The 72,089-nt window shown below is 33.8% G+C and overlaps 2 protein-coding genes across 2 annotated transcripts; both read right to left on the bottom strand.

Moving 5' to 3' along the window:
* Nucleotides 1-35,488: 35,488 nt before the first annotated feature.
* On the bottom strand, nt 35,489-36,433 carry LOC139897198 (AT-hook motif nuclear-localized protein 18-like). Its single transcript, XM_071879868.1, has one exon. It carries the CDS (start codon nt 36,431-36,433, stop codon nt 35,489-35,491), a length of 945 nt encoding a protein of 314 aa, XP_071735969.1.
* Nucleotides 36,434-65,848: 29,415 nt separating this feature from the next.
* On the bottom strand, nt 65,849-67,522 carry LOC139900803 (uncharacterized). Its single transcript, XM_071883556.1, has 5 exons — nt 67,079-67,522; nt 66,672-66,857; nt 66,404-66,582; nt 66,233-66,347; nt 65,849-66,190 (listed from the first exon to the last, which is right to left on the bottom strand). Exons 1-5 carry the CDS (start codon nt 67,520-67,522, stop codon nt 65,849-65,851), a joined length of 1,266 nt encoding a protein of 421 aa, XP_071739657.1.
* Nucleotides 67,523-72,089: the final 4,567 nt, after the last annotated feature.

Raw genomic sequence — 72,089 nt, 5'->3', positions numbered from 1 at the left:
ATGCCATGATCAGATTATAAACTCAACTTTTCCAGAATCTCAGTTTCAAATACGAATTTTTCAACCCGAAATCAATTAATCATAACTTTTGATCTAGAAATCGAAATCACATGATATCTTAATGAAAATTTTATAATTTTTCAAGAGGAATACATTTATGCACATACCATAAATTGAAAATATCATGTTCATATCAGTAGCATACTATTCAAATTCGTGATCATTCATAAAACGAGTTAAAACTTCAATTAAGCATAACATGAGCATACGGTAACGAAAATTCGAAATTCCAAAGCCCAAACTTATTAGTTTTTCAAGAGGATTCTGATTATCTCATAATACTATACATTTAACAAGTTCAAGTTTCTGACCTCACACAAAACAAATTCGTGATTCATCAAAAAGTCATCAATCGATCAAATTAACGAATAATATCATGCATACATACAAGGACTTGAGCACTAGACACTATATCTACCCTAGAATGTAACAAAAACATGAAAACCCAAAAATTAGAGTTTTTAAAACTTACTCTATTCAAGAAATTGTTGGTATAGATGTGTAGAGCTCTTCGAGAGGAATCCGAATATGTAAACGATTTTATGATCAAGTGATTTCTTGAAGGTGTTCTTGAGGAAAGAAGATCGATGATGATGATGAATAGTGGATGGGTGTTCTTTGAGAAAATTGTGTACGTGTGTGTGTTAGATGAAATGAATGATTGAATCAGAAATAATATAGATAAGATAGAGTCACGGTTTTAAGTTAGATAAACACGTGTATTAGTGTGTAGTCACGGGTTTAATAGTAAGAAAATATAGATATAATATATTGTCAAGGGTGATAATTAAGTTTTTATCCGTTAGTTAAAATCCAATGTATCCTATCTAAATATGATTCAATAATCGGTAAATTTTATATTTATAAAAAAATACATCTATATATATATTGTTCGAAATCTTTTATATTTAATTCAAATCAATTATTAAGAATATATTTAAATATCATTTTTATATTTAAATTATATAATAAAGTAATTATAATGTTTATAAATCATGTGTTACGTAATTTATGGGAGTAGTTGGCAAGTGAGTCACGAATTTTGTATCTATTATCTAATATATAATAATAATAATAATAATAATAATAATAATAATAATAATAATAATAATAATAATAATAATAATAATAATAATAATAATAATAATAATAATAATAATAATAATAATAAACAGAATTATTAGTTTGAATTATTAGTGTATATAACAATGCACATACATGTAGAAACGTTTGTATAATATGCGTATAAATACTTGTTGAATACCAATAAAAATATAAGTATTGACATCCTACTTAATTAAAATGATTTTTAAAACTCAATTGTTATATAACATAATTATTAAAATTAATAATCATACGTTTTGTTGTCTTAAAATATATTTTTCTCGTTTTCACTAACCGTAGTGTTTTTAAAAAAACATATAACCAATATTAATAATAGTATATTAAAAAAAATTACATACAAAATTGTAAATTTTAAGTAACAGTTGTTAAGTTTTTAACGAAAAGTTAAAGTAAAAAGTCGGGTTATTACATTACCTACCCCTTAAAGAAAATTTCGTCCCGAAATTTTGGTTGGTGAGATTAAATGACGTTTAGGAAACAAGTGAGGATAGAAATGTTCGTTTTGACGTAGAAAGATCGAGCATATTGTAGTTAAGTATGGAATTTGGGTAAAACGAGATCATGTTCCTTTGATGACGAATACCTTTGAATAAATTGCTCGGAGTGCAAGTATGATATGACAAGGATTGGAAGGGAATTATGTGTGACCTTAGATGATGTCACATATAGAGTCTTAGTATATTCAGATGTCAGCAGAGAAAATAAAGGAATCATGTAACATGGTACATGGTGAAGGTAAGGTTGATCAAGTTTTACCCCCATCACGTTCCATTAGAACTTCCGCATGACTTACCATAATATAACCACGTTGATCGGGCGTCATTATATTACACTAACTCATGCTTCCATTCCAACACTACTCCAAAATATTTATGGATATGAAACAAGTGTTGTTTTCCAGAATTAATAAATCAAAATGATTTCAAAAAGAGGTGTACTAAAAATAGTACAGGAATATAATATTTATTATAATTAAAATATTGAAAGGGAACGTCGTAAGAATTTCTTTGAAACTATCGAGAATCTTCGTGAGCTGGAAAAGACTTCTTCTGATTCACAATTCGAGATGTCTGGAATTTCTTAATCGAAGCACATAAGCACATAATATAACACAAATGATATTTATAAAAATATATAAGTAATAACTCACGTAGGAATGTCTGGAATTTCGAAAGTCCTGAATGACGCTTCCTGGTTTTTCAATAACCGGGGTTTTGAAAATGAACTCACTTGAGCAGGAGAAGGTTTGTAATCAAAAGGAGAAATACTTTCTCACCGATAGTAATAATAATATTATATTAATATCAAAATATGCACATAATCACATATAAGTGTAACGACACAGTTGTAGACTAGACCACTAATGTATCCAAACAGTCTAGGTCAGACACACTAATGCACCTAATTCCCTACAACCAACGCTCTGATACCACTTGTAACGACCCGCCAAAATCGCTATTGACGCAGTACGTTATTCCCTTGTTTCATTGCGAGGTATTGACCTCTATATGATACGTTTTGTAAACATTGCATTATTTTGAAAAGACACACCATAAATGAATATCTAAATCCAAGGCTTTTGACATCTGATGATTTCTACATATAGACAATCACCGTAAATAATAGTTTACAATAATACATCCGTTGACAATGCAGTCAAAATAAGATACATGGTGATGATTTTGTGAATGCAAAGTTTTCTCTAATAAAGCATGTATGACTCCATGCACATAGCTTGTATAACGTATAAGCAAACAGCGGAAGACTTCTAGGGACCTGAGAATAAACATGCTAAAAGTGTCAACACAAAGGTTGGTGAGTTCATAGTTTTAATATTGCGCATAATCTGTATATAAAGGTGGATCACAAGATTTCAGTTGTTTCATCCAGAAACGTTTATCAAAATATTCTACAAGATTGAGCACCCTGGTAACTAAACTTTAACGTCTATATAATAAGTACCCCTGTTTTAACATACATGCAACCAACATGTACAATACACGCAAACCATCGTGTACTAACCTCAAATAGCATACGTCTATTTTATAGTTCAGGCTAGGGTTTCTATACCTGGAACAGATGGGGATGTCAAGCCCTATGGATCCATATATAACTATTCGCGCCCACCAGTTCTTATAACCGGCAGTTACTAGTTACCAAAGCTAAGGGATTTTCGGTTCAAACTCAGTGTAGAATTTAGTATGTACTTGTATCCATTGCGTTTAAAATAAAATGCATTTATTCTCAGCCCAAAAATATAGATTGCAAAAGCAATTAAAAAGGGAGCATATGAAACTCACCTAACAACTTCGGAAATAAATCACAGAGATGTGACCGAATATCGGAATGCAAGTAACCGTAGACCTCAACCTAGAGAACATATGTTGGTCAATAAGTGTCTAATAAGCTAGGTCGGTCCATAGGGTAAGTATAGTCCTATTGCTCAAGTTCGACTCATAAATTTAGCAAAATTTAGCAAAAGTCAACAAAAGTCAATGCAAGTCAAAGTAAGTCAAATGTAAGTCAAACGCAAGTCAAACACAGTCAACATGGTTAACACAAGTAAACAACCACATAAAATCACACAAGTTGGTCAAATAGTCAAACGTAGGTCAAACTTAAGTTATTCATTTTTACTTAAAAAAATTTATATTATTTACATATATGTATTTTTTTAGTATTTTGCAGCTGATTCCGGGTCCCACCAAATTCTATATAATACCTTAGGTCGTGACCATTAGAAAGTGTGTCATCCCACCTTTCTATAGACAGTTTATTTGACAAAAACGGAGTTACGTTTTTAAAGTTATGACCTCGCGAAAATAGTCTCCCGAAACATAAAATGCTGTTAAAATGCTGTTAAGTGTCAAAATCATCAACGACTGTCCATTTTATCGCTTGTTTTAAACCTGTTTAGACTCAACAAAATCATACATATAATATATCATTTTAAAGCTTGTCGTAAATACTTTCAATACCAATTAATAGTTTTTATCCATACTTAACTGATTTCAACTTACGAGTCCGCAAAGTAGGCCCGAGAGTCATTTTGACACTTTTGTTAAAATACTAAAATTTTTCCATTGACACCTCAAATTCTAAACCATAATACTTGAGCATGTAAAAATCATGTCACAAGTCCAAAATGATATTTTAGACGTGTTAGATACTTTTGTTTCTCAAAATTTCTTATATGGGTCAAAGTAGGCGTGTATGACCCAAATGGGTCATAAATACCCATTTTGACCAAAACATGGAAAAACTCATTTTTAAAACTTTACAATCTTCAAACTTACTTAAATTAATATATCGGACGTGTCCACGGTGCCCGTTACCCATTTTGACACTTTTTGGCTTAAACGGGTCAAATGTCCAAACCGGTGATTTAAATTACATGGTTTATATATATACAAAATTTCCACTTTAGAACACCCCACACTATATGAAATAGTTAATATAAGTGTATTAAGTTCATACAAAAAGTCTCAAGTCTCAAGTATTGGTCATTATTTTTATAACCCGAAACATTTGCAAAAATACAAGTTTAAAAAGGTAGTTACAGCAGCAACTTCTGTGATTTTTAGAAAAATCATCGCAAATCCAAATCAGTCACCGCCAATTGAAGATGCGGCGTTTTTAAGTGAAGAATCTACAGAAAAATTCCCATAACCAGGTTCGACCCAGATCAGACCCAGTTGCAGAAAACGTTAACAGTGGTTCGTGCAGTTTTCAGAATTCAAACAGCATTTTTATTAAAATGTACCAAACTTTGAACGAGCGTAAAAGTCTAAAGAAAATTCGAATCGACCCAATTCTTGAGTCTAGTATCAGTAGTTTTTCAAGTCCAACAACCCTATGAACTCATATTAGCAGCTACAAGTCATTAACCATGTCAAAAACGTTCATAAACAACTTATAAAAACATAACTTAAATCGTTCATAACTTAACTTCTATAAATCAAAAACATATGATATCTAAATGAAAAGTTAATAATTTTTCAAGCTCATTTCAAATATCATCATGCCATGATCAGATTATAAACTCAACTTTTCCAGAATCTCAGTTTCAAATACGAATTTTTCAACCCGAAATCAATTAATCATAACTTTTGATCTAGAAATCGAAATCACATGATATCTTAATGAAAATTTTATAATTTTTCAAGAGGAATACATTTATGCACATACCATAAATTGAAAATATCATGTTCATATCAGTAGCATACTATTCAAATTCGTGATCATTCATAAAACGAGTTAAAACTTCAATTAAGCATAACATGAGCATACGGTAACGAAAATTCGAAATTTCAAAGCCCAAACTTATTAGTTTTTCAAGAGGATTCTGATTATCTCATAATACTATACATTTAACAAGTTCAAGTTTTTGACCTCACACAAAACAAATTCGTGATTCATCAAAAAGTCATCAATCGATCAAATTAACGAATAATATCATGCATACATACAAGGACTTGAGCACTAGACACTATATCTACCCTAGAATGTAACAAAAACATGAAAACCCAAAAATTAGAGTTTTTAAAACTTACTCTATTCAAGAAATTGTTGGTATAGATGTGTAGAGCTCTTCGAGAGGAATTCGAATATGTAAACGATTTTATGATCAAGTGATTTCTTGAAGGTGTTCTTGAGGAAAGAAGATCGATGATGATGATGAATAGTGGATGGGTGTTCTTTGAGAAAATTGTGTACGTGTGTGTGTTAGATGAAATGAATGATTGAATCAGAAATAATATAGATAAGATAGAGTCACGGTTTTAAGTTAGATAAACACGGGTATTAGTGTGTAGTCACGGGTTTAATAGTAAGAAAATATAGATATAATATATTGTCAAGGGTGATAATTAAGTTTTTATCCGTTAGTTAAAATCCAATGTATCCTATCTAAATATGATTCAATAATCGGTAAATTTTATATTTATAAAAAAAATACATCTATATATATATTGTTCGAAATCTTTTATATTTAATTCAAATCAATTATTAAGAATATATTTAAATATCGTTTTTATATTTAAATTATATAATAAAGTAATTATAATGTTTATAAATCATGTGTTACGTAATTTATGGGAGTAGTTGGCAAGTGAGTCACGAATTTTGTATCTATTATCTAATATATAATAATAATAATAATAATAATAATAATAATAATAATAATAATAATAATAATAATAATAATAATAATAATAATAATAATAATAATAATAAACAGAATTATTAGTTTGAATTATTAGTGTATATAACAATGCACATACATGTAGAAACGTTTGTATAATATGCGTATAAATACTTGTTGAATACCAATAAAAATATAAGTATTGACATCCTACTTAACTAAAATGATTTTTAAAACTCAATTGTTATATAACATAATTATTAAAATTAATAATCATACGTATTGTTGTCTTAAAATATATTTTTCTCTTTTTCACTAACCGTAGTGTTTTTAAAAAAACATATAACCAATATTAATAATAGTATATTAAAAAAAATTACATACAAAATTGTAAATTTTAAGTAGCAGTTGTTAAGTTTTTAACGAAAAGTTAACGTAAAAAGTCGGGTTATTACAATTGTTAGCATGTTTATTCTCAGGTTCCCTAGAAGTCTTTCGCTGTTTGCTTATATGTTATACAAGCTATGTGCATGGAGTCTTACATGGCATATTTTTTGAGGAAACGTTGCATTCACCAAATCATCACCATGTATCATATTTTGACTGCATTGTCAACGGAAGTACTATTGTAAACTATTATTACGGTGATTGTCTATATGTAGAAATCATCAAATGTCGAAAACCTTTGATTTAAATATACATTTATGGTGTGCCTTTTCAAAAGAATGCAATGTTTACAAAACGTATCATATAGAGGTCAAATACCTCGCAATGAAATCGATGAATGACGTATTGTCCATATGAATTTGGAGCGATCGTCACAAAAATGTATAGACACTCATTCCTAAATGAATCTATATGAGTTAACAAACATTTTAAAAATACTAAGTGGCGTATAAATGCAAACAAACGTAGGAGTATGCATATATTCACTAACAACGATTATGGAACTTATATAACAAAACATTAGATCAAAGATATACATCCGACAAATGCATAAAATATTGATGTTTATATGTTATAATTGATAGTAAAAGTGTATTCTAAGACATTTTGGTACTTATACGTGTTCAATCGTGCTCGTAAACTCGATAAAATCTCAATTATTAAAAACATCAGTCCCAAATCCGTCCTTAATTACCGACGGATTAGGGACGGTCATATATGTATATATTTTTTAAAATTATGATTTAGAAGAAAATACATAGACACTTATTTCTAAATGTATCTATATTAGTTAAGAAATGTTTTAAAAATACTAATTAGCATATAAATATAAACACACGTACGAATATGCATATATTCACTAACAACGATTATGGAACTTATATATAAAAACACTAGACCAAAGGTATATATCCGACAAACATATAATATATTGATGTATATATGTTATATTTGATAGTAAAAGTGTATTCTAAGACATTTTGGTACTTATACGTGTTCATTCGTGCTCGTAAACGCGATAAAATCTCAATTATAAAAAACATCCGTCCCAAATCCGTCCTTAATTACCGGCGGATTAGGGACGGATTATGGACAGATTTATGGACGTAGCTAATCTGTCGGTAATCTGTCGCAAAATTTATATTTAGGGACAGATTACCGACGGACGTGTCGCCGTAGTTAATCCGTCGATAAACCGTCGCAAATGTGTTTTTTTTAGTTCGTTAGAAAGTCGTCGGGAATTCGCTGGTAATTAGGGACGGAATTATAGGCCGTCGCAAATCTGAAGCTAATTCCATATTTTCTTGTAGTGAGTTAATCCAAACTATTTATACTGTTGATCGGCGTCGATGTACCAATAACAAATGACCTAGATATTTTAACTTAGCTAGGGTAAATATGATTCGTTCCTCGGCAAATTATGGTTTAAAGCAAACAATTTTCCGAATTTGATATTTTGATCAAGTGATTACCTACTTTAATCAAAACTAAGCCTTTCGAAAAAAAAATTAAAAACTAAGAAAGATGCAAACTTTGAAGATTAGAAACTAAGAACAGAAATAATATAGCAAAATAATGAGGTGTAAACAAATGAATTAAAAGCCTTTATCCATTCTCAATTCCAATTGAGCATGCATGCATTCAAATAAGTCTTATGCTATCAAGTTTTGATTAAATATTATAAACAAGAATTCTTGAGTTTACTAATCACAATTATCTTAAGATTAAATTATGTAATTTAAACACTTTGACTTTCTCTTTAATCTAATTAACTCTAAGTTTGATCAAGCACACAATGTTAAAACACAATAACTTAACTTTCAAAATCAATAATCATAAAACGTACATTATTAATCAGTACTTAATCAATTTACAAACATTATAATCCAAACTTAAGTATTACAATATCATAATTAAACCACCTAAACTTGAAAGAAACATGCATGCATTAATTGTTCATGCAAGGAATAAAGAAAAGGAACTAGCTGCGCATGTTGGTGATGATGAACATGATGATTCGATGATGAATGTTGAAGAACTTGAATTTGATCCTTGAATGATTTTGATTTTATGGTGGGTGTTTGTACCTTTAAAAACTAGAATAGGAGGTGTTTAATTCGTAGTTTAGGGTTTGGTTTATATAGAAATTGCATATCTTGCTTCCCAAGCTAAAATCCTATAAATTTCGAGCTTCCATAAATTATCCAATCAGATAAGGCCGTAAATTACGGCCTGGGCACCGTAATTTACGGTCCTCCGTAAAATTGTGCCGTAACCTTACGGCCAGAAACTGACGTCTCTTTCTTTTTCTTCTTTGGCCATAAATTACGGCCATAGGACCGTAATTTACAGCCTATACAAATTTTCTAGCTCATATTCCTTGTTTTAACTCTTTTTCTTGCTTTTGCCTTCAAACTTCAATAGTCATAAAAATATAATAATATTTTCGGTATAGCCTCTAAACTCATATACAATTTGTCACTTGATCATGGATATATGCATAAAATATGGAACGATCAACTGTAACACAAATTACTAATCTATATCTATATTGAATATAAAATAATAAAAAATTGTTATTTTCGTAAACAACAATGATAATTAAATTTTAAATGTCGTATCTTAATAAAATTTAAAGGTTTAATTATGAGTAGACTTAAATGAAAAGAATTAAACGTGGAACAAGAATAAACGGAAAAAATTTAAACTCTTGTTAGAGTACACGGAGTCGTTGGATTTTTCATCGTTTTCCAAATTTAATGCTGGTGACGGCGGTGGTATCGACTCCCCCCAGCATTTTGCCGCCGTTAAACGTTGGCATTTTTAGCCACCATTGAATGCATAACGTTGTGTTTGCTGTTTGATTTTTGGAATATATCTGTTATTCAACGGATATATTTCATTAAATATAGACAAAATTTCACTCCTCGTCCCTGAACTTTACATCAACTTTGACTCCCTGTCCTTTTTCTTTTTTTTGTGCATCCCTCGTCCCTAATGTATCAAAAATCTACATCCCTCGTCCTCCCGTCTATTTTCTGTCTATTTTTCCGTTACCCTCCTATCACGTGGAGAGCATGTGAGGGTAATTTTGGAAAAGGGATGAGGAATATAATTTTTGTATTTTATTTATTTCTTTTAATAACACCTTCTTCCCACCCCTTCTTTGTTCACCATTATAGCTGATATGAATCCAACACCATTATCGCCCATCAATACTCATCATCGCCCATGGTCATATTTTTTTACCAAAAATATTAACTTGATTGTTATGCTTCTTACTTGATCATTGCTGCTGTTTTTAATCACATAAACACATCAAAATAGTAGTAGCTTGTTCATCCCCATAGTTCATCATCTCCAAGCTAAGAAACTAAAACCGAATCTGAACACTAAATCGAAGCTAGAAATTGTACCAACAAGTGGTATCATAGCGTAAGAGGTCTTCCTCATCGATCCAAGCTTTGATTTCGTTGTTTATTTTGCTGAAAATCGATTCTTAGATCCGGTTTGACTTTCTTTGACTTTTTGGTGGGTTTTGATTCCGAAGTGTTTTAATTAAATCTGAAATAGTTGAAACGTTTACAATCATCTAGTGATCATTTCCCTAAAATTTCAGGAATTAATTCGTCTATTTGATGGCGTATTCTTAATTTTTTGTCTGAAAAATATTGACACAAAAACCAAATTTGTTTGTGATCTTGGTGATGTTTTTGGAAAAACTGAAAATGGAGATTTGTTGGTATGACTAAACCGCATATTTCTACAAGTCTTTGTGACTTGATTTGAAGTTTTGAGCCACTTCCGCTTGTCATCGCCGTAAACCGTCGCAGCTCCACCATCATTGCCGGACATAGTTTAGGTATTTACAGGTCAGTCTCTGGACCTTTTACAGCCTTTCATTAGCTTTTTTCTTCATGCTCTTGGTATTTGATTTATGTCTTGTGATAAATGATGTTAAAATAGAAACTGAAACTTTAATTGGATCCTTCTCATTTTAAATTTTTAATAAAGGTGGTTGACTAATATCAAATACCCAAAAGGACGCTTGCATGGTATAAAATTTCTTTAATTAGTTTGATTTTAGATATTAATTTGAATTTGAATTTTACATTTTTCATTTGTGTATTGTTAGGGTTTATGTTGATTAGGTAAAAATGAAGAAGATAATGCAAGATGGAAAAGGAAAGAGGTTAATTGGAAAGAGAATGAAAATGGAGAAGAAATTCGTAAAATGACGAAAGTACCCTCACATGCTTGGCACATGACTATGAAAATTGACAGAAAATAAACGGAAGGACGAGGAATGTAGAACGTTCAAATATTAGGAACGAGGAATGCATAAAAAATAGAAAAAGGACGAGGAATCAAAGTTGATGTAAAGTTCAGGGACGAGTAGTGAAATTTTGTCTTAAATATATTATTATATTTTTTCATAGTTATATACTCTTCTATATAAACACATATATTTCATATCAAAACACAACACAAAACTTACTACCAAAATACTTCTTCAATATTTACTCCAATAAATTGAATTAATTTTTATATTTTTAATAATAACTAAACTAAATAATCAATAAAAAGAATTGAATTAGAGGCTGAAATTTAACACTGAACGATTTTTTCTATTTTGGCCTCAGTGTCCTGAAAGACACTAAGATTTAACAATGAGTTCAGTGTCACGACTCCTGGAGCTCTTATATAGTTATATCTATCTATCTATATATTCATATAAAGTTCTAAAATGATGATGTAATCATTTCACTAATTACTCTTAAATCCCTGTTCTTATTAAAGCATATAATTAAGTAATATTTTTTTCAAATAAATGATCTTCACCACCCATTGTATCTAAATAAATAATAATAACTGTTGGATTCAATCTTCAAATAATTATTACGTAATACAATATTCCATTTTAATGAAAATGACAAGAATAACCTCAGTTTAAATTACATTTACATATAAATATCCTTCCATTCAAACTTTGATTTAAAAATCAACATAAAAATCGGGCAGTTACAATTTCATTTAGTTTGATTGGAATTAATTAATCATGAATTTTATGATATTTAATTTAATGCATATTAAATCGGGCAGTTGGCAATTACAATTAATCTCTCCTAAAGCTCTGTTCCAGAGTTTATTAATAAGAAAAATGAAATGAAGTGAAAGGGAATGAAAGGGAGGGGATTGAGATCTTTCCAATTTGAAAGGAAGTGTAGAAGGGAAAATTAGGCATAATAATCACTTTCCTTCCTTTCCCTTCATTCCAACACAAAACTCTGTAACACCAATTCGTTTTATTTTCCTTCCATCTTATTTCTTTTCTCTCCAAAATAAGACTTGGAACAAAGCCTAAGTATACGCACTTCTTTCATCTCTTAAAAAATCAAATACCACCATTTGTATACCTCTCTTCAAAATTCTACCACCACCACCGATCCCTTTCCACGGCCAACTACACTTTACTTCGGCTTTATTAGACGATGCCACTACCACAAATAAATTCGTAGCAATTTTTCAAACAAAATCGTACAAAGTTTTGTACAGGACGCCCCCATACGGCTATTCGTCGTAGTGTCGATAAACGGTCACATGTTAGGGTTTTGTTTCGCATGATTTTACTTTTTAGTCGGTAGTTTTAACGTTACCGACCAAAGATCTTGAAAAATTTGGGTTTCGATCTGAAAAATTAGGGTTTTCTGTTTGTTAAAACCCCAAAACCGTTTTAATTTTTTAATTTTTTTGTGTTTTTGTTTTCTATTTCAGATACAAATTGATGTTTCCTTGAGGCTATTTCGGTTAAAAAGAAGGATATTTGAGGAAGTTTAACATTTTTGGTTTAGGGTTTTCGTCAGTAATTTTTTTTGTAGTGCTGCACATACATTTGTTTTATCTTCATAGTTTTGTATGATTGAGTTTCGAATTTGGTATGATGATATTTGGGCTCTTTTTATCTTGCGGGTAAGTGGTGGATAAAAAATGATTGAGAAGGCTAAGGGAAGAAAGGTAGAAGTGGTAACTAGAGAGTACACCTTAAATCTTCACAAACGTCTTCATGAATGGTATAATTGATTGTATCTGTTTCTATATCTATACTTAAACTTATGTTAATGAATTTAATGGTATGCGTCTTAGTTAGCTGATAAGCTAAAATGTCAATCAAAAAGTTTGTATAGATTGTTATTTAGTTTTTTCATATAGTTTGTTTTTGAGAAAATTGTAAATTTTGATTACAGATTTTGCACCTTTGCATTTTTTTTTTTTCTAATATGACGGGTTCATAAGATTGTATCATTTTTATCAAAACCCATGAAGAACATCAACTACAACTAAATACATCGGGTAGGTTTTTTCATTTTTATCTTTTCTTTATTTTTCTATATATAAATCAACATTTACAGCTTATATCTATTGGTTCTTCTTATGTTTTTGATGTAACGACCCGGCTTTTTCGACTTGCTTTTGTGCTTTGTGCTTTCACGAAACTGCGTATATGTGCGTACTGAGCTAATTTATGCTCTGGGATCTTATTTAATGATTAATTACTTTCATTAATATCTTACAACGTGCTATTAAGTGTGTAATCACTTAACTTGATCCCCGAAAGCTTTTACGACCGTTGGTGTCACTTAACGTTTGAAACGAGCTATGTACTTGGTACACGATTAACTTTGGTCATAATCGAAATATTATGACTACGTAATACTAATTTTTATTTTGTAATAACAATTACTTGGGTTTTTGGATGCTTAATTACGCTTAGTAATTTACTAAAGCACACTAGTTAGTCTTGATGGACTTTCTACCTTGTTGGACTTTAGCCCACCCTACACTAGCTAGTGGACTATTAAATTAGCCAAATTTTAATAAGTTAGTGACCCATATTAATGTAAGACAAATGCCCATTTATTAAAGGGAACATACTAGCATTCTTGTTAAGTATTAACCTTAGTGTTGCATGAGATCCTAACATAAGCACCAACTTTAGACAACCATTAACCAAAAAGCAAAAGTTGTCTCCCACTTGTCCCCTCCCAAACCTACAGCCATGAGGGCCTTGTCTCACCCATTTCCACTATAAATACAAGCCTTAACTCACCCATTTCACACTTGATTTCATTTGTAATTTACACACACTTACTCTCTAATTCTCTCTCTAGTTCTTCTCTCTCTAAAAAGTGTAAGTATTTGATTTTTCTTCTTCGTCTTCCCTTCATCTACACGACATCATCATCATCATCATCATCATTTTATGGATCTAGCTTTTAGCTTTTGATCTTGTTATATCTTAAAGATTCAAACTTAGGTTTGAATCCTTCAAGAACATGAAAGATTCAATCTTTATAGCTTTGAATCTTCACTTATTTTGTAGATCTAAATCTTTTTAGCTTTAATCTTGTTATTTTGTTATAAAGATTCAAACTTGTGTTTGTATTCTTCATGTATCTTAAAGATCCAAGTTTTATGCTTCAAGATCTTCAAGAACACTAAAGATCCAAGCTTTTTAGCTTAGGGTTTCATTACTATGATAAAGATCTTAGCTTTTTAGCTTATGGTCTCATTACTTTTATTATTTTGTTAAAGATCTTAGCTTTCTAGCTTATGGTCTCATTAATCTTGTAAAGATCCAAGCTTTCTAGCTTAGGGTTTTCTTAATACTTGAGATCTAAGTTATTATTGTAGATCTCACTTACTTGGAACCTTTTTGTGTTTGTTAAGATGATAAAGATCAAGTCTTCATCATCACATATGATATAGATGCATGAACTTGTGTAAAATGGACAAAGGTTGAAGCTTTATAGCATTTATGCAATAAAGAGGCAATCTTGATGTTCAAAACTTGTAGAATGATAGATTTTACTCTTAGTTGTGTGTTGATGGTTGAACCTTGGTCAACGTGATGCTAAAACATCAAAGAGTTGTACACTTGAAGCTTACAAGCACCAAGGATGAGAACCGTGATGAGCATCAAGCACCAAGAACCTCACCGGAGCACTTGTTTGCTGTTTTCCGGGGTCTGATCAGACTCCTGGGCTTCTGGAAAATTAATTTTCAAATAGTTTGTTTCGATTATATTACTTTTCGTTTAGGCCTCGACTTAATCCGATATACGGTTTAGGATTTATGGCCTTCCGAAAGTCACTACGCACTTGTAACGTTGTGCTGAAATTTCTGACCTACTCGCACTAAAACTATCGCCACGGTCAAACGAAGACGATTTAGGTTCTGAAAATTGGTCAGCGGTTAGAGGACTCCCATACGGAGCCATAGCCACTGACTACATGTATTTTTGATTTGTATAGAGGTCGTAACAGCTGTCCAAAGTCAGCCTTTTGTTTCGATCTTTATTCTTGTTAAACTTACCTTAGTGTTGATGAATGATGATGATAATGATGATGTCGATGATGACACTTAAATTTAATTTATTCACTTTTAAACCTTTTGGGACAACATACTGACCTAGTGACCTTTGACTTAGGTTGACGACCTTTCGGACCGACTTACTACCTGCATACATTTCGTATTGACTTTTACTGCTTATTCACTGTGAGTTATAGCTCCCTTTTTACTTTAACTATATTTGGGACTGAAAATACATGCGCTTTTTATGTTTTACATACTAGACACGAGTACTTAAACTTTATATATGTGTGGGTGACATAACGGCACAAAGATTCCCCTTAGCTCGGTAACGTTTAACTATTGGTTTATGAACCGGTAGACGCGAATCTTAGATATGGATCCATAGGGTTTGACATCCCCACTCGGGATAGTCGCGCTAGCATTTAACGGTGTTTAATACTTCGAGGACATACGCACTCGCCAAGTGTACTTTTATGGGGTATTACTATTACGTTAAGTTAGTTACCTGGTGCCCACGGTTAAGCATATACTTTATCATACTGATTCGAATTACTGATTTAAACTGCTTGTTGAAGCACTGAAATCTCGTGGTCTACATTACTGATTACAAACAAACTATAGCTCACCAACATTCGTGTTGACTTTTTAAGCATGTATTTCTCAGGTGCTTAGACGTTGTTGCTTCTGCTGTTAGACTTGCTGTCTTGGTGTTATAGACTTGCTGTTATGGACCTGCTGTGTTAGATTTCCGCTGCATTACTTAGAGATGTCTCAATCATGAAACTTTTCTTTTGCATTCGTAACTTACGTTATTTTTCAAACAATGGCTTTGTAACGACCTTTGGGTCACATACTTATGTTAACGCTTCTATTCATAAGAAGCACGTTATCTTTTGTAAAACGCAATCTTTTTATGAAGGCAAAACTGGCTTTCAAACAGCATATAGTGTTTGACCTTGTAATGATCCTGTTGTTGATGAACCGTACACGATGGTTTTGTACGGGGCGTCACATATGATGTACTCGAGTTTTACTATTTGTTGTGTTTGATCATCAGCTTTTCATGTATACATATGTGTATTTTATTGGGTGTTTATAGAAAGTTTTAACTGTAGGATTCTAATTGGGTACAAAAGTGGAGGTTATGCATGTTCTTTTATTGATGTTACTCTTTTTATTCATCTTCATATTGTCGACTTAAACTATTGTGTGCTATCTAAATTTTTGAAACCATACATTTCGTGTGCGTTTGTTGTAGATTTCTTTGGTTGACTTTGCAATCACTTATTTCGTCTTTGCTCTTACATTGTGGGAGTTTGGGTTGTTTGTTACAACTGTTATTGGTAACTGCTTAGTAGTTATCTTCTATAATATTAATTTATATTACGATACGTTGACTGATTGCATAAATGTTTGCCTACGTGTGTATTTTTTAATTTGTTTACTGTAAATAGATTGGAGAGAATCTGATATCTGTTGCTGTTGTTTGTAGGTCTTTATCCAAGCTTTTTACCATCATTGACCTGACCTTTTTTCCACGGTAATGTCAGTGTATCTTTGTACTTCGTATTAGGGTATTGGGGTTTTTCAGCTTTTGTATGGTTTGCTTTCGAATGTTTGATTCAAGCAATTAAATGCTTGAATGAATATATAAATGTTGCAAGTAGGTTTGATGTTTTTATATTGTCAGGTATTAATTCGAATGAAGATTGATTTTAAGCTTCTATTAAACAACACAGTCAACCCTTTCTACTACAAATGTTTGATATATCATTTAATCAAAGGTAAATATAATGGAACATAGTGTTATGAGAGTACAAAACTTATAATACCGTATGAAATTTTTCAGCTTGAGTATAACGTGTTTATTTTATTCTAAAAAAATATGATTACACTTTATAAATATATTATGCCTACAATTTTTGTTTCTTTTTGTTATAACAGATTGGTTTGAAGGCCGGGTCTTTAATACACCAATCGGAAAAATGGAATTGAAATTGTTAAATTATCCAGATGATACTACCGTTTAAGAACAGTTGATTGGTATGCTTACTTGTGTATTATTATCATTTTTGAATATGATATGGGTTTGAAGCCAATGTGTTTTTTTAGGATATCAAGAATTGCATATATCAGTAGTATTTGATTAAATATTTTAATGTAAAATTGGAATATGTATTACTTTATTAGTTTATATTGATGATTTACATATGAATTATTGACATGATTATAGTTTGATTGATTTCGTTAGGTTTCTTGATGATCACTCTTTAGTCCCTATAAATATAATATGCATGCCATTTTTTGAGGAGTTACATCTACATGATGATGATGAGCAAGGGTGCTTTAGTCCCTATAAATATAATATGCATGCCATTTTATTTGATTATATGTTATCAATTTTTATTTGATGGAACCACGGGTTTGTTTGATTGATGGAATCACAGTAAATACATTCAAAGTTTTATTAATGTTTCTCTTCGTCGTCTTATCATGTGAGAGTTGAATATTCTAAATTTAGAGCTTAGTTTTATGAAGAACCTTTGAGTGTATTAATATAGGGCTTAGTATGTTCTTAAAATATGAGTGTAGTAATATGATATCTATCTATACATCTTTGTTTATTATTCTGCAATTGATAACAATTGATGACATATAGGCCTACCAGTTAAGGGAATATCCATTGGCAGTACATAAATACAATTTATATGATAACAATTCAACTCTGAATTTATGGTATATATCTTATCATTGTGGTGATATCTTTTGTTAGAATGTAGGTTACAACAATACAACATCCTGATGGATATGTACCTAGTGTAGTGATGTTGATGAGTTTAGATTGTTGTTCTTCAATTTGTAGTGACCCGAACTTTTCCATGTTTATATATATTAATTGAGATTGATATTTACATGATTAAATGTTTCCAACATGTTAAGCAATCAAACTTGTTAAGACTTGATTAATTGAAATATGTTTCATATAGACAATTGACCACCCAAGTTGACCGGCGATTCACGAACGTTAAAACTTGTAAAAACGACATGACGATATATATATGGATATACATATGGTTAACATGAGATTATGATAAGTAAGTATCTCCATAAGTATATTAACAATGAGTTATATACATATAAACAAGACTACTAACTTAAGGATTTCGAAACGAGACATATATGTAACGATTATCGTTGTAACGACATTTAAATGTATATATATCATATTAAGATATATTAATATATCATAATATCATGATAATATAATAATTTAACATCTCATTAGATATAATAAACAATGGGTTAACAACATTAATTGAGATCGTTAACTTAAAGGTTTCAAAACAACACTTACATGTAACGACTAACGATGACTTAACGACTCAGTTAAAATGTATATACAAGTAGTGTATTTAGATGTATTAAAATACTTTTGGAAGACTTCAAGACATATATCAAAACACCCATACTTAACGAAAATGGTTACAGTTACTTTTCCATTCTTTTCTTTCATCAAGAATTCTAGTCGTATTCTTACCCGTATTATACACAGCTTCAAAACGTACTTACTATGAGTATATACCAATAGGAACTAGCATGGGATTCCACTCTTGATTATGTCATGTATGACTAATCAATTTTAACTTCTACCATGAGCTAGTCAACTAACTAGAACTCCTTTTAACCCCACTCACCACTCACCAATTACCACTCATCATTCACTCCATTTCACTTCCAATTCTCTTTCTAATTCTCTCTCAACACACACACACACACTATTATGAACATATTTTTCCAGTAGTTAATCATCATCTTCATCAAAAATCACTTCAAGAATCAAGCTATAATCATCATAGGAAGAACACTTCAAGAACACTTCAAAAATCCCTTCAAGTTTACTAATTTACTTTCAAGCTTTCTAATCCATTCCAAGTAATCATCTAAGATCAAGAAACCTTTGTTATATACAGTAGGTTATCTTTCTTATTCAAGGTAATATTCATATTCAAACTTTGATTCAATTTCTATAACTATAAACTATCTTAATTCGAGTAAAAATCTTACTTGAACTTGTTTTTGTGTCATGATCCTACTTCAAGAACTTTCAAGCCATCCAAGATCCTTTGAAGCTAGATCATTTCTTGTCACTTCCAGTAGGTTTACCTACTAAACTTGAGGTAGTAATGATGTTCATAACATCATTCGATTCATATATATAAAACTATCTTATTCGAAGGTTTAAACTCGTAATCACTAGAACATAGTTTAGTTAATTCTAAACTTGTTCGCAAACAAAAGTTAATCCTTCTAACTTGACTTTTAAAATTAACTACACACATGTTCTATATCTATATGATATGCTAACTTAATGATTTAAAACCTGGAAACACGAAAAACACCGTAAAACCGGATTTACGCCGTCGTAGTAACACCGCGGGCTGTTTTGGGTTAGTTAATTAAAAACTATGATAAACTTTGATTTAAAAGTTGTTATTCTGAGAAAATGATTTTTATTATGAACATGAAACTATATCCAAAAATTATGGTTAAACTCAAAGTGGAAGTATGTTTTCTAAAATGGTCATCTAGACGTCGTTCTTTCGACTGAAATGACTACCTTTACAAAAACGACTTGTAACTTATTTTTCCGACTATAAACCTATACTTTTCTGTTTAGATTCATAAAATAGAGTTCAATATGAAACCATAGCAATTTGATTCACTCAAAACGGATTTAAAATGAAGAAGTTATGGGTAAAACAAGATTGGATAATTTTTCTCATTTTAGCTACGTGAAAATTGGTAACAAATCTATTCCAACCATAACTTAATCAACTTGTATTATATATTATGTAATCTTGAGATACCATAGACACGTATACAATGTTTCAACCTATCATGTCGACACATCTATATATATTTCGGAACAACCATAGACACTCTATATGTGAATGTTGGAGTTAGCAATACAGGGTTGAGGTTGATTCCAAAATATATATAGTTTGAGTTGTGATCAATACTGAGATACGTATACACTGGGTCGTGGATTGATTCAAGATAATATTTATCGATTTATTTCTGTACATCTAACTGTGGACAACTAGTTGTAGGTTACTAACGAGGACAGCTGACTTAATAAACTTAAAACATCAAAATATATTAAAAGTGTTGTAAATATATTTTAAACATACTTTGATATATATGTATATATTGTTATAGGTTCGTGAATCAACCAGTGGCCAAGTCTTACTTCCCGACGAAGTAAAAATCTGTGAAAGTGAGTTATAGTCCCACTTTTAAAATCTAATATTTTTGGGATGAGAATACATGCAGGTTTTATAAATGATTTACAAAATAGACACAAGTACGTGAAACTACATTCTATGGTTGAATTATCGAAATCGAATATGCCCCTTTTTATTAAGTCTGGTAATCTAAGAATTAGGGAACAGACACCCTAATTGACGCGAATCCTAAAGATAGATCTATTGGGCCTAACAAACCCCATCCAAAGTACCGGATGCTTTAGTACTTCGAAATTTATATCATATCTGAAGGGTGTCCTGGAATGATGGGGATATTCTTATATATATGCATCTTGTTAATGTCGGTTACCAGGTGTTCACCATATGAATGATTTTTATCTCTATGTATGGGATGTGTATTGAAATATGAAATCTTGTGGTCTATTGTTACGATTTGATATATATAGGTTAAACCTATAACTCACCAACATTTTTGTTGACGTTTAAAGCATGTTTATTCTCAGGTGAATACTAAGAGCTTCCGATGTTGCATACTAAAATAAGGACAAGATTTGGAGTCCATGTTTGTACGATATTGTGTAAAAACTGCATTCAAGAAACTGATTTCAATGTAACATATTTGTATTGTAAACCATTATGTAATGGTCGTGTGTAAACAGAATATTTTAGATTATCATTATTTGATAATCTACGTAAAGCTTTTTAAACCTTTATTTATGAAATAAATGTTATGGTTTGTTTTAAAAATGAATGCAGTCTTTGAAAAACGTCTCATATAGAGGTCAAAACCTCGCAACGAAATCAATTAATATGGAACGTTTTTAATCAATAAGAACGGGACATTTCAGTTGGTATCCGAGCGTTGGTCTTAGAGAACCAGAAAATTTGCATTAGTGCGTCTTATCGAGTTTGTTAGGATGCATTAGTGAGTCTGGACTTCGACCGTGTTTTCTTTAAAAATGATTGCTTAACATTTTTGTTGGAAACTATATATTTTTAACATATGAATATTATGTGATATATTAATCTCTTAACGTGTTTGATATTATGTGATAGATGTCTACCTCTAGAACAAGTCCCATTGACTCACCTAATAATAATGAAGAGTCAAATGTAAATTGGAATGATTCGTGGACTGATTCACAAGTTCCCGAAAAGGAACCGGAAGAAGAGTCGGAACCGGAAGAAGAATCGGAACCGGAAGAAGAATCGGAACCGGAAGAAGAAATAGAACCGGTGGGGGAAATAATAAAACGGTTAAGTAAAAGTGAATCCTCAACCAACCGACCAAGGTTAATTATGGTCAATGGTTTTTCCGCCAAGGAAGCAAAATATTGGGAGGATTACCAATTCTCCGATGAATCGGATTCCGACGAGAATTCCGATGATGTTATAGAAATTACCCCAACTGAATTTAAAAAGGCAAAAGAAAATAATAAGGGAAAGGGCATAAAAATAGAGAAATCTAATTCCAACCCCGATGAACTTTATATGTATCGTCAACCCCCGAAGTCCTTAAGTTGTAACAATGACCCGGGAACCTCTAAACCACCAGGTTTTTCTAAACCAATGTGGACAACGACGGCTCGTATTAGGGGAACATCATATATCCCTAGAAACTTGGCAAAACAAACCAAAACCGAACAAGAAGAAACGAGCGAGTCGGAATAAGATAGTTGTATTCGTGTGGTGTAATATATGTAATATAGTGTGCTTATGCTTTATGATATATGTAAAAATTGCTTGTATTAATAAGTATTTTTTTTATGAATCTAACTCTTGTCTATTTTACAGTATAAAAATAGAAAATGGATAGACAACCCAATATTTTAAGAGACCTACCCGGAGACATGATTGATGAAATCTTGTCTAGAGTCGGTCAGAATTCCTCGGCACAACTATTTAAGGCGAGATCAGTTTGTAAGACATTCGAAGAATGTTCCAAGAATGCCTTGGTTTATAAAAGGCTTTCGTTCGAAAGATGGGGGATATCACATTGGGAAATCCATAAGTTACGATGTGTTTACTTTGACGCATATATTGCGGGGAACCCAAATGCTATTTTACGCAACGGGTTAAGAAATTATTTTGACTCAGTATATCCAAATATAGGACTTCGTGATTTAGAAAAAGCGGCTAACATGCAACATAAAGAAGCATGTTATGCTTACGGGTTAGTAATGTTCACTTCTCACCAAAGTGAGAACAAGAACATCGGGCTACAACTATTAAACAAAACGTTCCCACAAGTGACGGAGTCGGTAATTGGGGTAAGAAATGAGGTTTTTAGGTTATTACGAGACTGTTGGTCATTACGTAACCCTCGTCCCTTTGACGACGTTACAACACGCTGTCTTATCAACGGCCATAACGGTTATGTTCCACAAGACCAAGGATGGGAAGTAGTCCTAGTAAAACCAGAATGCATGACTTGTTTCTGGACGTATGAATTACGTGTCTTTATTGCCTTTGCTGAACGACTTGTGTACTAGCTAGAATTATCTTCACAACTATCTTGTATCAAAGTTATTGTGTGCTATATTTCATGCTTTATGTAAAATAAGCGGTATTGTAAGTTTGTAAAATATTGTATAAAAGTTTGAACGCGAAATATTATTACAATCAGTTTTTCATATAGAATTGTAGTAGTTGAATTGTATATTAGCTACTAAGTATGAACTTAACGGGTAGGTACTACCCGAATTTAAACTTATAAAACGCTAATATGAAGAAAAAGCTTTTATAAATGAGTTCATATTATGCTACGAAATACTATTAACTACTCTTAATATTCTGTATGATTAACTTGTTCCATTTGACTATTTTGAAGGAAATGGCACCGACTACTCGACACACCGTGAATATGAATGAAGAGGAATTCCGTACTTTTCTAGCTTCAAACATAGCCGCAATACAGGCTGCGCTACATACCAACAATAACCTTGGATCTGGCAGTACAGGAAATCGTGTAGGATGCACCTACAAAGAATTCACTGCCTGCAAACCTTTGGAATTTGATGGAACCGAAGGATCGATCGGATTGAAACGGTGGACCGAGAAGGTCAAATCGGTGTTTGCCATAAGTAAGTGTACTGAAGAGGACAAAGTGAAGTACGCTACGCATACCTTCACAGGTTCTGCGTTAACATGGTGGAATACCTATCTAGAGCAAGTGGGACAAGATGATGCGTACGCACTACCGTGGTCAGCATTCAAGCACTTGATGAACGAGAAGTACCGTCCCAGAACCGAGGTCAATAAGCTCAAGACAGAACTTAGAGGGTTACGAACCCAAGGATTTGATATTACCACGTATGAAAGACGATTCACAGAATTGTGCCTATTGTGTCCGGGAGCATTCGAAGATGAGGAAGAGAAGATCGACGCGTTTGTGAAAGGATTACCGGAAAGAATCCAAGAAGATATAAATTCACATGAGCCAGCCTCCATACAACAGGCATGTAGAATGGCTCACAAACTAGTGAACCAGATTGAAGAAAGAATTAAAGAACAGACTGCTGAAGAGGCCAATGTGAAGCAAGTCAAAAGAAAGTGGGAGGAAAACGGTGATAAGAATCACCAATACAACAACAACAGCAATTACAACAATAATCGCAACAATTATCCCAACAATCGCAACATCAATCGCAACTACAACAAATGGCCCAACAACAACAACAACAACAACAACTACAACAATCATCCCAACAACAATAATAACCGCAACAACAACAACAATCAGAAGCAGCTATGCCAAAGGTGTGAAAAGTATCACTCGGGGTTCTGCACCAAATTTTGCAACAAGTGTAAAAGAAATGGTCATAGCGCGGCAAAGTGTGAGGTCTACGGACCAGGGGTTAATAGAACGAAAGGAACAAATGGTGTCGGAATGAGTAATGGCGGAGCAAGTAGTGTCGGAGCAAGTTATGCCAATGTAGTTTGTTATAAATGTGGAAAACCGGGCCACATTATTAGAAATTGCCCGAACCAGGAGAACACGAATGGACAAGGCCGCGGAATAGTTTTCAATATTAATGCGGCAGAGGCACATGAAGACCCGGAGCTTGTTACGGGTACGTTTCTTATTGACAATAAATCTGCTTACGTTTTATTTGATTCGGGTGCGGATAGAAGCTATATGAGTAGAGATTTTTGTGCTAAATTAAGTTGTCCATTGACGCCTTTGGATAGTAAATTTTTACTCGAATTAGCAAATGGTAAATTAATTTCAGCAGATAATATATGTCGGAATCGAGAAATTAAACTGGTTAGCGAAACATTTAAGATTGATTTGATACCAGTAGAGTTAGGGAGTTTTGATGTGATAATCGGTATGGACTGGTTGAAAGAAGTGAAAGTAGAGATCGTTTGTTACAAAAATGCAATTCGCATTATACGAGAAAAAGGAAAACCCTTAATGGTGTACGGAGAAAAGGGCAACACGAAGCTACATATTATTAGTAATTTGAAGGCACAAAAACTAATAAGAAAAGGTTGCTATGCTGTTCTAGCACACGTTGAGAAAGTACAAACTGAAGAAAAGAGCATCAATGATGTTCCTATTGCAAAAGAATTTCCCGATGTATTTCCGAAAGAATTACCGGGATTACCCCCACAGTGATCCGTTGAATTTCAAATAGATCTTGTACCAGGAACTGCACCAATAGCTCGTGCTCCTTACAGACTCGCACCCAGCGAGATGAAAGAACTGCAAAGCCAATTACAAGAACTTTTAGAGCGTGGTTTCATTCGACCAAGCACATCACCGTGGGGAGCTCCTGTTTTGTTTGTCAAGAAGAAAGATGGTACATTCAGGTTGTGTATCGACTACCGAGATTTGAACAAACTTACCATCAAGAACCGCTACCCACTACCGAGAATCGACGACTTATTTGATCAACTACAAGGCTCGTCTGTTTATTCAAAGATTGACTTACGTTCCGGGTATCATCAAATGCGAGTGAAAGAAGATGATATTCCAAAGACTGCTTTCAGAACACGTTACGGTCATTACGAGTTTATGGTCATGCCGTTTGGTTTAACTAATGCACCAGCTGTGTTCATGGACCTTATGAACCGAGTGTGTGGACCATACCTTGACAAGTTTGTCATTGTTTTCATTGATGACATACTTATTTACTCAAAGAATGACCAAGAACACGGTGAACATTTGAGAAAGGTGTTAGAAGTATTGAGGAAGGAAGAATTGTAAGCTAAGTTTTCAAAGTGTGCATTTTGGTTGGAAGAAGTTCAATTCCTCGGTCACATAGTGAACAAAGAAGGTATTAAGGTGGATCCGGCAAAGATAGAAACTGTTGAAAAGTGGGAAACCCCGGAAACTCCGAAACACATACGCCAGTTTTTAGGACTAGCTGGTTACTACAGAAGGTTCATCCAAGACTTTTCCAGAATAGCAAAACCCTTGACTGCATTAACGCATAAAGGGAAGAAATTTGAATGGAATGATGAACAAGAGAAAGCGTTTCAGTTATTGAAGAAAAAGCTAACTACGGCACCTATATTGTCATTGCCTGAAGGGAATGATGATTTTGTGATTTATTGTGACGCATCAAAGCAAGGTCTCGGTTGTGTATTAATGCAATGAACGAAGGTGATTGCTTATGCGTCTAGACAATTGAAGATTCACGAACAAAATTATACGACGCATGATTTGGAATTAGGCGCGGTTGTTTTTGCATTAAAGACTTGGAGGCACTACTTATATGGGGTCAAAAGTATTATATATACCGACCACAAAAGTCTTCAACACATATTTAATCAGAAACAACTGAATATGAGGCAGCGTAGGTGGATTGAATTATTGAATGATTATGACTTTGAGATTTGTTACCACCCGGGGAAGGCAAATGTGGTAGCCGATGCCTTGAGCAGGAAGGACAGAGAACCCATTCGAGTAAAATCTATGAATATAATGATTCATAATAACCTTACTACTCAAATAAAGGAGGCACAACAAGGAGTTTTAAAAGAGGGAAATTTAAAGGATGAAATACCCAAAGGATCGGAGAAACATCTTAATATTCGGGAAGACGGAACCCGGTATAGGGCTGAAAGGATTTGGGTACCAAAATTTGGAGATATGAGAGAAATGGTACTTAGAGAAGCTCATAAAACCAGATAATCAATACATCCTGGAACGGGGAAGATGTACAAGGATCTCAGGAAATATTTTTGGTGGTCGGGTATGAAAGCCGATGTTGCTAAATACGTAGGAGAATGTTTGACGTGTTCTAAGGTCAAAGCTGAGCATCAGAAACCATCAGGTCTACTTCAACAACCCGAAATCCTGGAATGGAAATGGGAAAACATTACCATGGATTTCATCACTAAATTGCCAAGGACTGCAAGTGGTTTTGATACTATTTGGGTAATAGTTGATCGTCTCACCAAATCAGCACATTTCCTGCCAATAAGAGAATATGACAAGATGGAGAAGTTAGCACGACTGTATTTGAAGGAAGTCGTCTCCAGACATGGAATACCAATCTCTATTATCTCTGATAGGGAAGGCAGATTTATTTCAAGATTCTGGCAGACATTACAGCAAGCATTAGGAACTCGTCTAGACATGAGTACTGCCTATCATCCACAAACTGATGGCAGAGAGAAAGGACGATACAAACGCTTGAAGACATGCTACGAGCATGTGTTATTGATTTCGGAAACAGTTGGGATCGACATCTACCATTAGCAGAATTTTCCTACAACAACAGCTACCATTCAAGCATTGAGATGGCACCGTTTGAAGCACTTTATGGTAGAAAGTGCAGGTCTCTGATTTGTTGGAGTGAAGTGGGGGATAGACAGATTACGAGTCCGGAGATTATACAAGAAACTACCGAGAAGATCATCCAAATTCAACAACGGTTGAAAACCGCCCAAAGTCGACAAAAGAGCTACGCTGACATTAAAAGAAAAGATATAGAATTTGAAATTAGAGAGATGGTCATGCTTAAAGTTGCACCTTGGAAAGGCGTTGTTCGATTTGGTAAACGAGGGAAATTAAATCCAAGGTATATTGGACCATTCAAGATTATTGATCGTGTCGGACCAGTAGCTTACCGACTTGAGTTACCTCAACAACTCGCGGCTGTACATAACACTTTCCACGTCTCTAATTTTAAGAAATGTTTTGCTAAAGAAGATCTCACTATTCCGTTAGATGAAATCCAAATCAACGAAAAACTCCAATTCATCGAAGAACCCGTCGAAATAATGGATCGTGAGGTTAAAAGACTTAAGCAAAACAAGATACCAATTGTTAAGGTTCGATGGAATGCTCGTAGAGGACCCGAGTTCACCTGGGAGCGTGAAGATCAGATGAAGAAGAAATACCCGCATCTATTTCCAGAAGATTCGTCAACACCTTCAACAGCTTAAAATTTCGGGACGAAATTTATTTAACGGGTAGGTACTGTAGTGACCCGAACTTTTCCATGTTTATATATATTAATTGAGATTGATATTTACATGATTAAATGTTTCCAAAATGTTAAGCAATCAAACTTGTTAAGACTTGATTAATTGAAATATGTTTCATATAGACAATTGACCACCCAAGTTGACCGGCGATTCACGAACGTTAAAACTTGTAAAAACGACATGACGATATATATATGGATATACATATGGTTAACATGAGATTATGATAAGTAAGTATCTCCATAAGTATATTAACAATGAGTTATATACATATAAACAAGACTACTAACTTAAGGATTTCGAAACGAGACATATATGTAACGATTATCGTTGTAACGACATTTAAATGTATATATATCATATTAAGATATATTAATATATCATAATATCATGATAATATAATAATTTAACATCTCATTAGATATAATAAACAATGGGTTAACAACATTAATTGAGATCGTTAACTTAAAGGTTTCAAAACAACACTTACATGTAACGACTAACGATGACTTAACGACTCAGTTAAAATGTATATACAAGTAGTGTATTTAGATGTATTAAAATACTTTTGGAATACTTCAAGACATATATCAAAATACTCATACTAAACGAAAATGGTTACAGTTACTTTTCCATTCTTTTCTTTCATCAAGAATTCTAGTCGTATTCTTACCCGTATTATACACAGCTTCAAAACGTACTTACTATGAGTATATACCAATAGGAACTAGCATGGGATTCCACTATTGATTATGTCATGTATGACTAATCAATTTTAACTTCTACCATGAGCTAGTCAACTAACTAGAACTCCTTTTAACCCCACTCACCACTCACCAATTACCACTCATCATTCACTCCATTTCACTTCCAATTCTCTTTCTAATTCTCTCTCAACACACACACACTATTATGAACGTATTTTTCCAGTAGTTAATCATCATCTTCATCAAAAATCACTTCAAGAATCAAGCTATAATCATCATAGGAAGAACACTTCAAGAACACTTCAAAAATCCCTTCAAGTTTACTAATTTACTTCCAAGCTTTCTAATCCATTCCAAGTAATCATCTAAGATCAAGAAACCTTTGTTATATACAGTAGGTTATCTTTCTTATTCAAGGTAATATTCATATTCAAACTTTGATTCAATTTCTATAACTATAAACTATCTTAATTCGAGTAAAAATCTTACTTGAACTTGTTTTTGTGTCATGATCCTACTTCAAGAACTTTCAAGCCATCCAAGATCCTTTGAAGCTAGATCATTTCTTGTCACTTCCAGTAGGTTTACCTACTAAACTTGAGGTAGTAATGATGTTCATAACATCATTTGATTCATATATATAAAACTATCTTATTCGAAGGTTTAAACTCGTAATCACTAGAACATAGTTTAGTTAATTCTAAACTTGTTCGCAAACAAAAGTTAATCCTTCTAACTTGACTTTTAAAATTAACCACACACATGTTCTATATCTATATGATATGCTAACTTAATGATTTAAAACCTGGAAACACGAAAAACACCGTAAAACCGGATTTACGCCGTCGTACTAACACCGCGGGCTGTTTTGGGTTAGTTAATTAAAAACTATGATAAACTTTGATTTAAAAGTTGTTATTCTGAGAAAATGATTTTTATTATGAACATGAAACTATATCCAAAAATTATGGTTAAACTCAAAGTGGAAGTATGTTTTCTAAAATGGTCATCTAGACGTCGTTCTTTCGACTGAAATGACTACCTTTACAAAAACGAATTGTAACTTATTTTTCCGACTATAAACCTATACTTTTCTGTTTAGATTCATAAAATAGAGTTCAATATGAAACCATAGCAATTTGATTCACTCAAAACGGATATAAAATGAAGAAGTTATGGGTAAAACAAGATTGGATAATTTTTCTCATTTTAGCTACGTGAAAATTGGTAACAAATCTATTCCAACCATAACTTAATCAACTTGTATTGTATATTATGTAATCTTGAGATACCATAGACACATATACAATGTTTCGACCTATCATGTCGACACATCTATATATATTTCGGAACAACCATAGACACTCTATATTTGAATGTTGGAGTTAGCTATACAGGGTTGAGGTTGATTCCAAAATATATATAGTTTGAGTTGTGATCAATACTGAGATACGTATACACTGGGTCGTGGATTGATTCAAGATAATATTTATCGATTTATTTCTGTACATCTAACTGTGGACAACTAGTTGTAGGTTACTAACGAGGACAGCTGACTTAATAAACTTAAAACATCAAAATATATTAAAAGTGTTGTAAATATATTTTAAACATACTTTGATATATATGTATATATTGTTATAGGTTCGTGAATCAACCAGTGGCCAAGTCTTACTTCCCGACGAAGTAAAAATCTGTGAAAGTGAGTTATAGTCCCACTTTTAAAATCTAATATTTTTGGGATGAGAATACATGCAGGTTTTATAAATGATTTACAAAATAGACACAAATACGTGAAACTACATTCTATGGTTGAATTATCGAAATCGAATATGCCCCTTTTTATTAAGTCTGGTAATCTAAGAATTAGGGAACAGACACCCTAATTGACGCGAATCCTAAAGATAGATCTATTGGGCCTAACAAACCCCATCCAAAGTACCGGATGCTTTAGTACTTCGAAATTTATATCATATCCGAAGGGTGTCCCGGAATGATGGGGATATTCTTATATATATGCATCTTGTTAATGTCGGTTACCAGGTGTTCACCATATGAATGATTTTTATCTCTATGTATGGGATGTGTATTGAAATATGAAATCTTGTGGTCTATTGTTACGATTTGATATATATAGGTTAAACCTATAACTCACCAACATTTTTGTTGACGTTTAAAGCATGTTTATTCTCAGGTGAATACTAAGAGCTTCCGCTGTTGCATACTAAAATAAGGACAAGATTTGGAGTCCATGTTTGTATGATATTGTGTAAAAACTGCATTCAAGAAACTGATTTCAATGTTACATATTTGTATTGTAAACCATTATGTAATGGTCGTGTGTAAACATGATATTTTAGATTATCATTATTTGATAATCTACGTAAAGCTTTTTAAACCTTTATTTATAAAATAAAGGTTATGGTTTGTTTTAAAAATGAATGCAGTCTTTGAAAAACGTCTCATATAGAGGTCAAAACCTCGCAACGAAATCAATTAATATGGAACGTTTTTAATCAATAAGAACGGGACATTTCACAATTAACCCGTGAAATCACGGATCATTGGACTAGTACATTATATTAAGCGCGTGACAATAATCATAGGTGTCACCTTCTGATTAATTCTGTCATTTGTCACTTTAACAATTTTTGTTAGTTTTTCCTTCTAAAAGATAATATAATTAGATAGATGTGTAATGTTAAATTTATTATGATTATGATTTGATGATACGTTAATAGTGACTAGCTGTATTGAACATAAAGAGATATTATATGGAGTATATCATTAATAAAATTTATTATTTTTGGAAGCATATAATAAATAGAATATTGATTTATTTTGAAAAAGTTGAGTTCATTACTTTTATTTCATTTTATTTTTGAGAAAAACAACAAATTAAAAATGAAAATTATTATTATTATTTTTATAATTTTAATCGTATATTATCTCCTTTATAGGTTGTAGCTGACTTATAAAATACAAACGTAAAAAATTTCCCTTATGAAGTTCATCCAAACGAATAAACTCATAGACTTATTAATTTAAATAAAATTTAAGTATATAACTTAATTTAAATAAAATTTAAGTCTATAACTTAATTTAAAAATATAATCAGATATCTATCTATATTAAATATAAAATAAGATATTTACATAAATTTAAGTATATCAATTTTTTTGACCTTTGCAGCACGAATTTTAACGAGCTCATAAACGTATCACGAATTCTAATGTTATCAATAATAAAGGCTTTTTCATAGTAATTGTATTATACATTTGATCAATATCAATAGTAATTTTTTCAAAAAGTAATTTATACAACTTCCATGCAACGCATGGACTCATAAAATTAGGATATATATATAAAGGAGTAATCAAAATCAAACTTACAAAATAAACGACTACACATATAAATAAAATATGTGAAAAATTAAACACAATTTTATTCTACAAATACAATGACCAACTAGATAATTTTTCTCCGAATAAAACAATCACTTATTTACACTGGCCAACTTACGAAAATTTTACAGTATCTATACATTATATAAAGCGCGTGCCAATAATCCTACGTGTCAACTCCTCATTGATTTCCGCCACCTTTCAACTCATCTTTTATTCCTGGCACGTGTTAATCTATCAGTTATTTCCATTTATTTTTCCTAATTTAATTAAATATACAGATATATTACTCAAAATATATATTATATTTACCATATAATATATAATATTATAGTAATATTAATAACGATACATTTTATAATTTTAATAATAATATATTATTTTTATTATAAAATTATTTTAAATGGTCATAGTTAATATTATTTTAAACGATATATTAATTTAATATAGATATTACTAATATCTTAAATATATAAATGGTCATATATTGAAAATCATTTACAATGTATGTTTATTATTTATAATAAACGATATTTGTTTATTAGAGTTATATTCCCGTGAAACAAAAAATTTGCTAAAAATTCAATGGACCAATCAGAGCGCGACATGTGGCGCGCCAATCACATGTGATTGGGAAAAAAAATTAAAAAAAAAAATTTTTAAAAAATTTTTAAATAATTTTTTTCGAAATTTTTTGTATGAATTTTTTTTTTTAAATTTAGCATGTCAAATCCAATCACATGTGATTGAAAAACCCAATCACATGTGATTGTGGAACTCAATCACATGTGATTCTGCATATCAAATACAATCACATGTGATTAAAAAAATTACAATTTTAAAAAAAAAAAATTCAACCGGAAACATACTTTAATTCGGTGATTTGATCAAGTTTGTTAGCGTTTCGTGATCATATCTTCAAAATTTTAGACTTTAATTCGGTGATTTGATCAAGTTTTGATCCAAAACTTGGTGTTTGAAGTTTTTAGCACAAATTTAGTGAAATTCGTCATTTTACTGAATTTTATTTTTCAATCACATGTGATTGGATTTGACATGCAATAATCACATGTGATTGGGTTTTACAATCACATGTGATTGCATGCCCAATCACATGTGATTTACTGTATGTCAAATTTAATCACATGTCATTGGAAAAAAAAAAATTGAAAAAAAAATATTTTGAAATTTTTTTTTTTTTGAAATTTTTTATTTTTTCGAAAAAAAAAATTTGATTTTTTTTTCTAATCACATGTGATTATCGCGCCACGTGTCGCAATCTGATTGGTCCCTTGAATCTCAACTTAAAAATTGGTCTCATTTGAATATTACTCTTGTTTATTAACATTATAATATTATTTATGAATGATTATATAATTTTAAATTAATTTACAGTTCATGCATAAATTTTAAATAATTACGCTAATGTATTATTTGTAGAATATTATATAAACGCACAGGCTCATTTTTGTCAACTGAAGTTAAAGTGGTTATTTGATAATCCTTATAAATATTTAAATGTATGTCTGCTCTGCTTCGTTTAAGATTTTGACATAACGGAATAAGTTTGTACTAAAAATATAAACAATTAGATATGTACATAAAATATTATTCTTAACGATCGTTTTTAAAACAGTTTTTAAAGCTCATGTCTGGTGTTTTATCGATTATATGTCAATTGAAGTTAAATGATTTCAACGGACGGACTCAAAATCTATGCGTTAGTGCATTCAATACTAATGTTTTCGATACAAATCTTATCGGTAATAAAGGATTTTTTATTGTGATTGTATTATACATTTGATAAATATCAATGTTAAGGTTATCGACTATTAATTTATACAAATGTCGTGCAACGCACAGACTGATAAAATTAGTAAATTAATGTTATAAAATCTTCAGTATGATGAAGATATAAAAGACACATCAACCACTACATAGGTACTTTAAGTAGAATTTTATGTTTATATAGTCAATAATTTCAACCTCGTTCACTTCAATTTTTCTTAAAGTTAGTTGATAGCATATATGGCTGTTTTATTAATTTTGAAGGCCTTATTCGAAATTAAAAACAGGCTCTTACAGAAATTAAATTTTTCAATACAGAAAAAATCTAATATTACTGAAAGTAATTAACAAACAAGAACTTATTAAAAAAAAAAAACTACATCAAAGTGTTTTTTTTCAAATTGTTGTCACCTTATTATAGTTAAACTATTTTCTAAATAAATCGATACTTTAACATTTTTGAAAGCAAAATTGTGGAAACTCTTTTTAGCGATTAGTCACTCTTGACTCTTGCACACCATCTAAAAAAATAATATACGGGCAATTCAAATATTTTGGGCTCTTTCAAAATTTTGAAGTACTAAAAGTTTGAATTTCAGATGAACACAAGTATTCTTTAATTTCATGAATGCTGAAAATAAATATAAAAAGTTTGAATTAAGTACAAAAAGTTATATAAATTTATAAGTACAAAAAGTTTGAATTTCAGATGAAAACAAGTATTCTTTAATTTCATGAATGCTGAAAATAAATATAAAAAGTTTGAATTAAGTACAAAAAGTTATATAAATTTATAAGTACAAAAAGTTTGAATTTCAGATGAACACAGGTATTCTTTAATTTCGTGAATGCTGAAAATAAATAGAAAGTGTACTCCGTATACATTACTGTACTTTTTAAGGTTGATATATAAAAGTTACAAGTTTTTGAGGTTTTTATGGATGATGTTTCAACAAAAGGAGACCTATTAACCAACGAAGCATTGCTTCAGTGGTACCTGGCCCATATGATCCTAGGCCCACGCTTGCAAAGATAGAAAAGGAAAACCATGCAGGCTCGAATCCGAGTTCTGGCAAGCTGTAGGGGTTTATGGTGATGGTGTTTCGCTAGGCTCCAGTGGGCTACGGGAGACCGTTGGATGAGTTGACATAATTAACACAGGGCTTACATATCCCTGCCGAAACATATGTTTTGGAAAAGGAGACCTATTAAATATACACATAAAAACGCCTAAACTAGATGGCCGTTTTTCACCATTATTAGTTATATATTCATTCATGATTGTCCATCAATATTGACTCTAAGCTCCAAACTCAAGAATATGAAATCATGAACAACTATAAACAATGTAATACCAAAATTTGAAGCTTTTTTGTCAGTTGTTTATAATTGGCGATTCTTCAGGTTAGTTAATTATAAGATTAAGATGTTATATTCGGAGTATTATTTTGAAAGAAGTTCTAACTAATTAACAAGACACTAAAATACCTGTCACACTTGCACTTCATAATTATTATTAATAAAGGCATAATTCTAACAAATGCAAGACCAGAAAAGAGGATATTTCGAACTTTTTACACCCTTAATTCTTTAATCAAACATGCTATTAAGTAATTAACATCACAAACACTAAATTATAAGAAATCAGAAAAGAAGAGAAAATAGCAAATTAAAGGAGATCAACTCAAGTGAAAATAGGATCAGACGAAAGATCATTCATACTCCTTCCTTTTAAAAAGGGGGACGATTTGCACCCCAGTAAACGTCCGTTGGCAATTGACCAGAATTTAGCATATTAGGAGGCATTCCATGAAATAAAGACGAATTTGCATCATTCAATAGTTGTTGTTGTTGGCTACCAACTCCATTCGGTGATCCTAAAACGCCGTTTCCTGAACCGAGAGTATTTTCTTCTTCTTCGAGAGGAAGTCTCTCGTAAGCAGCATTCCCAAAAGATGCTGCCATGATTACCACGGGCCCTGATGCTAACAAAGGCCCCACAACTCCTCCTCCAACCACCTGCCCTTGACCACCCGCAAGGTAAATGGTCAAACTTGAAGCTGCAGGTGGAGCTGGGGGAGGAAGAAAAGAACCAGATAAAGATAAGATCTCAAATCGTCCATGTAATGTCACAACCCCTCCTGGTGCTGATGGTTGTTTTAATGTAACATTGGTGACCGTGCCACTACCGCTTAAAATACACACCCCTCTTTGTCTCCTTGTTGCGAAATTCGATACACTTTCTTGAATATCACACCCATTAGCCACCTCCATCACATGGGACCTGAGAGCATTAGCGCTATCCCGTGTGATAATAATTGGTGGCTTTGGCTTATTCTTTGACCCAGCTGGACGGCCACGAGGCCGTCTAGACCCACCACCACTACTTTGATCACCATCACCACCAGTTATAACCGACGCTAATTCTCGATTATTACCATCATTATTATTGTTATGATTATCTTCACGCTCTCGCTTTTGGCCATGATTAAGGCTACTACTTCCTCCACTTTGCTCATCCTCCTCATAATTCGGTTGTTGTTGTTGTTGTTGTTGCTGATGGTGCTGGTGAGTATGGTGCTGCTGAAACGGCTGATGATGGTGAAGTTGAAGATGATGATCTCTAGTATGAAAAGGTGGAGGTAGATGACGATTATGAGCAGTTACTTGATCCATCTTGAATTCTTGATTAAACGCCCAGAAACACGCCTAAATCTTGGCTGGTTTTGCTGATGTTTTGTTGGTTAAATTTTGTTTTAAGTTCTATCGCTAATCTTTACCAGAAAACTTAACCAAATTCTGAGCTGAATCTTTCCATATTTGTAACTTCTTTGTGTCTACTTTTATTTGGAAGAAATATATGGAGAATTTGGTTGCTGTTGGTGAAGGTTAGAGAGAGATATTGAGATGTTTTGTTTTGGCTAAGTGTTGGTTTTGGGTTAGGGTTAGGTCATGAAGAAAGAGAGGGGGATAAGTTTGCGTGCGCATGGGCGGTGAGGTGGGTTCTACAATTGTCCCCCATTGGTACCCATGTTCTCCCCAATTCTTGAATTTATGTTTCCATTTTTAGTGTTTTGTATAGTAATTTTCATGCTTTATATGCTTCAAGACTTGTCATTATACCACACCCTATGGTTCATTACCCGTTCGTTAATCACACTTTATCCGTAGCCACCCGTAACTAATCATAGGCACCAATTAGTTACCCGCTTTCACCATAGATTTAACGGAAGAGTTATAGGAATTGTGGGTCCCAGTGGTTTTTTTATTATTGGACTTAATGCTTTATTGCTTGTACGTTGTATATTAAGAGGAGTATTGTTTTAGCCATTATAGGGAGTGTTTAGTTATGAGTTAGTTATAGAATATTTGTGTTGATGTGACGCTGATGTGGAAGGTTAAGAGGATGAATAGTTTAGTTACGATAGGAGTGGCCTTATTGGCCAATTTTAAGGGTTAAAGTTGATTGATAAAAAAATTCCAACATTTTTTATAGAACATATAAAAACTATACTAGGTAGTATGTTTTTTTAACAGCGGTTAGAGTCATTGACGGGGAATCGAATGCGATATCGACACTCACTCATCTAATCATTTTCTTGGAACAGATAATTACAATCATACTGCCCCTCAGGAGAAAATATTGACAACGAATTCATACGGCCATCGCGTGTGGTAAAACCTCCTGAGGTGAGGCCCGAACGCAAGACGTCCGCAACCTTCGAGTCCATGAAATGGGTGGGTAACAACAAGAGAAAGTTAGCAGCGAGTGAGAGTCGAACCCCTGACCTATCATATGAGAAGACAAGTTATTATCACTACGTCAAATCCTTGTTGTTTATACTAGCTAGTATATAGTATGTTTACTAAACGTGGAATTACTATACTATCTAATAGACAAAAATAGTGAATAGTAATTAGGGGAATTTTCGTCATTTTACCTTTTTTTATTCTAATTAAATTTCACTACACCAACAAAGACCCCCACACTTTTTTCAAATATTCAAATCGACCCCCCCAACCAGGGGGTAAAGTGTCAAATAACCATTTTCATAAAAAATCTTAAATAAACTCCACCCAAAATATTAAACGGGTTATATCTTCTCGCTCGCAACTAGTTAAATTTTTTTGACACCATCGTAAACTCGATATAACTTTAGGAACACAATGTCACTAACTATATCAAAACGGACGTTTTTTAAAAAACGCTAAATATTTGGGGTAGTTTTCATACACGTTGATTTTGCGTTAAATTTTTAAAAGTCGATAATTACATAGCTAAACGCGAAATATATTTGACGTTATATGAATAAAGTTAATGGTGTAAAATTAATTATTGTTTCTTTGATAAAATTTATTTTATGTTTGTCAGTATTAACAAATTTGTTGTTTCTTCGATATAATATATATATATATATATATATATATATATATATATATATATATATATATATATATATATATATATATATATATATATATATATATATATATATATATATATATATAATTTAAATAAGTGAACCTTTTAACAAGAGAAGACAACCATTCTACTTTTCTATATATGTAGCAATTATGATGGTAAATGTGTTTAAAAGACAAAAACCATGTGAATGGTAAACACACATTACATGTGAATTGTTACACTTATATGATTTTACACAAAAACAAAAAGGTCAATAAAAAAATTTAAATGCTAACATGATTTATTAGTATTTTTTTCAAAAAAAAAAAAAAAAAAACATTTAAATTAAATTAAACCGGTTCAAAAACATAACGATTACAAGTGATGTGGAGTCTAACAGTCAAGTTAAAAAGTGCAAATGATCTAATCAATCACTAGCTTATACCGAGTCAAATTATAACAACTATACAACTAAGTTTGTACATCGTTAGTTTATAACACTTTGTAAATAATTTTTCCATGCTTAAAAATGTGTCATTTAAGTTTGAAGCGTGAAAAAATATGACATCACAAACTCTTAACACGTGCTCACATTTAATTATGTACTTTTTTTCTTTTTTAGTTTATGACGTTTAAATTTTTTTTAACTAAGCAACTATTTTAATTTAAATTATTGTTTTTTTAACGTTTTTAAGTGTTAATAAATTATTGATGCTTTTAAGTGTTATAATTTTATTTCTTTTCAATACTTTTAGGCTTTAAAACCTTTGTCACATGTTAAAGCGTTAAAAATAATACAAGCATAAAATAAATAAATTAATTATTTATTATAGTGCAACATTACATGGAAAGTGTCACCGGTTTATCTCTTCAACAAATCAAATTGGCCAAAAGTGAAAACAATTGAGAGAACTAGCCAGGTACTAGTGGGAGGACCAAGGTTGTCTTTGTGAGTAGTTAGGCCATCTTTAACAATGATGTGCGTGTTGGCGTGTTGCTGGGTAGGAGTGGGGTGCTTGATAGGCATGCTGGTAAACTAGTAAATAATGGGTAGCGTGCTGAATGATGTGTTGGGTAAGGGTGGGATATTTTTTATTTCTTTTTCATTTTTCTTAAATTTAGTTTTTATTTTATTTATTAGTTATATTAATACTTTTGTAATTATGATAATAACAAATAACAAATTTATTGTAAAAAACACAGTAAAATTAAAATTAATAATACGATTACATTATTTATTAAAAATCCTAAAAACACAAATAAAAATATAAAATCAACTTATTAAATTCTAAAAACATTCTAAAAGTCTCATTCAAGCGACGCTCCCGATTAGGGACTATTTCTAAAATCGGGAGGAGGCGGATTAACTGTTCACATGCTTAAATCCATAATATATAACTGAATTCAATTACGGGGTTCCCAGGCGTGTTTCTTAAACTTCTTCCAAATGTTATTATCCAAAGATTTTCGCATTCTCTTCATCTAGATGGAAGATAGTCGAAAATGGGACATTTATTTCTTTCTGATTAATTTTTCCATCTCTGAAAAATCAAATTCGTTAATGTAGAAGTCGTTAAATAGCATTTTCGTTCCAACAACGTATTCCTTATTGTTGGTCGTTAAGCCACCTCCGAAATGAACGTCGAAATTAGCCGTCATCTTTGCCATTGATATAGAAGAATGCATGTTATGAGTGTGTTTTTTATGCCTTTGTGATTTGCAGAATGCATATGTATTTGTATGTGTATATATAGCAGCAAAATAAATTTTATATTCGTTGCATACACAAACGTGCACTTTCTCCACCACCATTCAAAAGCTTCCACGTACCCACCTTCGACCCAACACGCTGCAACTTCTCGCGTGCCTGGTCCCAGCATGCCACACCATCATACCCACCAGCACGCTGCATTAGGACCGTGTTGCAGGCGCGCTGGTTCAATTTCGGGTGCAGCACGCACCATTAGCCATGGTCTTAGACTTGTCAACAAACAATCTAATACCATTTGCCGTCTAAAAATAAAACATGATGTAATACAAAAACTAATTAATGGTGCTAATAGATAAGTTTCACCCAAAAAATATAGATTATGTTTGGCAAAACTAGTTGATAGCTAGGAGCTTGTAGCTGATAGATGGAAGCTTGTAGCTGTGAGCTGATAGTAGGTAGCTTGTGGATTTGTTTGACAAAACTAGCTAATAGCTTTTAGCTTATAGTTGGTAGCTTTTAGCTTGTAGTTGGTAGCTTTTAGCTTTTACCTGGTAACTTTTTGCTGATAGCTGGTAGCTTTTAACTTTTTAAATATATACTAGTGTTTGTCAGAGTAGCTAAATCTTAAAAATAAATAATAAAATGACAAAAAGCTAAAAGCTAAACACTACTTCTAGTAGTTTTTAGCTTTTTCCCCCTGCCTAAAAGTTTTAAGCTTCTCTAACCGAACGAAGTTTTTTTTAATTATATATGAGCTTTTGCATAAAAGCTAAAAGTTCCAATAAGCTCGTCGCCAAACATAGTCTATAGCTGGTAGTTGTTAGCCGTTAGCTGTTAGTAACTAGCTTGTAGCTGTTAGCTGGCAGTAGGTAGTTTGTAGTTGATAGCTGTTAGCTTTTTATATATATTTGGGTGTTTGATAGAGTCGGTAGAACTTTTAAAGTAAAGAGTAAAATATCAAAAAGCCGAGAGCTTTTTCTCAAACGCTATAATGTGATAATCCTCATTGTACATGAGTGACATTCGATTCACGTATGGTTAACCCTTTCACCATGATTATTGGGACGTCCATATGTTGTGTCCCTTCGTTAACTTAGCTTCTAACAAAAACATTTCATGGTTATAATAATTCTTAGACAAAATTGCTTAAAAGGTCCCTTTGTTTATACTTTATATCCCAGAACGTCCATGTGTTATGAAATTTGTTAACATCGTCCCTAATTGCCAAAAATAGTCCAAAATCGTCGTTGTTGTAACGTCTGTTAGTTTGGACGTTAGTAGTATATCATGTGCTGGTCACGTGATTTTAAAAACCTCTTTCATATAACTGAATCAGATTAGGGTTAACATAGAACCCTAATTTTCATACATTTTCGTTCCAGAGCCAAGAATTCCCAAATCAAGCTTCCAAACCCTAATCAATGGCTATGTGTTGTGCTTGTGGTAGATCATCCTTTATTCTCATTTGGTCGACATCAAAGAATCTTGGTCGTCGATTTTATTGTTGTGCATGTACAGTAAGTTTCTTAATTAAATTTCTTTTCGAATTATTAATTTGGACATAATTTAGATGTTTATTTATACTATACAGGTTGGTAAGAGTTGTGGTTTCATTGGATGGGCCGATCCTCCAATTGAAGAAATTTTACAAGATAAAGATTCTCAATTGTCTCGATGGAAGAATTTTGTAGTGTTTAGTTGGTTTTGTTTCATTTGTTATTGATTTTTTAATTAAATTGTAGTTCAATTGTGATGTGATAGTTTGATCATTGATGCAACCCAAGATTATAATATTGATTTTCAATTAAGAAAAAAAGTTTGCTTTGTTAACGATTTGTTTATGTATTGTGTATGTGCAATTGCAGACTGTTTTGTGTATGTTAGTGTTTGCAAAGTGACTCAAATTATAACTTGTTATTGTGTATAATAAAAACATTGACTGTTTTGTGTGTGTTTGTGTTTGCAAAGTCACTCAAAAATTGTGTATGTGCAATTGCAGACTGTTTTGTACCATCTAAGTTGAAAATGCACTAATGGGTGAACTTTATGACCAATTCAATGAAACCACATTGACCATATCAGTTTGTGACTTTGAGACTAAAAACAGTGGCTATATCAGTTTGTGACAATTGGTGCAACTTTAAGACTTAAAACAATGACCATATCAGTTTGTGACCATATTTTGCAGACTAAAAACCCATTATAACCTAGATGTCTCTTTTGGTACACTTTGATTTAAATGATACACTTTGTGACCAATTCACCAACATTGACCTGCATTTTACAGTTGACCTACACATTGACCTGCATTTTGCATTTAAATGATACACTTTGTTACATTTGACCAACATTGACCTGCACATATAACCTGCATATTAGAGTTGACCAACATTAACCTGCATATTACAGTTGATCAACATTGACCTGCAGACTCAAGTATTGCAATTGACCAACAGACTTAAAAATTGCATTGCAATTCACAAAAAAAACTTAAACATTGCAAATCATCAAATAAATTCAATTCATCGTGTACTTTAAAAAGACTTAAACAATTAAAAATGATAAAACAAAAGAAAATTCTTAAAGGTTTCAATAAACTTAATCAATTACTTGACTTCCAACACCTTGACTTGTACTTGCACCTATTTTTCCTTCACTTTCACCTGCTTTTCCTTTACTTCCACCTGCTTTTCCACAACCCCTTGAATTATGTCCCATCACACCACACTTTTTACAAGTTTTACTTTTCCCAGCTCTTGTTAACTTTCCATTCATGACCATGGGTTGCTCAATTTTAATTGCACTATTGTCTCTTTTTGTAACAACCATGTTTTTCTGTTAAGCTTTGCTAACTGTCCGTTAAGTTATTTAACGGTACTTACTTGCGTTCTGTGTATTTAATTGAATTAAATGCGTATTTATTTCTTGTAGAACTATTATAATTAATATATGAATATATTAATCGGAAAACTTATTTCATGGTTTAAAATACTGAGAAAACGATACGGTTTTAAAAACTGCAACAAAGGTCTCACGGGACTGCGAAACGCTTGATTTTTGATAAAATAATTATTTTTAATAATTATTCAATTTAATAAAAACTTATTTAAGTTATTATCTATTTAATAAATTAAACTTGATGGATTGCGTTTTAACGACTGGTTAACGTTTAGGGAACTCGGTATGGTTAACAGCACTCGAAACGAATCACCTGAATGCGAGTAATTGACCAGACGAGCCCAACGACCCATCCCCAATGGGCCATCAGCCTACCCCCACCCCCTTCCCCCTTACTTTTGTGTTTTGGGCTAAATGGTCACTAGTGGGTTTGTAATTAGGCCCTAAAGACTAGATATAATTAGAATTTAAAAACACTGGACATCCATAACCCTAAAAACAATCGATCAGTTCTCTCCCTGTCCTCCCTCTTGCTCATCGACCATAAATCCCAAAACATCATCAAAAACTTGTTGTTTGCATGAATCATCAACATCAAAGTGCTTCCGTTGATCGTCCTCTACGCGCTAGTGCTAATTAATTTCGTTTTTGAGGTATAATTGCATAACCCTAGTTTAATAAATTTGAATTTTATTGCTGATTTCATATTTTAGATGTCTTATTGCTCAATTGATTACGATTACATGCGTTACTAGTCGTTATAATGCTCGGTTTGCATGTTAGGGTTAAATCACGAATTTGTTTGCTATGCTACTGATAATATGAATATATTTTATGTAAATATAAAGTGTCTAGATGAAAAGCTATCAAAAAATTAATAACTTTGCTCGCAAGAATCTCTTGATTTCGTTATGTATAGCTCTAGTTATGCTTGTTTGAATTTTTGACGTGTAATAATGCTTTAATCTAAAAACTGTGATTTGTGTGTTTGGAATTAATTTATGAACTGCTATCTATTCGATATATAATTGAAAAACACTCAAAATGGACAAGGATATCATGTCGATTGGATTTGTAAAACTCATTTTATGAATGATTAACCATTTACGGTAAAACTTGCTAAACATCGATTTTATCTTGAGTTAAAGGACTACTTAACGTGAGTTCTGGAAAATAAGCCTTTCCTTTTTTGAATTATTACTTAATCTTTCATGTAGACCTCATGTACCAATTGTCTCTAGATGTTCGGATAATTGAACCCGCAAATGGTTACTTAAACTGAGTCGAATCTGTCTCGTTTGTACATATAATGCTCTAGCATGAAGTAGTTATTGTTTTAGAGATTTCCCTTCTGATATGTTGTTAAATGTATATTATGTAGAATATCTCATTTGTATATCTATCTCTGAAAAATCTAATTACTATGTGCTTTATGCATACTAAAACCATAGGTCTGGATTCTGTCTAAATCCGAAAGTCCGACTTGTTTGGTAAAAATGTACAAATTAGTTACATGGTTTGCTTATCATTTTTAACCACTGATAATTTTAGGTATTTGTTAATATCTCCAATTGGCTCTTTGTGATTTTCATGTTTCTAGATTAAATGAGAATTTTTATAAAACTAATGTGCGAACAGAAACTGAAGTAGAAAGATTTGCATGCTACGTGAGTTCTAGGAATCATATGATAGCGTGATTGGTATTTTTAGAAATCTTATTACATGTACTTGTGATCTGAAGCTTTTCATAATTTCTTGATGTGTCATTTGTGAACAATGCTTGTCCGATTGCATGACCTTTGTGAACACGTACGGTAACCAAACTAGTAAACGTTAAATTACCAAACGAATGTACGAAACTTATGAGTTGACCTTGGTTTGACTTTGTGACATCATTGACATGACCTACTGATGTAGTCAACGTAGGTTGATCAACTTGACCAAGTTTGACTTTTGTTGACTTGCATGAACTATTCGACTCCTGTTGACTTTTCCCTCACCAGTGCATCGGTCTGAGCAATAGGACAACTGTACTGTGAGTCACTCTATTGAAATAGACATATGTAACTAATAGTAATCCGACTACTCGTTACTTGTGATTTATTCAAGTGCACTCAAGGTGAGTCTACAGTCTCATACACTTTTACCTTTTGGGATGAGATAACATGCTGCTTTTAAACTGTTTTACGAATTAGACACGAGTACAAAAACTGAATATACATATGAGTTCGATCAAAAAGTCTTTAGCTTGAATATATTAATTACATACGTAAGTTCGAATCATAGGGACGGATCCGTTAGGTCTGACAAACCTCACTTAACGAACGAGTGCTTATTACTTCGTAACATATATGCTTGATCAATGTATACTTATAGGGTAAAGGAAGTCGTGTAGAGAAAAATCAATCAGCGGGTCTAACAAAAGATAACTGATTTACTAAACCTGTAGACTCACTCAACAATTTGGTTGACCGTTTTCATGTTTTATCTCAGGTTCTTAAAGGTAATTGCCTCCGCGACTTTGATGACTATGTGTTTGCATGGTGCATACACTGGATTGGAGTCCAGCATGACTTTTGGTCAAGACATTACATTCGCATTGAAAACTATTTCTTTTAAATAATATTGGAATTATTTACTTTTGTCATTTATGTTAAACTGTTCTGCTTTCTTTTACATTTAATGACAACGTCTTTTGAAATTAATGCGAATGCTTTTTACAAAAATATCTCATATAGAGAGCGTGACCGTTAACTGTGGAACCGAAGGTTAATACTCCGTTAGTGTGTTCTGACGGGGTGTTACATTTGGTATCAGAGCTAATGGTTGTAGCGAACTAGGATTTGCATTAGTGTGTTCGTCAGAGTATAGGACACATAAGCGAGTCTAGACTACAACCCGGACATAGACTTTTGTGATTTACTTACACTACTACATATATTGTGCTATGTTTTACATGTGTACTAACTTGGTGTGTTTTCTTTGAGCTTTAAGTGTCTGCTTCTTACCCTATCATCATTAGCGACTTTGAATCTGAAGTCGAAGATACTATTCATTCACCAGGGAACCAAACACCTAACTCCGAGGTTGAGGTCGAGACCGTGCATACTGTAACGACCCGACTTTTTCGACTTGCTTTTGTGCTTTGTGTTTTCACGAAACTGCGTATTTGTGCGTACTGTGCTACTTTATACTCTGGAACCTTTATATACATGGTTTACTTTCATTTATATATTAAAACATGCCTTAGAGTACGTAGGATACTTAACTTGATCACCGGATGCTTTATGACCATTAGTGTCACTTGACGTTTCGAATAAACCGCGAACTGCGCACACGTTTAACTTTTGTCGTAATCCGAATATTACGACTACGAAATATTAATTATTATTTCATAATAATAATTACTTGGGTTTTTAGATTCTTAATTATGCATAGTAATTTAATTATGCTTACTAGTTGGTCTTGTTGGACTTTCTACCTTGTTGGACTTAAGCCCACCCTACTCTAGCTAGTAGCCCATTTATTTAGCCTACTTATTAATTACTAGTGACCCAATATTAAGTAAGACAAATGCCCATTTATTAGAGGGAACATACTAGCATTTATGTCAAGTATTATCCTTTATGTTACATGGGATCCCAACATAAGCACCAACTTTAGACAACCATTAACCAAAAAACAAACTTTTGTCCCCCTTGTCCCCCCTCTAAATTTTCGGCCACCATCACCACCCTCACCCTCATTTCACTATAAATACAACCCTTATTCCTCTCATTTTACACTTGCTCTCATTTGTATTTCACACACACTTACTCTCTTATTTCCTTTCTAGTCTTTCTCACTCTAAAACTTGTAAGTTTTTGCTTTTCTTCTTCTTCTTCCTTCATCTTTCACGTGACCATCATCATCATCAAAGGGTCTTGCTTTTTAGCTTTTGATCTTGATTATATCTTGTAGATTCAAACATGGATTTGAATCCTTCAAGAACATGGAAGATTCAAGCTTTCTAGCTTTGAATCTTCACCCACTTTGTAGATCTATATATTTTTAACTTTAATCCTGTTATTTTGTTATAAAGATTCAAACTTGTGTTTGTAATCTTCATGTAACTTAAAGATCCAAGCTTTATGCTACAAGATCTTCAAGAACAACCAATATGCAAGCTTTCTAGCTTGGATCTTCATATCTTTTGATGGATCTAAGTTTTCTAACTTATGATCTCATTATTTTGTTATAAAGATCAAAACTTGTGTTTATGGTCTTCATGTAACTTAAAGATCCAAGCTTTATGCTTCAAGATCTTCAAGAACACTAAAGGTTCAAGCTTTCTAGCTTTGTGACCTTAAAACTTGTGTGAAAGGGATCCAAGTCTAGCTTAGGGTTCCATCACTTCATTTGACTTATATTTTGTTCATACTTGTTTGATTGATGTAAAGTTTGTAGCTTTAGTTGTAAATGTAACTTGTAATTGTGTTAAAACTAAGGATATGATGTAACCTTGGTTCATCATCCATCTAAGACTCTTAAATGAGTTGTGTTCTTACTTGGTCTTAATATATTGTGTGTTAATGGTAGAATCTTGGTCAAGGTGATGCTAATCCATCAACGAGTTGTACACTTGAAGCTACAAGCATCAAGGATGAGAACCGTGATGAGCATCAAGTACTAAGAACCCCACCGGAGCACCTTACCTACTATTTTTCGTATCTGATTAGACCACCTAGGCTACTGGAAAGCTGATTTTCAGTTAGTTCGGTTCAATTAGATGATTTTCTGTTTAGGTCTTGTCTTAATCCGAGTTACGGTTTAGGATTTATGGCCCTCTGAAAGTCACTACGCCCTTGTAACGTTGTGCTAAAATTTCTGACCTACTCGCACTTAAACTGTCGCCACGGTTAAACGAAGACGAGTTAGGTTCTAAAAATTGGTCAGCAGTTAGGGGACTCATATACGGAGCCTTGGCCACTAATTACCCATCTTTTCGATTTACGTAGAGGCCGTAACAGCTGACCGAAGTCAGCCTATTGTTTCGATCTCTATTCTTGTCAAACTTACTTAGCTTTTATGATGATGAATGATGATGATGATGACACTTAAACTTATTTTATGTACTATTAGAACTTATAAGGACAACCTACTAACCTAGTAACCTTTGATTTAGGTTGATGACCTTTCAGACCGACTTACTACTCGCATACTTTCATTACCGACTTTACCGCTTTTATCACTGTGAGTTATAGCATTCCTTTTTACTTATACTATTTTTGGGACTGAGAATACATACGCTTTTTATGTTTTACTTACTTGACACGAGTACTTAAACTTTACATATGTGTGGGTTATACAACGGCATAAAGATTCCCCTTAGCACGGTAACGTTTAACTATTGGTTTTTGAACCGGTAGACGCGAATATTAGATATGGATCCATAGGGTTTGACATCCCCACTCGGGCTAGTCGTGCTAGCATTTAACGGGTGTTTAATACTTCGAGGACATACGCACTCGCTAGGTGTACTTTTAGGGGGTGATATTTATATTTACGTTAAGTCTAGTTACCATGTGCCCACGGTTATACATATACTTTTCATACTGTTTTGAAACATTGAAATCTCGTGGTCAATCTTATATTACTATTACAACTTAAACTATAGCTCACCAACATTATTGTTGACGTTTTTAAGCATGTTTTCTCAGGTGCTTAGAGGTTTGTTGCTTCCGCTGTTAGACTTGCTGTCATGCTGTTTAGACTTGCTGTTTTGGTGTTAAGGACCTGCTGTGCTAGAATTCCGCTGCATAAACTTAGAGATGTCTCAATTATGGAACTTTTCTTTTGCATTCGTAATTTATGTTATTTTCAAAAATAATGATTTTGTAACAACCTTTGTGTCACGTTATCTTTTGTAAACGCTATGTCTTTTTATGAATGCAAACTAGTTTTCAAACAGCATATAGTATTTGACCGTGTAAAGATCCTGTTGTTGAAGAATCGTACACGATGGTTTTGTACGGGGCGTCACACATACGAGGGAGACTGAGCCCTCCGAGGCGAGTACATAGGATGCTGAAGAGGATCCGGAAGAAGACCTCGAGGAAGAACCAGAAGAGGAACCTGATGAAGAGCTCGAAGAAGAGTCAGAACCCGAACAACCTACCCCAGTGCAGCCTAGTACTTTGGGTAAGAGGCCTCGCTCGCCCGACACTGTTCCTATCCCTCATGTGGTAGGCAGGTGGAGGAGGAATAATGCCCGAATGAGGTTGTTTGATCCGAGTAGCAACCCAGTCGCTCCTAGGGTTTCTTTGCATGACTCTAATCGTTCGTTCACTAGTACCACGCTTAGTACTCCCACTACCTCAGCTACTGAAGAGGTTACTCTTAGGAGTATGAACGCGAGGCTTACTCTGGTGGAGGATATTCTCAACTGTCTACTTGATAAGGAGCGTACTCCTAAGTAGAATCGTCTTGCGTCACTGTGCTTGTTTCTACTACTTTCGATATTTTATTACTTATTTATTTTATCCTAGACTTACTGGTGTGGTTTTGCCGGCTATTTTACATACATACTTGTAGATGATTATCACTTCTTTTATATATATGATTAATGAATTATTTACTTATGGCGTGGTGAATATTTTGCTTAATGACATGTTATGTGTTATATGGTAATATATTATTGCGTTGTTGTAGCGACCCCGACAAATCGACAAGTGACGGCGTCGGCTACGTGGGTCCCATTACCTGATTATAAGTCTTTTAGATAACTTTTGACCAAAATATGTCACCTTCATTTCAAAATAAAGATTGTTTCAAAGTTTACAAGAATTGTTCAACCAATAGTTAAGTTACAACGTTATAATACGAATGAAATCTAGGCGACACGGTTTAAAGTAAAGTCAAAAGACGCTCCATGAAATGCACGTATACACGACATCCAATGCAAGTATCAAATAATGAGCGGAAGCATGTTTCACATATCGTGTAAGACCTGAGAAAAACATAGAAATCTGTCAACAAAAAAACGTTGGTGAAATCATAGGTTTAAGTAAGTAAGTGAGTAAAAGTAAGTAAGTCGAACCACAAGGTTTGCAAAGTTGAAATAATAGTAATACATTCTAAAAGTTAATATTCACGAGCACCCAATTATCAAAGCTTAACATTCCATCCATTGTATACCCCATCCATAGTGCTAGAACAAACACTGATTCTCGAAAATATATTTCATCTGTAGACGGTAGCGAACCGTCAGAGATGAGGGTTGTCAACCCATATGGCCATATAACATAAGTTCTCGCTTACACCCGTCAAGTGTAACTAATGATAATCGAATTGAGGATTTTTGTTCTAAACTCGTATGTAGAATGTTTGTTTTCCCGTTCTTGTGTTCACTTAGTTCAAAAGAATCGTTTATGTTTTCTCATCCCAAATATAAGTTCAAAAAGAGTAAAAGTGGGACTATGATCTCACCTTGAGTGCGAGAGTTATAAAAGTACTTCAACAAGTAAACGCGTGCAAAGACAAGGCTAGTCTTGACCTAAACATATAGGTTATATCAATAACGGTAAACACAAACGGTCAAAGATGTTCAATTAGTCCTATGGCTCGTTACGACTCGATTATATTAACATGTGAATCAACTAGTCAAGTTTCATGCAAGATACAAGTAAATAATCATGTTAGAAAGGTTGCATAAGTATTTGGTTAAGTTTGACAAAAAGTCAAACTTGGTCGGGTCAAAGTCAACGGAAAAGTCAACGGGGTCGGGTTGGGTATCCGACAATTTTTCTAAGTTATATAATCATATATGAGCATGTTAGCCAAGTTTCATGTTAATCGGAGGTCCGTAGCATAGTAAACATTTTACGTCAAAAGATCAAAGCAAACAGCCCATTTTAGTGTATCAGGACGGTGTCCCAAAAATCAGGACGGTGTCCTGATATGAAGAGTGGGATGGCGTCCCAAATATCAAGACGGCGTCCCAATATGAAGAGTGGGACGGCGTCCCAAATATCAGGACGGCGTCCCAATTGCCTTCCAGGCCCTGTTTGCTGAATTTCTCAAGTGCACGACCCAAACTTCAAACAATCACAATTTATGATCCGCAAACAATTAGAACATGTATTTTATATCATCGGAAAGCTATTTCGACAAGGAATACAACTAACCACATATCATAAATCAAAATCATCATTTATAAGACAACAAAAACCTCGTCGAAAGTTCGTTAAACGTTCCAAATCAAGGTTTCAAGTTCATCAATTGCAATTTAAGTTTCGGGAATCCAATATATACATATGATATGCCGTTTTGAAGGTAATGAAACATGTAATACAACTAAATACTTACTAACAACATTTCATGGCATTCAAATCATCAAAAGTTCATTTAAAGTCTATCAAACTCTAACGAAAATTCACAAAAATCAATAGCCATGAGTTTGATGTTTCCTTAATCAACCTATACATCAAAACGAAGCTAAAGATACTAGTAACACTTTTAAAACATGAACTTTAACAATCTAACAACATTTGATCATCCAAAATCAAGGATTTAGCAAGAAATTTTTATATTGAACTAGTTACACCAAAAACAACGAATCGGGCATACAAATTACATACACGACATCACAATGAGCCATAGACACTAATTAACAACTTTATAAGTCAAGAACACGAATTTAAAGAAATCTAGTGTTTTAGAAATGTTACCCAAAATCGAAGTAGTTAGCATCAAATCGAAGAGGATGATGAGAGGATCAAGAATATGTAGTTTGTTTTGATGTTTACTTCCTTGGTGAGATTTGGATGATGATTTTATGTTTGAGAAATGAGAGAGTTTGAAAGTATCAAAAATGGAAAAGGGAGGATGAATGAAAGGGATGAAGGAGGTTGACTCTTTGACCTAGTCAAAAGTTTGATACTTTGGCAAGTTTGGTCCCTCAACTTTGAATCGGGTGCGGAAAATAACTGAACGAATTATTTTAAGTTACACGGGAGTACGGGAGATATTAAAATCCGATAACGAAAATATTTAAAATGTTACATAACAAAGGATACGAATTTAGATACGAAGGGTATTATTTAAAAAGAAAAAGACGGGCGTTAAAATAATTTAACGGAAAAATGCGGGATGTTACATTATCCACACCTCAAAAGAAATTTCGTCCCGAAATTTAGTTAAAAGTAGTAGTCGATATCTCCTACTCGAGACTTTACGTTGTCAATGCTATGAATAAGTGAAAGTACGTCCTTGAGTGTTCTCATGAATTTGGATAGTCAGGGTTTTACGTTGTATTAAGGTTTGGTTTTACGATCCCCAGTTTCAACTGGTTTTCCCCTATGAAGAGAAGTTTGTCATCAATAGTTGATGTATCTAGCAGGATTGCACGTTCCTGTTCCGCAGGACACGTTTCTAAGTTTGTTACACGAAAAGTAGGGTAAACGGAAACTTAATTGCATCGAAAGTTCTAAACGGTAGGAAGCGGTTCCAATACGCCCCAAGGTTTCAAAAGGTTCAATATTGCAGATATAGCCTTTCTCGATTTCCTAAATGGATTTCACCTTTCCAAGGTGCGGTTTCTCAATATTACGCGATTACACACTGGGATTTGTGAGGTTTTCATCTAAGTTTGGTATAACTCTTCTGGCGACCATGGGTTGTCTCTAGCCCTCCTCGGACTTGAACGATCTCAATTGTTGTTTCTTGATGGAGTTCAGATTCGGCGATTTGCTTGCCGCATGCTTGGGTTAAATGAACAGGGGTATGACATTAGCGGTCATATAGGGTTTCGGAAGTGCTGCGTTAATATACGAGTGATAGCTGTCGTCGTAAAAGGAACTACTAAAGGTGACAATACCAGTCTGTAACATGTCTTTCCAAGATTGAATCGTACGTTTGATCGGTTCGTCGGTTGTGGGAGATACGCGGTACGTATGTCCAAGTGGGTTTCCAAGGTTTCTTGCAAAACTAGAAGCGATACGAGTATTTTGATCCGAGGTAATTGGCAATGGTACACCGTGTTAGAATAGGACCTCTTAAGATATGTTTGAACAAGTCAGTTAGGGTTCGAAAAAAAAATGTTCGTTAGGACTATTCACCCTCGTGGCGAATACTAAGGTAATATGAGGAATTTCTCTATCCATGGAGAAATGTTACAAGGAGTTCCCTTAAACGGAAGTGCGAGCGATAAAGATAGGAGTGAAACGAGGACTTAGAATAGGATGAGCTTACATCTCAAGGTTGCCATAACGTGCCTCTAGTTGTCAAAAAAAAAAAAAAATGAAGTCTGAAAGTGAAACGAGATAGTACACGTAATTGTATAGTTCGGGGTTGAATAATGGTTGGACGATTATCAGCAACGCAAGGGCGTTAAGTCAAAGAAGAGTGAAGTATCGTTGGATTGTGTGTTATCTTAAATTCCAGTAATATCAGACGGTAACGGTGAAATAACATAGGTATGTAGTGTGGTACGTGATGACGAGAAAGTTGATCGGATCCACAATTTAGTATTCGAATTCTTCGCGCAAAATAACGAATTTTAGTTACGTTGATTTTGAGTCGAGAGAGTATGCCTTTCGGCGTTCAAGTAGAAATATTTCCATGTTTGAGTTCCATCTAGTGCTATACGAATTTAGCTAGGAAGGTTGGTGTGAAGAATCACGTTCAAGGCTCAGACATGAAGAGGTTTAAAGTTGTGTAACACGAGAAAAGTCAGAAATGAATCTTCGGTAACAACCGGTGAGATCTAAGATTTTTACGAATACAAGTCTGAGTTAGGAGAGTTTCCTGATTACATGTGGCTTGATTTCGAGATTGATTGTAACGACCTGACCATAAACATCATGGTCTAGAAAATTGGACTTCGTTCAACAGAAATTCTCACTCAGAGACTTTGGTATAGAGTTGCTCTTTTCTCAAAAGTTCGAGCGGGAGATGGTGATGTTGTTCGTTTTCCTTCTTTACTTGGATAGGTCAAGATATCATCTATAAATACGATAACGAATTAGTCTATATGAATTTGCATACGCGGTTCGAGGGGTTTGTGGATACGGGCGTGCCTTGGATAAATCGAATGGTACCAAGAGAGATTTACAACTAACGTTGTGAGTTCGGAAGATGGCTTAGGAGACATCGTCTCCCTTAACCCCCAATTGGTGATAACCGGAACGGAGGTCGATTTGGAATACACACGAGTTTCACGCAAATAATCATGAGGTCATGGACACGAGGAAGTGGGTATCGGTTTCCAACCGAAAATTATTTAGTTCACAAAAATCCATACATAATTGTAGGAAAGAAAGAAAAAAAAAAATTTCTCCTTAACGAATAGGTTTTGAGCTCCTTAGTTCTATAGGTGTCAAGTCATAATTCTTAACGTATATCCTCTGATAAAATTTATAGGCACACAATATATTCCGTTGGTCACTTAAATTGCCTAAGTAGTGTCTAGGGAAAAAGTGGAGTGCAAAGGGCACGAGTCAAAGACTTGGTTATAAAACGTCTAGCGGTAATGGAATCGAATAAGTATGAAGTATACGGTTTGTTGTGAAGAAACGTACCCGTTACTAGTCCATCGTCGTTTCGGGCATCCTAGGTGTCGATGTTGAAGGTTCAACGGCATGCGTTGGGGTTGATTTTCTTATTTGGGCACACATTCCTAAAATGACCCAGTTGGCCACATTCGAAGCAAGCACCCGTTCTGTGTGCGTTGGGCATCTTTCGAGCGACGGGTCCTTGGCGCCGGTGGCGAAACCTGCCACATCCTTCAAAGTGATGCTTGTGGCATTCGTTACAAAAAGGCAGTTTTCCGGCATAGCCTTTCTTGTCGTTGGAGGTAAAAGGCTTCTTGGCGGGGTTGTTGTTATTGTTGTGGTTGCTTGATTGAGAGGCTTCCCATGTTCTTTTGTTGTTACTCGGGTGGTTCTCGACCATTGGTGCCGGTGCTTCCATTTCATTCACCATTTCTAAGGCTTGGCGGGCCATTGTTAAAGCCACTTGTAGGTTAGTGGGTTGAGATGTCATTACCTTGTGTTGAATGCTCTTAGGGAGGCCATCCATGTAAAGTTCGACTCTTAGGGATTCGGGAGTCATGAGATTTGGACACATCGAGACTAGTTCGGTAAACCGTTGATTATAAGCTTCGAGGTCATTTCCGACCGTTTTTAAATTCCTTAGACCCTGTTCGAGCCTTCGAGTCTCGTCGCGCGGGAAGTATTCGGTGATCATTCTTTCTCTTAATTCGGTCCAAGAGAGTGTGTGGGCTTCATCGCTTCCCACTAATTGTACATACGTGTTTCACCATGAGAGAGCAATACCGGTGAAAGTGAGGGTGGAAAACTTGACCTTATCTTGGTCTCGACAACCGCTTGTGTTAAAAACGGTCTCCATTTGTTCAAACCATCGGGTGAGAGTAACCGGTCCCCCGGTTCCATCGAAAGTGGGAGGATTGTACTTCATGAAGTTCTTGTAGGAGCAACCTTCGATTGAATTACCGGCTCCATGATTGTTGTTGTTAGAAAAGTGATCGGCCACGGCCGTACCCACGGCGGTGGTTATCATTCGTTGAAGAGCTTGTTCTAGAGTTTCGAGAGGAGTATTGTGTTGACCTTGGTGAGCCATTGTTCCTTCATGAGACAAGAATATCGTTGGTTAGTATTTTCAACAATACTAACCGTGGCATGGAATAAGGATAGAGAGAAAATTTTCCTTGACTCGCCTTAAATTCTCTATGTCATAATGTCGGAACGTCCATGTGAATCACCGTAATATAATCCCGGAAATTATATTACCCTGATTCTCATGTGCATTTAACATTACTTCATAAAGTTAAGGTGGCGCATCAACAAAATTTATCAACGTAAGATCAAGATCGAATACGAGTTAGATATGATAGAAGAGTTCGAGTATAAATGCACAATTAGTCAAATAATTCCTACTTCAGTCTATATGCCGGTTGTAGTCTAGATTCACCTATGTACCCTATGACTCGGGGTGGACACAAATGAACTCTAAATCCCTACAACCAAGGCTCTGATACCACTTGTAGCGACCCCGACAAATCGTCAAGTGACGGCGTCAGCTACGTGGGTCCCATTACCTGATTATAAGTCTTTTAGATAACTTTTGACCAAAATATGTCGCCTTCATTTCAAAATAAAGATTGTTTCAAAGTTTACAAGAATTGTTCAACCAATAGTTAAGTTACAACGTTATAATACGAATGAAATCTAGGCGACACGGTTTAAAGTAAAGTCAAAAGACGCTCCATGAAATGCACGTATACACGACATCCAATGCAAGTATCAAATAATGAGCGGAAGCATGTTTCACATATCGTGTAAGACCTGAGAAAAACATAGAAATCTGTCAACAAAAAAAACGTTGGTGAAATCATAGGTTTAAGTAAGTAAGTGAGTAAAAGTAAGTAAGTCGAACCACAAGGTTTGCAAAGTTGAAATAATAGTAATACATTCTAAAAGTTAATATTCACGAGCACCCAATTATCAAAGCTTAACATTCCATCCATTGTATACCCCATCCATAGTGCTAGAACAAACACTGATTCTCGAAAATATATTTCATCTGTAGACGGTAGCGAACCGTCAGAGATGAGGGTTGTCAACCCATATGGCCATATAACATAAGTTCTCGCTTACACCCGTCAAGTGTAACTAATGATAATCGAATTGAGGATTTTTGTTCTAAACTCGTATGTAGAATGTTTGTTTTCCCGTTCTTGTGTTCACTTAGTTCAAAAGAATCGTTTATGTTTTCTCATCCCAAATATAAGTTCAAAAAGAGTAAAAGTGGGACTATGATCTCACCTTGAGTGCGAGAGTTATAAAAGTACTTCAACAAGTAAACGCGTGCAAAGACAAGGCTAGTCTTGACCTAAACATATAGGTTATATCAATAACGGTAAACACAAACGGTCAAAGATGTTCAATTAGTCCTATGGCTCGTTACGACTTGATTATATTAACATGTGAATCAACTAGTCAAGTTTCATGCAAGATACAAGTAAATAATCATGTTAGAAAGGTTGCATAAGTATTTGGTTAAGTTTGACAAAAAGTCAAACTTGGTCGGGTCAAAGTCAACGGAAAAGTCAACGGGGTCGGGTTGGGTATCCGACAATTTTTCTAAGTTATATAATCATATATGAGCATGTTAGCCAAGTTTCATGTTAATCGGAGGTCCGTAGCATAGTAAACATTTTACGTCAAAAGATCAAAGCAAACAGCCCATTTTAGTGTATCAGGACGGTGTCCCAAAAATCAGGACGGTGTCCTGATATGAAGAGTGGGACGGCGTCCCAAATATCAAGATGGCGTCCCAATATGAAGAGTGGGACGGCGTCCCAAATATCAGGACGGCGTCCCAATTGCCTTCCAGGCCCTGTTTGCTGAATTTCTCAAGTGCACGACCCAAACTTCAAACAATCACAATTTATGATCCGCAAACAATTAGAACATGTATTTTATATCATCGGAAAGCTATTTCGACAAGGAATACAACTAACCACATATCATAAATCAAAATCATCATTTAAGACAACAAAAACCTCGTCAAAAGTTCGTTAAACGTTCCAAATCAAGGTTTCAAGTTCATCAATTACAATTTAAGTTTCGGGAATCCAATTTATACATATGATATGCCGTTTTGAAGGTAATGAAACATGTAATACAACTAAATACTTACTAACAACATTTCATGGCATTCAAATCATCAAAAGTTCATTTAAAGTCTATCAAACTCTAACGAAAATTCACAAAAATCAATAGTCATGAGTTTGATGTTTCCTTAATCAACCTATACATCAAAACGAAGCTAAAGATACTAGTAACACTTTTAAAACATGCACTTTAACAATCTAACAACATTTGATCATCCAAAATCAAGGATTTAGCAAGAAATTTTCATATTGAACTAGTTACACCAAAAACAACGAATCGGGCATACAAATTACATACACGACATCACAATGAGCCATAAACACTAATTAACAACTTTATAAGTCAAGAACACGAATTTAAAGAAATCTAGTGTTTTAGAAATGTTACCCAAAATCGAAGTAGTTAGCATCAAATCGAAGAGGATGATGAGAGGATCAAGAATATGTAGTTTGTTTTGATGTTTACTTCCTTGGTGAGATTTGGATGATGATTTTATGTTTGAGAAATGAGAGAGTTTGAAAGTATCAAAAATGGAAAAGGGAGGATGAATGAAAGGGATGAAGGAGGTTGACTCTTTGACCTAGTCAAAAGTTTGATACTTTGGCAAGTTTGGTCCCTCAACTTTGAATCGGGTGCGGAAAATAACCGAACGAATTATTTTAAGTTACACGGGAGTACGGGAGATATTAAAATCCGATAACGAAAATATTTAAAATGTTACATAACAAAGGATACGAATTTAGATACGAAGGGTATTATTTAAAAAGAAAAAGACGGGCGTTAAAATAATTTAACGAAAAAATGCGGGATGTTACAGTTGTTATGCTGCATGATAATCTACTGATTAATTTGTTGTCATATATATATATATATATATATATATATATATATATATATATATATATATATATATACACTAGTGATTACTGTTACTACTAGCTAACACTACTTAATACTATCCACTACTATCACTACTAAATCTATACAATTTACTACTACTTACTATGCATCACCACTCGTTGCTATTATACTTTTAAGCTATTGTTTTCATTGAACTGATCCGGTGTATTATTTTGTCTTGAAGATAATACCTCCTAAGGAATTGACAACCTCTATGATCCGAAGACTCGTAGCCGAGGGGATTGCATCCGAGCGAGCTGAGATGGCCCGTAATAATAGCAATAATCAGGGGAATACTGGCAACAACACCAACGGTACTAATAGCAACAACAACCAAGGAGGATGTACGTACAAGATGTTCACTAGCTGCAAACCTCATGCTTTTCGCGGAACCGAAGGACCGGTTGGTCTGACTAGATGGTTTGAGAAATTAGAATCTGTGTTCCGAAAAAGTGAGACTTGGGAAGTGGACAAGGTGAAATTTGCTTCGTGAGCACTGTCGGATAGTGCACTGACGTAGTGGAATGGTTATGCATCATCGGTGGGACTTGATCAGGCACTTGCTACTCTATGGGAGACTCTTAAGTAGTGTATGATCGAGGAGTATTGCCCCCGTAATGAGATTAAAAGGATGGAATGAGAGTTCTGAGAGTTGAAGCTTGTGGGGTACTGATCTTGTTAGTTTTAACAAGAGATTCTTTAAGTTAGCTTTGATGTGCCCAAAACTGATCCCAACTGAGAACCAAAAAATGGAGCAATATATCGAGGGTTTGACTGGAACCATCAGAAGTGGTGTAACTACTTCGAAGCCTAGAAATGTGCAGGAAGCCATAGATATGGCTAATTTGCTACTGGATCAAGCTGCAAGTGACAGTAAAGTTGTGGTTACTAATGAGAACCGTTCTGGTGATGGTAAGCAGAAATGGAATCATGGCCATGATAAGAACTCCAACCAACAATTCCACAAGAAACAAGAGACTACTAAGGGTACTGTTGTCCTGAATACTAGATCAGGGTATCAGGGAAAGCATCCACTTTGTGTTAAGTGTAACCGACTTCATCTGGGAACTTGTAATAAGTTGATTTGTGATAAGTGTAAGAGTTATAGACACTTAGCGAAGGACTGCAAGATTGAAACAAATACCTGTTATGGATGTGGTAAGACGGGTCATTATAGAAGGGATTGCCCTAATGCGGAAAAGACTACCGAGTCTGCTAAAGGTAGAGCTTTCAACACGGGTACATTCTTATTCGACAATCATCACGCCTATGTACTTTTTGATTCTGGTGCTGATAGAAGTTTTGTGTCTAAGGATGTTTTGCATAATATTAAGAATCATGTATCATCGTTAGAAAACTTGTACTCTATAGAACTAGGGAATGGTAATATAATGAAAGCTGACCAAATCTATCGCGGGTGTACTTTGAACTTAGCTAGGAAATATTTTAGTATTGATGTGATACCGATAAGACTGGGAAGTTTTGACCTAGTGGTCGGAATGGACTGGTTATTCGATAATAGAGTCGATATCGTCTGCTACCAGAAAGCTATTCGAATTCCTATCGTTGATAGTTAGCCTTTGATGGTGTACGGAGAGCGAAGTAACACGCCATTGCATTTCATTGAATTCCTATCGTTGATAGTTAGCGTTTGATGGTGTACGGAGAGCGAAGCAACACGCCTTTGCATTTCATTAACTATTTGAAAGCGCAAAAACACATTAGAAAGGGTTGTCTTACAATGTTGATTCATGTGAGCAAAAATGAACTTGAAGTCAAGAAAGTCGAAGATGTACCAATTATCAGAGATTTTCCCAATGTTTTTTCGGAAGAATTACCTGGTCTTCTACCGTATAGAGACATTGAATTTCAGATTGACTTGATGCCTGGAGCGGCACCTATAGCCCGCGCACCGTATAGACTTGCACCTTCTGAATCGCAAGAGTTATCTAGTCAGTTACAAGAGCTTATGGACAAGGGATTCATTCGACCGAGTTCTTCACCATGGGGAGCTCCGGTTCTCTTTTTTAAGAAGAATGATGGATCTATGATACTTTGTATCGATTACAGAGAACTGAATAAGCTGACTATCAAGAATAGATATCTGTTACCGAGAATCGATGATCTGTTTGATCAGCTCCAAGGATCTGGATGTTACTCTAAGATTGACCTGAGGTCGGGTTATCATCAGATGAGAGTAAAAGAGACTGATATACAGAAGACAGTGTTCAGAACACGCTATGGACATCATGAATTTACAGTAATGTCGTTTGGTTTGACGAACGCACCAGCAGTGTTCATGGATCTCATGAGCCGTGTGTGTAAGCCATACTTAGACAAATTTTTTATTATGTTCATTAATGATATTTTGGTATATTCAAGAAACGATAAATAGCATGAACAACACCTACGTTTGATACTAGAGATGCTCAGGAAAGAGCAGTTGTATGCAAAGTTTTTGAAGTGTGACTTCTGGCTACGAGAAGCTCAATTCTTGGGTCATATTGTAGGCATCAATGGTATTCAAGTTGATCCTGCAAAGATAGAAACGGTCAAGAAGTAGGAGACTCCTAAGTTGCCAATGCAGATTCGACAATTCTTAGGTCTCGCCGGTTATTATAGGAGATTCATTGAGGGATTTTCTACTATTTCCTGACCGTTGACCGCGTTGACTCACAAGGGTAAAAAGTATGAGTGGATTGAGCAACATGAGTCTTCATTTCAGTTGTTGAAACAAAAATTGACTACTACTCTGATTTTGTCTTTACCCGAGAGAAATGAAGATTTCGTGATTTATTGCGATGCTTCACGACAAGGATTTGCTTGCGTGTTGATGCAACGGAAGAAAGTGATTGCTTATAGATCAAGACAGTTGAAGATCCACGAACAAAACTATACGACACATGATTTGGAACTTGGTGTTGTGGTATTTGCATTGAAAATGTTGAGACACTACTTGTATGGTACTAAGTTTACAATCTTCACCGACCACAAGAGCTTGCAACATATTTTTGATCAAAAACAACTCAACATGAGACAGAGACGTTGGGTGGAACTGCTGGATGACTACGATTGTGAAATTCGCTACCATCTTAGCAAGGCTAATGTTGTAGCAGATGTCTTGAGTAGGAAAGAGAAAGCTAAGCCTCTTAGAGTTAGAGGGCTGAACATGACCGTCTGTACGAATGTTACTTCTCAAATTCGCGATGCAAAACTCGAGGCCTTAACGCAATAGAATATTGTTATTGAATCTCTTAAGGGCCTAGATAAATAGTTTGTCATTAGAGATGATAGAACTCACTACTTTGCTAATAGAATCTGGGTACCGAAATTTGGCGGATTAAGGAAACTCGTGCTAGATAAGGCACACAAGTCAACACACTGAATTCACCCTGGATCCGAAAAAATGTATCAAGATCTCAAGGCACTATACTGGTGGCCCAATTTGAAGGCCAATATCACTACCTACGTTGGTAAATGCTTGACATGTGCTAAGGTCAAGGCTGAACATCAAATACCGTCAGGACTGCTGACACAACCAGAGATTTCCCAGTGGAAATGGGAATGCATTGCTATGGACTTTATTATGAAGTTACTCAAGACTTCGGGAGGCTATGACACTATTTGAGTTATTGTAGATCATCTCACTAAATCTGCTCATTTTCTACCTGATTAAAGACACGGATAAAATTGGAAAGTTGGCACAAGTTTACCTAAAGGAAGTGGTTTCCAGATATGGTGTGCCTATATCTATTATTTTCGACCGCGACAGCAGTTTTACATCAAGATTTTGGCAAACATTACAAAAGGCAATGGGCACTCGACTTGATATGAGTACATCATATCACCCCCAGACAGATGGTCAAAGAGAAAGAACCATCCAAACTTTAGTGGACATGTTGAGAGCATGTGTTATTGACTTTGGAAACGGATGGGATAGACATCTACCACTGGCATAATTCTCGTACAACAACAGTTATCACACGAGTATAAAGGTCGCGCCTTTCGAGATGTTATACCAGAGAAAGTGTAGATCACCCTTATGCTGGAGTGAATCAGGGGATAATCAATTGACAGGTCCTGAGATAATTCACGAGACTATAGAGAAAATTGTACAAATTCAAGAGAGGCTGAAAACAGCTTGAAATCGACAAAACAGCTATACTGATGTTCGAAGGCGACCTCTAGAATTTCAGGTTAGTGACAAAGTTATACTGAAAGTATCACCTTGGAAAGGTGTAGTACGTTTCACAAAACGAGGCAAGTTAAGTCCAAGGTACGTTGGACCATTCGAGATCACTGAATGGGTTGTACCCGTAGCTTATAGATTGAATCTACCTAAAGAGCTTAGTGAGATTCATGATAGGTTTCACGTGTCAAACTTGAAGAAGTGCTTGTTGGACGAGAATTGGATAATTCCTTTGGAAGAGATACAAGTTGATAGTAGACTTAATTTCGTGGAGAAACCTATTGAGATCATGGACCGTGAGGTCAAAATTTTAAAGCAGAGCAACATACCGATTGTTAAAGTTTGACGGAACGCACACAGAGGACCAGAATTCACGTGAAGACCAGATGAAGCAAAAATATCCGTAAATATTTCCGAACGAGACAACTCTAGCAGATGTGCACTAAATTTCGGGACGAAATTTCATTAACGGGGAGGTAATGTAACAACCCTTCTTTTTCCGTTAAACTTTGTTAACTGTCCGTTAAGTTATTTAACGGTACTTACTTGTGTTGTGTGTATTTAATTGAATTAAATGCGTATTTAGTTCTTGGAGAACTATTATAATTAATATATGAATATATTAATCTGAAAACTTATTTCATGGTTTGAAATACTGAGAAAACGATACGGTTTTAAAAACTGCAACAGAGGTCTCATGGGACCGTGAAACGCTCGATTTTTGATAAAATAATTATTTTTAATAATTATTCACTTTAATAAAAACTTATTTAATTTATTATCTATGGATTGCGTTTTAACGACCGGTTCACGTTCCGGAAACTCAGTTTGGTTAACGGCACTCGAAACGAATAACCCGAACGTTAGTAATTGACCAGACGAGCCCAATGACCCATTCCCAATGGGCCATCGGCCGACCCCCTCCCCCTTCCCCCTTACTTTTGTGTTTTAGGCTAAATGGTCACTAGTGGGTTTGTAATTAGGCCCTATTGCTCAATTGATTTCATAGTCTAGATGTCTTATTGCTCAATTAATTACGATTGCATGCGTTACTAGTCGTTATAATGCTCGGTTTGCATGTTAGGGTTAAATCACGAATTTGTTTGCTATGCTACTGATATGATGACTATGTTTTCCGTAATTATGAAGTGTCTAGTTGAAAATCTATTGAAAAATTAATAACTTAGCTCGCAAGAATCGCTTGATTTCGTTATGTATAACTCTAGTTATGCTTGTTTGAATTTTCGACATGTAATAATGCTTTAATCTGAAAACTGCGATTTGTGTGTTTGGAATTAATTCATGAACTAATGTCTATTGGATAGATAATTGAATAACACTCAAAATGGACTAGGATATCATATCAATTGGAATTGTAAAACTCATTTTATGATACGGTAAAATTTTCTAAACAACGATTTTATTTTGAGTTAAACGACTACTTAACATGAGTTCTGGAAAATAAGCCTTTGTATTTTGAAAAGTTCATGATTAGTACTTAATCTTTCATGTAGACCTCTTGTCCCAATTTTCTATAGATGTATGGATAATTGAAACCGAAATTGGTTACTTAAACTAAGTCGAATCTGTCTCGTTTGTACATATAATGGTGTAGCATGAAGTATAATTTTTTTAGGATCTTGAGCTTCTGATATGTTTTTAAATCTATGTTATGTAGCATATCACATTTGTATATCTATATTTGAAAACTCTAATTGCTATGTGCTTTATGCATGCTAAAACCATAGGTCTAGATTCTGTCTAAATCCGAAATTCCGACTTGTTTGGAAAAACTGTACAAAATGGCTACATTGTTTGCTTAGCCCTTTTAACCACTGATAATTTAAGGTGTTTTTGACCATCTCCAATTGTCTCTTTGTGATTTTTATGTCTCTTGATTAAATGAGAATTTTTATAAAACTGATGCGCGAACCAAAATGGAACTAGAAAGATTTGCATGCTACGTGAGTTAGGAATCGTATGATAGCGTGATTGGTCTTTTTTGAAAGCTTATGACATGTACTTGTGATATGAAGCTTATAATAATTTCTTGATGTGTCATTTGTGAACAATGCTTGTCCAATTGCATGACCTTTGTGAACACGTACGGTAACCAAACTAGTAAACGTTAAATTACTAAACGAATGTGCGAAACTTATGAGACCTTGGTTTGACTTTATGACATCATTGACATGACCCACTAATGTAGTTGACTTAGGTTGACCAACTTGAACAAGTTTGAATTTTGTTGACATGCATGAACTAGTTGACTTTTGTTGACTTTTACCTTACCAGTGCGTCGGTCTGAGCAAAAGGACAACTGTACTGTGAGTCACTTTATTAAAATAGACTTATGTAAATATATATTGGCATATTTAAGTTACACTACTAGGTCGTAGTAATTCGGCTACTCGTTACTTGTGATTTATTCAAGTGCACTCAAGGTGAGTAAACAGTCCCATACACTTTTACTTTTTGGGATGAGATAACATGCTGTTTTTAAACTGTTTTACGAATTAGACATGAGTACAAAAACTGAATATACATATGAGTTCGATCAAAAATCCCTTAGCTTGAATATATTAATTACATACATAAGCTCGAATCATAGGGATAGATCCGTTCGGTCTGACAAACCTCACTCAACGAATGAGTGATTATTACTTCATTATGTATATGCTTGATCAGTGTATACTTATAGGGTAAAGGAAGTCGTGTAGCGAAAAATCTATCCACGGGTTAAAGCTTGATAATCAAGTGCTCATATCACATGTATAATTTTTACTGCTTTGAACGAAATCTCGTGGCCTAACAAAAGATAACTGATTTACTAAACATGTAGATTCACTCAACAATTTTGTTGACCGTTTTTATGTTTTATCTCAGGTTCTTAGATGTAATTGCTTCTGCAACTTTGATGACTATGTGCTTGCTTAGTGCATACACTGGATTGGAGTCAACCATGACATTTTTCAAGACATTACATTCGCATTGAAAACTATTTATTTTAAATAATATTGGGATTATTTACTTTTGTCATTTATGTTAAAATATTCTGCTTTATTTTACATTTAATGACAACGTCTTTTGAAATTAATGCGAATGCTTTTCGGAAAACGTCTCATATAAAGGGCGTGACCGTTAACTGTGGGAATGTTGGTTAATACACCGTTAGTGTGTTCTGACGGGGTGTTACACTTTTCTTCTTGACAATGGGTTGCACTAAATCATTAGCACTTTTTGTTGTTTTCTTCTTTGGTCTGCCTACTTGTTTTTTGTGATATGGAGGTAGATGTTTAGTTGGACATTCACTCTATGGCCATGAAACAAATCCAGTAATTTGTTCAACCTTGAATGAATACACCTCACTCCATGTTTTCAACTTATAAACTGGATTAACCCAATCCTCAAGTTCTCCAACATATTCAGAATTATCTGACATGTTCCAAATACTAGCAACTGCATGCTTACATGGAAACCCAGTCAACTCCCATTTCCTACAAGTACATGTTTTTGTTCTTTGGTCAACAACTTGTTTGTCTAAAAAATCATCCATTACTTGGAACCTGTCTCCCCCATTCCAAGTAGCCTTCTTAATCTTTTCAAATATTCTAGTGGTTGTAGGTGTCAATGGACTAGGAGATTTAGCAATGACCTTTTAAACCGTTACAATCCTTCTCATAAGGTATCGCCTTACATACTCTAAACATGTGATAACTGCTTTGTCTCTTTCATCCACTAACTTGCTTTTGAAGATCTCACACACATTATTCAATAACATATCACATACTGATCTACTTGAAAAGTGTGACCTGCTCCAATGTTTGGTTGAATATCCATCAAGAATTTATATGCACCTTCACTTTACTTTTTAAGCTCCTCCATTGTTTCATTAAATTCTTCTCTGGTTGTCCTTGTAGCACATTTCCATACCAAGTCCTTAATCAGTGGTTCCTTAAACTGACCCCTCATATTTTCATAAATATGTCTCATACAGTATCTATGCTCAGCTTGTGGGTATATCCTAGCCATTGCTGGTATCAAACCCTAATCACAACATACAATATAAAGTTATTGTAAATTAAAATAATAATAATAATAAACTTGCTATTAATTAAAATTGTTTAAAAAATTACCTTCTGTCTATCTGATATGAAGGTGTAGTTGCTGTTTGAGTCCAAATCTAAATCATCACCAAGACCTTTCAAAAACCATCTCCAAGAATCACTTGATTCAGCCACAACAATAGCATAAGCTAAAGGAAATATACCATTGTTAGGATCTACTCCAACAGCAGTCAAAAGTTTTCCTTCATATTGGCCCTTTAAAAAACATCCATCAAGACCTAAAATCTCTCTTTTACAAGCTTTATATCCTTCTTTTAGTGGGCCAAAAAACCCCTTTTAAAAACCCTTGTATCTGATGATGGGTTTGGTTCAAGATGTACTTATATTCTTGTAGTTGTGTTTGGATTCCTTTTCAGCAACTCCAAGCAATAGTCTCAAAGTCTTGAATATTGTTTCCTGTCATCACCAATAATTACTTTCTTAGCTTTTGACTTGGCCTTATATGAAGCCATCTTCTTCACTCCTAATTCATATTTTGTTGTCATGATCTCTTGAATTGCACATGCCTTAAGGTCTGGATCAGCTACTAGGATTACACCAATTTGTTTGGATATAAAAGTAGATGATAATTGTTTAAGATTCCTCTTTTGTTGACAAGTATGTTCTTCATGTAAGGTCTTGACAATCAATGTGTCATGATTTCTACCTTGTGAAGCATGTAAAGTCCAAGGAGATACAGGTTTGCCGTTGGCTACTCCTCCTCCTCCTCCAAAACATCTAACTCTTACTCTTTTCAAATCATTCTTCACTGGTTTCAAATCCCTTCTTGTTTCAATTGCATGTTGTCTTACGCTCTCTTTGATTTCTGATGTAGTTGAAAACTCTTGGCCAACATAAAACTTGTGATAACACACTTTCATTATTTCATCTTCATTAATTGATCTTATGTCATTCAACCTCAACTTTCTTTAAATATCCACTTTGTCACACTCATTTCCACAATCAAATTCATCAAAGTCCAATCCTTCAACTTCAACAACATCTCCATTTACATCGTCAGTATCAAAAACTTTGATTGGTTTTAACTCTAGATCATTAATCTCTTCATCATCATCATCTTGTCCATCATCTTCACTACCTAGTTCACTACCTTCTGCACTACCATGTTCACTACCTTGTTGACTACCATCTTCACTACCTTCTTCACATAACTTCTTACACTTAAGTGCAGTTTCACCTAAAGCAAGCTCAGCATCAATTTCATCAATCAAACTACCTCTTCCTGTACAACTAACCCCATGTTCAACATACACATCAATATATTGATTGTGATGCCCCGTACAAAACCATCGTGTACGAATCATCAATAACAGGATCATTACAAGGTTAAGTACTACATGATGTAACAAAAGAACTTGCATTCACGATAAAAGATGACGTCATAACCGACGTCAATTGTTTTACACCAACAGTATGCTTCTACGAGTAGCAAGCATGAATAAATGTATGAGACCCTTAGGTCGTTACAAAACATAGTTTCAAATGTATGAAAGTTTGAATGCAAGATAAACAGTTCATGCGGTGATAACACTAGAGCAGCGGGTGTCTACGACAAGACTAGCACGACAGCGGAAGCAAATAACCTTAAGCACCTGAGAAAAACATGCTTAAAAACTTCAACACAAAGGTTGGTGAGCTATAGTTTAAGTATAACAGTATGTAAGGTAGGCCACGAGATTTCAGTGCTACAACGAGCGTTTCAAAATAGTATGTAAAGTATATGTTAACCGTGGGCACTTGGTAACTAACTTAACGTTTATACCCCCTGAAAGTACACTTGGCAAGTGCATATGTTTACGAAGTATTAAACACCCGTTAAATTCTAGCGCTACTAGCCCAAGTGGGGATGTCAAACCCTATGGATCCATATCTAAGATTCGCGTTCACGGTTCAAAAACCAATGATTAAACGTTACCGAGCTAAAGGGAATGTTTATGCCGTTGTATAACCCACACATATATAAGTTTAAGTACTCGTGCCTAGTATGTAAAACATAAAATCTGCATGTATTCTCAGTTCCCAAAATAAGTTAAAGTAAAAAGGGAATGCTATAACTCACAATGATAAAGTAGCGGTAAAGTATGACTTGGAAAGTAAGCAAGTAATGAAGGTTGTCCAAACGGGTCCTCAACCTAAGTCAAATAGTACTAAGTCAGTAAATCGTCCGAATAGGTTTAAAAGTATGTAAATAAGGTCTTAAAGGTCATCATCATTCATCATCAAACAAAAGGTGTAAAGTAGGTTTCGTTTATGAAAGTAGTTTAAAACAAAGGCTGACTTTGATCAGTCACCACGGCCTCTACCCTTAATGAAATAACGTGAGACCAGTGGCCATGGCTCCGTATATGAGTCCTTTAAGTGTGTTAAAGTTTACAGAAGCAAACTCGTCTTCGTTTGACCGTGGCGATGGTCTAAGTGCGAGTAGGTCAGAAATTTCTGCACAACGTTAAAAGGACATAGTGACGATCGGAGGGCCATAAATCCTAAACCGTAACTCGGATTAAGACGAGTCCTATATGAAAAATTATCTACTCGAAAAGATCTATCCAAAAATCAAGGTTACAGTAGCCCAGGTGTAGTGGTCTGTTACAGAACCCAGAAAAACAGTAGGCAGAAGACAGAAAACAGAAAAATAGTGGATTCCGGTGGTCTTGGTGCTCGATGCTTATCACGGTTCTCATTCTTGATGCATATAGCTTCAAGTGTACAACTCTTGATGTGTTTGCATCATTTTAACCAAGGTTTCACCATCATAACACTTGTGCAAGTCCAAGACATGTAGCACAACTCACTTAAGAGTTGTATGAAGTTTGATGAACCAAAGTTACATCAAGGTCTTAGATCTAACACTTACATGAACTTTAAAACTAATAATAAGTTACAAACTTGGAAGTGAACTTATGAAATCAAGATCTTAAGATGTAGAACATAGTTCTTAGTTTGATCTTGAAGATCCAAGACTCAAAAGTCTAGATCTAACATAAGTGTACAAAGTTATAATTAAAGAAAGCTTACTTACATGTTCTTGAACTTTTAAAGTTAATTTTAGTTCAAGAAAGTATGAGATCAAGACTAACTTGTAATACTTGACCATTTAAACTAACAAACATGAAATTAAAGTGGAAGTAAATGAAATAAATAAGCTAAGTAAACAAGTAAATGAGTTCATGGGTTGCATACTTTAAAGATTCAAACCAAAGTTTGATCTTTAAGAAAGTAAACTTTAAAGTTTACTAACATGAATTACAAGTATGATTTACAACACATGAACCTTAAATCTTTTGAAACAATATATGTAGAACATAAACTAGTAAGTTTAGTTCTTGTGTGTTCTTGAAATTATAAGATAAAAGAAGAATGAAACTAGTAAGTTTGATTCTTGAAACTAGTAAGTAAATAATAAATAACAACAACAAGTAAGTAACAACTACAAGTAAGTAAATAATAATCAAAGACAAGTAACAATAAACAAAAGATGATGATGATATGAGTTGTATGTTTCAGTTTTTGTAAGAAAAGAAGAATAGAAAAGAAGTTCCATTTACTTACAAGAAAGAAAGAAACCTTGAGAGAAAAGAGAGTAAAAATGAAAGCAAGTAAAAGTGTGTTTGTGAGAAATGAGGATTCAAGTAACAAGTAATACAAAAAAAAGAATTTGAACTCCCTTTGTGCCCATCTAGGCCACGGTTATAGCAGAAAAAAGAGGGAGGGAGAAGTTCAAAGGGTCTTTGCATGTTAAAGTTTAAAAGTGTGGGTAATAGAGGTGGTTACATGGGGATCATGTGCAAACTAGATTCCTAATGCCTTAACTAACTAGTTTCATGATCTAAATAATACTTACAAGTGTTAGTGGGCTAACTAAGTCCATTAATATGGGTAGGGTGGGCTTCTAAGCCCATGTACAATTAAAAGGCCAAAGTTTGTAAGTATTTTAACAAGTAATCCAATAAAAGCCCATGTAATTAACTAATAACCTTAGTTAAATAAAATAATTAATAAAACTTAATCATGAATGTAAATAATACTTGAAAATATTATTCGTGCAAGTTTCGTGTGTCACAAAGACGTTTCGGGCAATTAAAGTCAAGTACGGGCAATCATGGCAACATGTAAATGTAATAACATACATTCGTTTAATCACACGTATTAATAATAATTATTATTAATAAATAAATGTTGGAAAATCCAGGGTCGTTAAATTGATACTTAGGAATGCAACTTAACATCTTAACAACATCACATTCACTAGTTAAAGGACACGAACCGTTTTCCAAATCGTTTCCATGTATTCTAAAATGATAATACATAACTTCATCACCAAAATTACCATTCTCCTTTACAATGGCCTTTAGCTTTTGCATAGAAAATGAAGAACATTCAACAAAATGAAATGGATTTAATATTCCACCAACATATTGTCTTTTAGAGTTATAGATGAATTGACCATGATGATGTAAGTTGATGGAAAAAAGTTCTTTGTAGGTAACTGAAATGAAAAAAAGGCATCCATCATTGTATTAGTAATCATTAAACCCTAAATATTTATTAAACAAAAAAAAAACATGCTAAATCAATGTAACAGTAATCGTAAAACCCTAAATATTTATGAAACATTTATTTGTTAAACATACTAACCATAAACATCCCTGAAATCGTAATCACAAACATCAGGTCTCTTAAACCAACCATCATTATCCGCCATTGAATATGTATACACTTTACTGTACTCGTCAAATATGAGTATGGATGATGAATGAAACAGTAAACACGTACATCACGAATATGAAAGGTTTTTTTTACATCACGTGACGTGCACTTGATAGAATACTAACGTTCACACTAACAGACATTACCATAAGGGCGATTTTGGGACTCTTTTTTTGCAATTAGGGACGATTTTATCAGATTATGTAATACATGAACGATTTTGGCTGAAAATTAGAAACACATAGATGTTTTGAGCAATTTTGTCTAATTTTTATGATATAAGACTACATCATACAGTAGTTATTAAGCTAACGAGGGTAGAAAAATCCGCGTTTGATTGCGGGGTGATTTTTGTTGGTTAATGGTCGATTAATCAAATATGCTTTTAGAAAAACCGTTAACAGCTAGTTATTTGAACGTTTAAAAAATATAGTACTAAAAAAGAAAGTTGGAAAAAAGAAGTAAAAAAAGTTGTAAAGCAGTTTTTTTTATAAAAAAAAGTTGGTTGGTTGAAAGTTTAAAAAATAAAGGAAAGTAAAAAGAACGTTGAAAAAAGAAGTAATTTTTTTTTTTACAAACACGTTTTTATTATTTTTTTTAAAGAAAAAGGATTACCAAAATACCGTTAAGGGTATTTACCAGAATGCCATCGTGAATAACTTGTTCATCACATTTAGTATATATATATATATATATATATATATATATATATATATATAT

The sequence above is a fragment of the Rutidosis leptorrhynchoides genome, chromosome 3, assembly GCF_046630445.1.
Source record: "Rutidosis leptorrhynchoides isolate AG116_Rl617_1_P2 chromosome 3, CSIRO_AGI_Rlap_v1, whole genome shotgun sequence".
In the NCBI taxonomy this organism is placed as follows: domain Eukaryota; kingdom Viridiplantae; phylum Streptophyta; class Magnoliopsida; order Asterales; family Asteraceae; genus Rutidosis; species Rutidosis leptorrhynchoides.
This window is presented reverse-complemented; position numbering and strand designations above follow the sequence as displayed.

Coding starts and splice junctions, on each gene's coding strand:
- LOC139900803 (XM_071883556.1), bottom strand. CDS start 67,522: ATGAAAGTGTGTTATCACAAGTTTTATGTTGGCCAAGAGTTTTCAACT. Junction 66,858..67,078: donor CCAAGTCAAAAGCTAAGAAA/GTAATTATTGGT, acceptor TGTTTTTTAAAG/GGCCAATATGAAGGAAAACT. Junction 66,348..66,403: donor ACAATGGAGGAGCTTAAAAA/GTAAAGTGAAGG, acceptor ACATTGGAGCAG/GTCACACTTTTCAAGTAGAT.
- LOC139897198 (XM_071879868.1), bottom strand. CDS start 36,433: ATGGATCAAGTAACTGCTCATAATCGTCATCTACCTCCACCTTTTCAT.